Here is a 72,089-nt window from a genome sequence, read left to right as displayed (position 1 = left end):
AACGACTTAATGCCCGTCAAGCTCGTTGGGCGTTGTTTTTCGCTCGTTTCGAGTTTGTGATTTCTTACCGTCCGGGTAGCAAGAACACCAAGCCTGATGCCTTATCCCGTCTTTTTAGTTCTTCTGTGGCTTCTACTGATCCCGAGGGGATTCTTCCTTATGGGCGTGTTGTCGGGTTAACAGTCTGGGGAATTGAAAGACAGGTTAAGCAAGCACTCACGCACACTGCGTCGCCGCGCGCTTGTCCTAGTAACCTCCTTTTCGTTCCTGTTTCCACTCGTCTGGCTGTTCTTCAGTGGGCTCACTCTGCCAAGTTAGCTGGTCATCCCGGTGTTCGAGGCACTCTTGCGTCTATTCGCCAGCGCTTTTGGTGGCCGACTCAGGAGCGTGACACGCGCCGTTTCGTGGCTGCTTGTTCGGACTGCGCGCAGACTAAGTCGGGTAACTCTCCTCCTGCCGGTCGTCTCAGACCGCTCCCCATTCCTTCTCGACCATGGTCTCACATTGCCTTAGACTTCATTACCGGTCTGCCTTTGTCTGCGGGGAAGACTGTGATTCTGACGGTTGTCGATAGGTTCTCTAAGGCGGCACATTTCATTCCCCTCGCTAAACTTCCTTCCGCTAAGGAGACGGCACAAATCATTATTGAGAATGTATTCAGAATTCATGGCCTCCCGTTAGACGCCGTTTCAGACAGAGGCCCGCAATTCACGTCACAGTTTTGGAGGGAGTTCTGTCGTTTGATTGGTGCGTCCGTCAGTCTCTCTTCCGGTTTCATCCCCAGTCTAACGGTCAAGCAGAGAGGGCCAATCAGACGATTGGTCGCATACTACGCAGCCTTTCTTTCAGAAACCCTGCGTCTTGGGCAGAACAGCTCCCTGGGCAGAATACGCTCACAATTCGCTTCCTTCGTCTGCTACCGGGTTATCTCCGTTTCAGAGTAGTCTGGGTTACCAGCCTCCTCTGTTCTCATCCCAGCTTGCCGAGTCCAGCGTTCCCTCCGCTCAAGCGTTTGTCCAACGTTGTGAGCGCACCTGGAGGAGGGTGAGGTCTGCACTTTGCCGTTACAGGGCACAGACGGTGAGAGCCGCCAATAAACGCAGGATTAAGAGTCCAAGGTATTGTTGCGGCCAGAGAGTGTGGCTTTCCACTCGCAACCTTCCTCTTACGACAGCTTCTCGTAAGTTGACTCCGCGGTTCATTGGTCCGTTCCGTGTCTCCCAGGTCGTCAATCCTGTCGCTGTGCGACTGCTTCTTCCGCGACATCTTCGTCGCGTCCATCCTGTCTTCCATGTCTCCTGTGTTAAGCCCTTTCTTCGCACCCCCGTTCGTCTTCCCTCCCCCTCCCGTCCTTGTCGAGAGCGCACCTATTTACAAGGTACATAAGATTATGGACATGCGTTCTCGGGGACGGGGTCACCAATACCTAGTGGATTGGGAGGGTTACGGTCCTGAGGAGAGGAGTTGGGTTCCGTCTCGGGACGTGCTGGACCGTTCGCTCATCGATGATTTCCTCCGTTGCCGCCAGGATTCCTCCTCGAGTGCGCCAGGAGGCGCTCGGTGAGTGGGGGTACTGTCATGTTTGTCATTTATTGTCATGTCTTGTCCCTGTGCTCCCCATGCTATTCGTTTCCCTCTGCTGGTCTTGTTTGGTTCTATCCCTCTCTCTCCCCTCCCTCTCTCACTCTCTCGCTCTCTCTTCTCTCTGTCGTTCCGTTCCTGCTCCCAGCTGTTCCTATTCCCCTAATCATCATTTAGTCTTCCCACACCTGTTCCCGATCCTTTCCCCTGATTAGAGTCCCTATTTATTCCTTTGTGATCCGTTCCTGTTCCGTCGGTTCCTTGTATTGTATTCACCATGCTGTGATTGCGTTTCGCCCTGTCCTGTCGTGTTTTTGCCGTGATTGTGTATCACCCTGTCCTGTCGTGTTTTGTGCCTTCATCAGATGCTGCGTGTGAGCAGGTGTCTCAGTCGACTACGGCCTGCGCCTACCCGGGGGTTTACCTGCAGTCTGTGGCCGCTTCTCCAGTTGTTTTCCCCTCTACAAATCTAGAGGATTTCTGTTATTCCGTTTTGGACTTTAATAAACTCTGTTTCTGTTAAGTCGCGTTTGGGTCCTCTTTCACCTGCATGACAGATGGGGTTCTGGCAGCCATGCAACGATATATTAGGGCAGTCCAAATCATATTCAACTTGTGGATGGAGCCAGCGTAATATTTCAGCCCTCTCTCTCGCCGCATAATACTACCAAGGCTGACAGGGAGACATCGCTCTCTCTCGCCGTATAATACTACCAAGGCTGACAGGGAGACATCGCTCTCTCTCGCCGTATAATACTACCAAGGCTGACAGGGAGACATCGCTCTCTCTCGCCGCATAATACTACCAAGGCTGACAGGGAGACATCGCTCTCTCTCGCCGTATAATACTACCAAGGCTGACAGGGAGACATCGCTCTCTGTCACCGCATAATACTACCAAGGCTGACAGGGAGACATCGCTCTCTCTCGCCGTATAATACTACCAAGGCTGACAGGGAGACATCGCTCTCTGTCACCGCATAATACTACCAAGGCTGACAGGGAGACATCGCTCTCTCTCGCCGTATAATACTACCAAGGCTGACAGGGAGACATCGCTCTCTCTCGCCGCATAATACTACCAAGGCTGACAGGGAGACATCGCTCTCTCTCGCCGTATAATACTACCAAGGCTGACAGGGAGACATCGCTCTCTCTCGCCGTATAATACTACCAAGGCTGACAGGGAGACATCGCTCTCTGTCACCGCATAATACTACCAAGGCTGACAGGGAGACATCGCTCTCTGTCACCGCATAATACTACCAAGGCTGACAGGGAGACATCGCTCTCTGTCACCGTATAATACTACCAAGGCTGACAGGGAGACATCGCTCTCTCTCGCCGCATAATACTACCAAGGCTGACAGGGAGACATCGCTCTCTCTCGCCGCATAATACTACCAAGGCTGACAGGGAGACATCGCTCTCTGTCACCGCATAATACTACCAAGGCTGACAGGGAGACATCGCTCTCTCTCGCCGCATAATACTACCAAGGCTGACAGGGAGACATCGCTCTCTTTTGGCAGCGGCACTCACAGAGTTTTGACAGAGTGCTGCTATTTTAACTTGGGTATCTGCCGTTCTACTATCGGTGGGAAACAAAATTGCCTTACAAACTTGTGTTGCGGATACACACACCTGTGTTGCGGATAGTCACTGACCACTCTCCACAGGCCTGTTGCCGGGTAGGAACACATGACCTTCAGGGCTCCATCTAACCACGCTCCACAGGCCTGTTGCCGGGTAGGAACACATGACCTCCAGGGCTGTATCTAACCACGCTCCACAGGCCTGTTGCCGGGTAGGAACACATGACCTCCAGGGCTCCATCTAACCACGCTCCACAGGCCTGTTGCCGGGTAGGAACACATGACCTCCAGAGCTCCATCTAACCACTCTCCACAGGCCTGTTGAAGGGTAGGAACACATGACCTCCAGGGCTGTATCTAACCACGCTCCACAGGCCTGTTGCCGGGTAGGAACACACGACCTCCAGGGCTGTATCTAACCACGCTCCACAGGCCTGTTGCCGGGTAGGAACACACGACCTCCAGGGCTGTATCTAACCACGCTCCACAGGCCTGTTGCCGGGTAGGAACACACGACCTCCAGGGCTGTATCTAACCACGCTCCACAGGCCTGTTGCCGGGTAGGAACACACGACCTCCAGGGCTGTATCTAACCACGCTCCACAGGCCTGTTGCCGGGTAGGAACACATGACCTCCAGGGCTGTATCTAACCACGCTCCACAGGCCTGTTGTCGGGTAGGAACACACGACCTCCAGGGCTGTATCTAACCACGCTCCACAGGCCTGTTGAAGGGTAGGAACACACGACCTCCAGGGCTGTATCTAACCACGCTCCACAGGCCTGTTGCTGGGTAGGAACACATGACCTCCAGGGCTGTATCTAACCACGCTCCACAGGCCTGTTGTCGGGTAGGAACACACGACCTCCAGGGCTGTATCTAACCACGCTCCACAGGCCTGTTGAAAGGTAGGAACACACGACCTCCAGGGCTGTATCTAACCACGCTCCACAGGCCTGTTGCCGGGTAGGAACACATGACCTCCAGGGCTGTATCTTCCGATTGCGTGTACTTTCCAGTGCCATTACTGAGCCACTGACCTGATTACCTGTCCCATTACAATACAGAATTGCCTTGAAATTGACTGCTGCAATATTTAGTCTACCTAACACATCAAATTCAACAGACAGGCATTCAGGGAGACACTGCATGTCTTATACATTGTTTGTGTTTCACCTCAGAAGACCTCTGCTATTCTCTGCTGGTTTAATAGCCGTGGAGGTGTCCTGTAGTTGACAGGTATGAAAGGGTACAGTACATGTAGAATTGGAATTCAGTGAAACCCTTACGACAGTACACATTCATTGAAAAGCAAAATTCTTCCTGCTTAAAATATTAATTATTCAAATTAGTTTTGATTTGCCTCCTTTTGTTCCCCAGGCCTTGTCATATCAATCACAATTTAAAAATAAGCATTTCTAGGTTTAGTACAGAGCAGCTTTGATTTAGTACCCAACATCATTTTTAAGCTCTGCCTCCCTGACACAGGATTGGTGTCACGTTGCAAAAGGATGGGAACCAGGCACAGCAATAAGTAACAGGAGTTTTAATTGACTGCCCAAAACAAAAGAGAGAACAGAATGAGCAGCAGTATCCAGCTGGTGAACAGAATGAGCAGCAGTACAGAGCTGGTGAACAGAATGAGCAGCAGTATCCAGCTGGTGAACAGAATGAGCAGCAGTACAGAGCTGGTGAACAGAATGAGCAGCAGTATCCAGCTGGTGAACAGAATGAGCAGCAGTATCCAGCTGGTGAACAGAATGAGCAGCAGTACCCAGCTGGTGAATGGAATGAGCAGCAGTATCCAGCTGGTGAACATAATGAGCAGCAGTACCCAGCTGGTGAATGGAATGAGCAGCAGTACCCAGATGGTGAACAGAATGAGCAGCAGTACCCAGCTGGTGAACAGAATGAGCAGCAGTACCCAGCTGGTGAATGGAATGAGCAGCAGTACCCAGATGGTGAACAGAATGAGCAGCAGTACAGAGCTGGTGAACAGAATGAGCAGCAGTATCCAGCTGGTGAATGGAATGAGCAGCAGTACCCAGCTGGTGAATGGAATGAGCAGCAGTACCCAGATGGTGAATGGAATGAGCAGCAGTATCCAGCTGGTGAACAGAATGAGCAGCAGTACCCAGATGGTGAACAGAATGAGCAGCAGTACAGAGCTGGTGAATGGAATGAGCAGCAGTACCCAGCTGGTGAACAGAATGAGCAGCAGTACAGAGCTGGTGAACAGAATGAGCAGCAGTATCCAGCTGGTGAATGGAATGAGCAGCAGTATCCAGCTGGTGAACAGAATGAGCAGCAGTACCCAGCTGGTGAACAGAATGAGCAGCAGTACCCAGCTGGTGAATGGAATGAGCAGCAGTACAGAGCTGGTGAACAGAATGAGCAGCAGTACAGAGCTGGTGAACAGAATGAGCAGCAGTACCCAGCTGGTGAACAGAATGAGCAGCAGTACCCAGATGGTGAACAGAATGAGCAGCAGTACCCAGCTGGTGAAGCAGAATGAGCAGCAGTACCCAGCTGGTGAACAGAATGAGCAGCAGTACCCAGCTGGTGAACAGAATGAGCAGCAGTACCCAGCTGGTGAATGTAATGAGCAGCAGTACCCAGATGGTGAACAGAATGAGCAGCAGTACCCAGCTGGTGAACAGAATGAGCAGCAGTACCCAGCTGGTGAATGGAATGAGCAGCAGTACCCAGATGGTGAACAGAATGAGCAGCAGTATCCAGCTGGTGAACAGAATGAGCAGCAGTACAGAGCTGGTGAACAGAATGAGCAGCAGTATCCAGCTGGTGAACAGAATGAGCAGCAGTACCCAGCTGGTGAACAGAATGAGCAGCAGTACCCAGCTGGTGAATGTAATGAGCAGCAGTACCCAGATGGTGAACAGAATGAGCAGCAGTACCCAGCTGGTGAACAGAATGAGCAGCAGTATCCAGCTGGTGAACAGAATGAGCAGCAGTACCCAGCTGGTGAATGGAATGAGCAGCAGTATCCAGCTGGTGAACATAATGAGCAGCAGTACAGAGCTGGTGAACAGAATGAGCAGCAGTACCCAGCTGGTGAACAGAATGAGCAGCCCAGATGGTGAATGGAATGAGCCCAGCTGGTGAACAGAATGAGCAGCAGTACCCAGATGGTGAATGGAATGAGCAGCAGTATCCAGCTGGTGAACAGAATGAGCAGCAGTACAGAGCTGGTGAACAGAATGAGCAGCAGTACAGAGCTGGTGAACAGAATGAGCAGCAGTACAGAGCTGGTGAACAGAATGAGCAGCAGTATCCAGCTGGTGAACAGAATGAGCAGCAGTATCCAGCTGGTGAACAGAATGAGCAGCAGTATCCAGCTGGTGAACAGAATGAGCAGCAGTACAGAGCTGGTGAACAGAATGAGCAGCAGTACCCAGCTGGTGAACTGAATGAGCAGCAGTACCCAGCTGGTGAACAGAATGAGCAGCAGTACCCAGCTGGTGAACAGAATGAGCAGCAGTATCCAGCTGGTGAACAGAATGAGCAGCAGTATCCAGCTGGTGAACAGAATGAGCAGCAGTACAGAGCTGGTGAACAGAATGAGCAGCAGTACCCAGCTGGTGAACTGAATGAGCAGCAGTACCCAGCTGGTGAACAGAATGAGCAGCAGTACCCAGCTGGTGAACAGAATGAGCAGCAGTACCCAGCTAGTGAACAGAATGAGCAGCAGTACCCAGCTGGTGAACATAATGAGCAGCAGTATACAGCTGGTGAACAGAATGAGCAGCAGTACCCAGCTGGTGAACAGAATGAGCAGCAGTACCCAGCTGGTGAACAGAATGAGCAGCAGTATCCAGCTGGTGAACAGAATGAGCAGCAGTATCCAGCTGGTGAACAGAATGAGCAGCAGTACCCAGCTGGTGAACAGAATGAGCAGCAGTACCCAGCTGGTGAACTGAATGAGCAGCAGTACCCAGCTGGTGAACATAATGAGCAGCAGTATCCAGCTGGTGAACAGAATGAGCAGCAGTACCCAGCTGGTGAACAGAATGAGCAGCAGTACCCAGCTGGTGAACAGAATGAGCAGCAGTATCCAGCTGGTGAACAGAATGAGCAGCAGTATCCAGCTGGTGAACAGAATGAGCAGCAGTACCCAGCTGGTGAACAGAATGAGCAGCAGTACCCAGCTGGTGAACAGAATGAGCAGCAGTATCCAGCTGGTGAACAGAATGAGCAGCAGTACCCAGCTGGTGAACAGAATGAGCAGCAGTACCCAGCTGGTGAACAGAATGAGCAGCAGTACCCAGCTGGTGAATGGAATGAGCAGCAGTACCCAGCTGGTGAACAGAATGAGCAGCAGTACAGAGCTGGTGAACAGAATGAGCAGCAGTACAGAGCTGGTGAACAGAATGAGCAGCAGTACAGAGCTGGTGAACAGAATGAGCAGCAGTATCCAGCTGGTGAACAGAATGAGCAGCAGTACAGAGCTGGTGAACAGAATGAGCAGCAGTACCCAGCTGGTGAATGGAATGAGCAGCAGTACAGAGCTGGTGAACAGAATGAGCAGCAGTACAGAGCTAGTGAACAGAATGAGCAGCAGTAAAGAGATGGTGAACAGAATGAGCAGCAGTACCCAGCTGGTGAACAGAATGAGCAGCAGTATCCAGCTGGTGAACAGAATGAGCAGCAGTACCCAGCTGGTGAACAGAATGAGCAACAGTACAGAGCTGGTGAACAGAATGAGCAGCAGTATCCAGCTGGTGAACAGAATGAGCAGCAGTATCCAGCTGGTGAACAGAATGAGCAGCAGTATCCAGCTGGTGAACAGAATGAGCAGCAGTATCCAGCTGGTGAACAGAATGAGCAGCAGTACCCAGCTGGTGAACAGAATGAGCAGCAGTACCCAGCTGGTGAACAGAATGAGCAGCAGTACAGAGCTGGTGAACAGAATGAGCAGCAGTACAGAGCTGGTGAACAGAATGAGCAGCAGTACCCAGCTGGTGAACAGAATGAGCAGCAGTACCCAGCTGGTGAACAGAATGAGCAGCAGTACCCAGAGCTGGTGAACAGAATGAGCAGCAGTGCTGTGAACAGAATGAGCAGCAGTATCCAGCTGGTGAACAGAATGAGCAGCAGTATCCAGCTGGTGAACAGAATGAGCAGCAGTATCCAGCTGGTGAACAGAATGAGCAGCAGTATCCAGCTGGTGAACAGAATGAGCAGCAGTACAGAGCTGGTGAACAGAATGAGCAGCAGTATCCAGCTGGTGAACAGAATGAGCAGCAGTACCCAGCTGGTGAACAGAATGAGCAGCAGTACCAGCTGGTGAACAGAATGAGCAGCAGTACAGAGCTGGTGAACAGAATGAGCAGCAGTACAGAGCTGGTGAACAGAATGAGCAGCAGTACAGAGCTGGTGAACAGAATGAGCAGCAGTACAGAGCTGGTGAACAGAATGAGCAGCAGTACCCAGCTGGTGAACAGAATGAGCAGCAGCTGGTGAACAGAATGAGCAGCAGTGCTGGTGAACAGAATGAGCAGCAGTAAAGAGATGGTGAACAGAATGAGCAGCAGTACCCAGCTGGTGAACAGAATGAGCAGCAGTATCCAGCTGGTGAACAGAATGAGCAGCAGTATCCAGCTGGTGAACAGAATAAGCAGCAGTATCCAGCTGGTGAACAGAATGAGCAGCAGTATCCAGCTGGTGAACAGAATGAGCAGCAGTACCCAGCTGGTGAAAGGAATGAGCAGCAGTATCCAGCTGGTGAACAGAATGAGCAGCAGTACAGAGCTGGTGAACAGAATGAGCAACAGTACAGAGCTGGTGAACAGAATGAGCAGCAGTACCCAGATGGTGAACTGAATGAGCAGCAGTACAGAGCTGGTGAACAGAATGAGCAGCAGTATCCAGCTGGTGAACAGAATGAGCAGCAGTATCCAGCTGGTGAACAGAATGAGCAGCAGTACAGAGCTGGTGAACAGAATGAGCAGCAGTATCCAGCTGGTGAACAGAATGAGCAGCAGTACAGAGCTGGTGAACAGAATGAGCAGCAGTATCCAGCTGGTGAACAGAATGAGCAGCAGTATCCAGCTGGTGAACAGAATGAGCAGCAGTACAGAGCTGGTGAACAGAATGAGCAGCAGTATCCAGCTGGTGAACAGAATGAGCAGCAGTACAGAGCTGGTGAACAGAATGAGCAGCAGTGCTGGTGAACAGAATGAGCAGCAGTATCCAGCTGGTGAACAGAATGAGCAGCAGTACAGAGCTGGTGAACAGAATGAGCAGCAGTATGGTGAACAGAATGAGCTGAGCTGAACAGAATGAGCAGCAGTACAGAGCTGGTGAACAGAATGAGCAGCAGTACAGAGCTGGTGAACAGAATGAGCAGCAGTACCCAGCTGGTGAACAGAATGAGCAGCAGTACCCAGCTGGTGAACAGAATGAGCAGCAGTACAGAGCTGGTGAACAGAATGCTGCTGTGAACAGAATGAGCAGCAGTACCCAGCTGGTGAACAGAATGAGCAGCAGTACCCAGCTGGTGAACAGAATGAGCAGCAGTACCCAGCTGGTGAACAGAATGAGCAGCAGTACCCAGCTGGTGAACCAGCTGGTGAACAGAATGAGCAGCAGTACCCAGCTGGTGAACAGAATGAGCAGCAGTACCCAGCTGGTGAACAGAATGAGCAGCAGTACCCAGCTGGTGAACAGAATGAGCAGCAGTACCCAGCTGGTGAACAGAATGAGCAGCAGTACCCAGCTGGTGAACAGAATGAGCAGCAGTACCCAGCTGGTGAACAGAATGAGCAGCAGTACCCAGCTGGAATGAGCAGCAGTACCCAGCTTGAACAGAATGAGCACAGAATGAGCAGCATGAGCAGCAGTACCCAGCTGGTGAACAGAATGAACAGAATGAGCTGGTGAACAGAATGAGCAGCAGTACAGAGCTGGTGAACAGAATGAGCAGCAGTACCCAGCTGGTGAATGGAATGAGCAGCAGTACCCAGCTGGTGAACAGAATGAGCAGCAGTACCCAGCTGGTGAACAGAATGAGCAGCAGTACAGAGCTGGTGAACAGAATGAGCAACAGTATCCAGCTGGTGAACAGAATGAGCAGCAGTACCCAGCTGGTGAATGGAATGAGCAGCAGTACCCAGATGGTGAACAGAATGAGCAGCAGTACCCAGCTGGTGAACAGAATGAGCAGCAGTACCCAGCTGGTGAATGGAATGAGCAGCAGTACCCAGCTGGTGAATGGAATGAGCAGCAGTACCCAGATGGTGAACAGAATGAGCAGCAGTACCCAGCTGGTGAACAGAATGAGCAGCAGTACCCAGCTGGTGAATGGAATGAGCAGCAGTACCCAGATGGTGAACAGAATGAGCAGCAGTACAGAGCTGGTGAACAGAATGAGCAGCAGTATCCAGCTGGTGAACAGAATGAGCAGCAGAATGAGCAGCAGTACCCAGCTGGTGAACAGAATGAGCAGCTGGTGAATGGAATGAGCAGCAGTATCCAGCTGGTGAACATAATGAGCAGCAGTACAGAGCTGGTGAACAGAATGAGCAGCAGTACCCAGCTGGTGAACAGAATGAGCAGCAGTACCCAGATGGTGAATGGAATGAGCAGCATTACCCAGCTGGTGAACAGAATGAGCAGCAGTACCCAGATGGTGAATGGAATGAGCAGCAGTATCCAGCTGGTGAACAGAATGAGCAGCAGTACAGAGCTGGTGAACAGAATGAGCAGCAGTACAGAGCTGGTGAACAGAATGAGCAGCAGTATCCAGCTGGTGAACAGAATGAGCAGCAGTATCCAGCTGGTGAACAGAATGAGCAGCAGTACAGAGCTGGTGGACAGAATGAGCAGCAGTATCCAGCTGGTGAATGGAATGAGCAGCAGTACAGAGCTGGTGAACAGAATGAGCAGCAGTACAGAGCTGGTGAACAGAATGAGCAGCAGTATCCAGCTGGTGAACAGAATGAGCAGCAGTATCCAGCTGGTGAAAAGAATGAGCAGCAGTACAGAGCTGGTGAACAGAATGAGCAGCAGTACCCAGCTGGTGAACTGAATGAGCAGCAGTACCCAGCTGGTGAACAGAATGAGCAGCAGTACCCAGCTGGTGAACAGAATGAGCAGCAGTATCCAGCTGGTGAACAGAATGAGCAGCAGTATCCAGCTGGTGAACAGAATGAGCAGCAGTACCCAGCTGGTGAACAGAATGAGCAGCAGTACCCAGCTGGTGAACAGAATGAGCAGCAGTATCCAGCTGGTGAACAGAATGAGCAGCAGTACCCAGCTGGTGAACAGAATGAGCAGCAGTACCCAGCTGGTGAACAGAATGAGCAGCAGTACCCAGCTGGTGAACAGAATGAGCAGCAGTACCCAGCTGGTGAACAGAATGAGCAGCAGTACCCAGCTGGTGAACAGAATGAGCAGCAGTACAGAGCTGGTGAATGGAATGAGCAGCAGTACAGAGCTGGTGAATAGAATGAGCAGCAGTATCCAGCTGGTGAACAGAATGAGCAGCAGTACCCAGCTGGTGAACAGAATGAGCAGCAGTACCCAGCTGGTGAATGGAATGAGCAGCAGTACAGAGCTGGTGAACAGAATGAGCAGCAGTACCCAGCTGGTGAATGGAATGAGCAGCAGTACAGAGCTGGTGAACAGAATGAGCAGCAGTACAGAGCTGGTGAATGGAATGAGCAGCAGTACCCAGCTGGTGAACAGAATGAGCAGCAGTACAGAGCTGGTGAACAGAATGAGCAGCAGTACCCAGCTGGTGAATGGAATGAGCAGCAGTACAGAGCTGGTGAACAGAATGAGCAGCAGTACCCAGCTGGTGAATGGAATGAGCAGCAGTACAGAGCTGGTGAACAGAATGAGCAGCAGTACAGAGCTGGTGAACAGAATGAGCAGCAGTACCCAGCTGGTGAATGGAATGAGCAGCAGTACAGAGCTGGTGAACAGAATGAGCAGCAGTATCCAGCTGGTGAACAGAATGAGCAGCAGTACCCAGCTGGTGAACAGAATGAGCAGCAGTACCCAGCTGGTGAATGGAATGAGCAGCAGTACAGAGCTGGTGAACAGAATGAGCAGCAGTACCCAGCTGGTGAATGGAATGAGCAGCAGTACAGAGCTGGTGAACAGAATGAGCAGCAGTACAGAGCTGGTGAATGGAATGAGCAGCAGTACCCAGCTGGTGAACAGAATGAGCAGCAGTACAGAGCTGGTGAACAGAATGAGCAGCAGTACCCAGCTGGTGAATGGAATGAGCAGCAGTACAGAGCTGGTGAACAGAATGAGCAGCAGTACCCAGCTGGTGAATGGAATGAGCAGCAGTACAGAGCTGGTGAATGGAATGAGCAGCAGTACCCAGCTGGTGAACAGAATGAGCAGCAATACAGAGCTGGTGAACAGAATGAGCAGCAGTACAGAGCTGGTGAATGGAATGAGCAGCAGTACCCAGCTGGTGAACAGAATGAGCAGCAGAGCTGGTGAACAGAATGAGCAGCAGCTGGTGAATGAATGAGCAGCAGTACAGAGCTGGCTGGTGAATGGAATGAGCAGCAGTACAGAGCTGGTGAACAGAATGAGCAGCAGTACCCAGCTGGTGAATGGAATGAGCAGCAGTATCCAGCTGGTGAACAGAATGAGCAGCAGTATCCAGCTGGTGAACAGAATGAGCAGCAGTACAGAGATGGTGAACAGAATGAGCAGCAGTATCCAGCTGGTGAACAGAATGAGCAGCAGTACCCAGCTGGTGAACAGAATGAGCAGCAGTATCCAGCTGGTGAACAGAATGAGCAGCAGTATCCAGCTGGTGAACAGAATGAGCAGCAGTACCCAGCTGGTGAACAGAATGAGCAGCAGTATCCAGCTGGTGAACAGAATGAGCAGCAGTATCCAGCTGGTGAACAGAATGAGCAGCAGTATCCAGCTGGTGAACAGAATGAGCAGCAGTACCCAGCTGGTGAAAGGAATGAGCAGCAGTATCCAGCTGGTGAACAGAATGAGCAGCAGTACAGAGCTGGTGAACAGAATGAGCAGCAGTACCCAGCTGGTGAACAGAATGAGCAGCAGTACCCAGATGGTGAACAGAATGAGCAGCAGTACAGAGCTGGTGAACAGAATGAGCAGCAGTATCCAGCTGGTGAATGGAATGAGCAGCAGTACCCAGCTGGTGAACAGAATGAGCAGCAGTACAGAGCTGGTGAACAGAATGAGCAGCAGTACAGAGCTGGTGAACAGAATGAGCAGCAGTACAGAGATGGTGAACAGAATGAGCAGCAGTATCCAGCTGGTGAACAGAATGAGCAGCATTACAGAGCTGGTGAACAGAATGAGCAGCAGTATCCAGCTGGTGAACAGAATGAGCAGCAGTACAGAGCTGGTGAACAGAATGAGCAGCAGTACCCAGCTGGTGAACAGAATGAGCAGCAGTACAGAGCTGGTGAACAGAATGAGCAGCAGTACAGAGCTGGTGAACAGAATGAGCAGCAGTATCCAGCTGGTGACCAGAATGAGCAGCAGTACAGAGATGGTGAACAGAATGAGCAGCAGTACAGAGCTGGTGAACAGAATGAGCAGCAGTATCCAGCTGGTGAACAGAATGAGCAGCAGTACCCAGCTGGTGAACAGAATGAGCAGCAGTATCCAGCTGGTGAACAGAATGAGCAGCAGTACAGAGCTGTTGAATGAGAATGAGCAGCAGAATGAGCAGCAGTACCCAGCTGGTGAACAGAATGAGCAGCAGTACAGAGATGGTGAACAGAATGAGCAGCAGAGATGGTGATCCAGCTGGTGAACAGAATGAGCAGCATTACAGAGCTGGTGAACAGAATGAGCAGCAGTATCCAGCTGGTGAACAGAATGAGCAGCAGTACAGAGCTGGTGAACAGAATGAGCAGCAGTACCCAGCTGGTGAACAGAATGAGCAGCAGTACAGAGCTGGTGAACAGAATGAGCAGCAGTACAGAGCTGGTGAACAGAATGAGCAGCAGTATCCAGCTGGTGACCAGAATGAGCAGCAGTACAGAGATGGTGAACAGAATGAGCAGCAGTACAGAGCTGGTGAACAGAATGAGCAGCAGTATCCAGCTGGTGAACAGAATGAGCAGCAGTACCCAGCTGGTGAACAGAATGAGCAGCAGTATCCAGCTGGTGAACAGAATGAGCAGCAGTACAGAGCTGGTGAACAGAATGAGCAGCAGTACCCAGCTGGTGAACAGAATGAGCAGCAGTACCCAGCTGGTGAACAGAATGAGCAGCAGTACCCAGCTGGTGAACAGAATGAGCAGCAGTACCCAGCTGGTGAACAGAATGAGCAGCAGTATCCAGCTGGTGAACAGAATGAGCAGCAGTATCCAGCTGGTGAACAGAATGAGCAGCAGTATCCAGCTGGTGAACAGAATGAGCAGCAGTATCCAGCTGGTGAACAGAATGAGCAGCAGTGTCCAGCTGGTGAACAGAATGAGCAGCAGTATCCAGCTGGTGAACAGAATGAGCAGCAGTATCCAGCTGGTGAATGGAATGAGCAGCAGTATCCAGCTGGTGAACTGAATGAGCAGCAGTATCCAGCTGGTGAACAGAATGAGCAGCAGTATCCAGCTGGTGAACTGAATGAGCAGCAGTATCAGGGGGATCCATGACAATTGGAGGCATTTCCATTGGAGGCTAATTTGCACTTCACCATATTTGTCACCCACTGTAATAATTGTGATAAAGGCTCAATGACTCACACTGACTTACTGCAAGTCTTCCCGATACACCACATTATACACACCTCTCTCTCAAACCATAAACAGAAATTGTCTCGTGGTTCTTCAGCTAAATGAAATCTGCTTCAGATGTGCAATGAGACATGCTTGAAATAATGTGTCCCTTTAAAATAAACAGACTACATTACCGGAATATCTGTAAAATCAGTGGAATTACTGGTTTTCTCATCCAGTTTTCAAATGTAATATTTGCATCGTAGAGGAAGTAGTTTGTTGGCATTATACGTGATTGGTTAGATTTTCTTGTTAAATCAAAATTGAAAGGTTCAGCACAGTTGAAAAATATATGGCAAATAGAAATCCAACAATAATCTGTGGAGCTGTGGAATTCTGCTCTATAACCAAAGAGCTTCCATCTGTGGAGCTGTGGAATTCTGCTCTATAACCAAAGAGCTTCCATCTGTGGAGCTGTGGAATTCTGCTCTATAACCAAAGAGCTTCCATCTGTGGAGCTGTGGAATTCTGATCTATAACCAAAGAGCTTCCATCTGTGGAGCTGTGGAATTCTGATCTATAACCAAAGAGCTTCCATCTGTGGAGCTGTGGAATTCTGCTCTATAACCAAAGAGCTTCCATCTGTGGAGCTGTGGAATTCTGCTCTATAACCAAAGAGCTTCCATCTGTGGAGCTGTGGAATTCTGCTCTATAACCAAAGAGCTTCCATCTGTGGAGCTGTGGAATTCTGCTCTATAACCAAAGAGCTTCCATCTGTGGAGCTGTGGAATTCTGATCTATAACCAAAGAGCTTCCATCTGTGGAGCTGTGGAATTCTGATCTATAGGTGTATAGTGGATGTAGGTGTATTCTGATGTAGGTGTATAGTGGATCTATTCAACCATCACCGCTCAACTGAGGTAAAGATCATATAGGGCAGGCAATGAATACATTCTCCACACCTCTCCTTATCTTTCCCTTCTTCCTGACACGACTTCTTCTTTATCCCTGATCTTTATGCATTTCATACCACTTCCAGATCTATGCTAGCTGGCTGGGCGCTTCAGTGAGTCACATGGGCTCACTGTCTCCCGTGCTGATTCAGAGTGGGGTCTAACTCACATCTCAAGATGGATTGGTCTCATAAAGTGCAGAGGGACATGATCCCTGGAGGGGCGTGAATAAGCTGGGTTTTGTTTTATATCCATTCCACATGAAGAGTTAATTAGCAAAGGCCCTGGAACGCTCAGTGAGACCCAACACTATGCAAGTGTTATATAATCGAACATTGTGGGCTCAGATTGCTTTATCCCCCCTCTAATAGCTTTCCTTGAATCAGACGGGAAGAAAATGGCTAGAGGCTAGACTTGTATAGAATAGCTCATCCACAAACCAAAGTGTACCATACCCAGAGAGCAAAATGATTATGTCCCAAATCCGGCCCATATCTACAATAGCCTAGTTTGGACAAGGTGAGGCCGGGCTACTTATAATTTGGCCTGATAGGCTTGTAACTCTGCGCCTGATTCAGGTGTTTCAACTGGCCAGGGCTTGAGGACAACATCACTTCATACTCCACCCAACCCCAGCATCTACCCTGCTGCACCCATCCACTTTCACCCATGTTGTTCATTTAGAAATTGCATGTGCAAATCTCTTTCTGCTGATCTTGGCTTCACATTTTTCTCAGCTTGGCCTGATGAAGGACTGTAGGAGTTGGCCGGGCTATTAGATGTTTAAACATAGATTCATGCGTGCACCAATTACCAATAATTACCATACCAAAAACTGTATAAATGGCATCCGATGGTACATCTGCTTGGTACTCAGCAATAAGGAGATAGACTATAGCGTTCTGTCCAGGTACCTTTTCAGGTACTGGGAAAACAGTGAAAAGGGAATGCCACGAGCTCTCACTGGCTCACCTGGAGATACATGTAACTTACAGTGGTGGAAAAAGTATCCAATTGTCATACTTGAGTAAAAGTAAAGATACCTTAACTTCTTGTGCCTCTCACACCCGGATCCGGGAGAGTAAAAGTAAAGATACCTTAACTTCTTGTGCCTCTCACACCCGGATCCGGGAGCGTAAAAGTAAAGATACCTTAACTTCTTGTGCCTCTCACACCCGGATCCGGGAGCGTAAAAGTAAAGATACCTTAATAGAAAATGACTCAAGTGAAAGTGAAAGTCACCCAGTAAAATACTACTAAAAGTATTTGGTTTTAAATATACTTCGCTATCAAAAGTAAATGTAATTGCTAAAATATACTTAAGTATCAAAAGTTAAAGTATATATCATTTCAGATTCCTTAGATTAAGCAACCCATATGGCGCCATTTTCTTGTTTTTTAAATGTATTTACAGAAAGTCAGGGATACACTCCAACACTCACACATAATTTACAAACTAAGCACGTGTTTAGTGACTCTGCCAGATCAGAGGCAGTAGGGATGACTAGGGATTTTCTCTTGAGTGTGTGAATTTGACAATTTTCCTGTCCTGCTCAGCATTCAAATGTACTTTTGGGTGTTAGGGAAAATGCATTGAGTTAAAAGTACATTATTGTCTTTAGGAATGTAGTGAAATAAAAGTAAAAGTAGTCATATGATGCATTGTGGTAACAGCACTGAGCCTTCTGCCGCCAAACATCCAGAACAGGCCACTATTGTTGTCTGTTGTCTGGGTACCATTATAACACTTGTTGAAATCTGAGAGGGCAGATTCCTTTCTTGAATTCAGATAACTGAAGAATGTCACTAAGAAAAGATATTCACTCCAATTATCTCTTCTTCAGGATTTTTTAAAACTGGAACAATTGTCATTTTAATGTTCTGTGGCGTGTCCCATGTTAGACTTCATGTCACGACTTCCACTGAGGTCTGTCCCTCTCCTTGTACGGGCGGCATTCGGCGGTCGACGTCACAGGTCTTCTAGCCATCGCTGATCCATCTTTCATTTTCCACTGGTTTTGTCTTTATTTTCTACACACCTAGTTTTCATTCTCCAATGACATGTTCATGTGTTTAACCCCCATGTTTCCCCCATGTTTGTTGTGCATGATTATTTCTATGTTCAGTTCGGTTCCTGACGGCTGGTTTTTTGACGGGTGCTGTGTCCACCCGTGCCTAAATATTTACCGTTGGTTTTTGGTCAAGTGTATTTGTTTACTTTGTGCCGTTATTGTTTGAGTAAAGTACATTGCTCACTCATTTTGCTCTCCTGCGCCTCACTTCATGCACCAGCTACACTCACCTTCTGACACTTTATCTCCACAGACCAGCTATGTGCATTTCTCTATAGCCTAGTGTCATTTGGTAAGTACTTTTGATTCCCATAACTTTAAGTGATAAAAAATAAATATATAGAGAAAATGCATCCACTGGACAGGAACTATGACAGATGAAAATGTGCTCTAGCTGAATCTAGCACTAAAACACCTGCCATCTGTTGTTGGTTGTTGTATACTGTCCCTAAATAAATGATAGTAAACAATGGTAGTAGGAGACACCATATTTCCAGTGGGACAAAATGAACGTCTTCAGTAAGGGGTGAGATGTGAGGCTGTCCTAAAATCCTAGGCTACTTTTTGTCTTCCAAAAATAACACTCATAGTTGCACCACTGGTGGGATAAGAGCCATGCTTTAAGGGAAGGATGATCCAACTCAGAATCCACTCACAAGTGATTTGATTCAAAACACCTCCTGAACTGAATCTGTTTGTTGTCCTGTTACTGTTACATTTTCTGTGGGGGTTCTTTTTATTGCCAAGGTGATGTTGTCAGTGTTTCTTGAATCTCCATGATAAAAAAAGCATTGTGAACAGAATCACCCCTACTTATGTTCTTATTTAGACATCCTCCCTGTAGTCCTCATGTCCCCTAACCCCTAGGACCCTCTCCTAACCCCTAGGACCCTCCCCTAACCCCTAGGACCCTCCCCTAACTCCTATGACCCTCCCCTAACCCCTATGACCCTTCCCTAACCCCTATGACCCTCCCCTAACCCCTAGGACCCTCCCCTAACCCCTACGAACCTCCCCTAACCTCTATGACCCTCCCCTAACCCCTATGACCCTCCCCTAACCTCTATGAACCTCCCCTAACCCCTACGACCCTCCCCTAACATCTATGACCCTCCCCTAACCCCTACGACCCTCCCCTAACCTCTACGACCCTCCCCTAACCCCTATAACCCTCCCCTAACACCTACGACCCTCCCCTAACCCCTACGACCCTCCCATCAAATCAAATCAAATCAAATGTATTTATATAGCCCTTCGTACATCAGCTGATATCTCAAAGTGCTGTACAGAAACCCAGCCTAAAACCCCAAACAGCAAGCAATGCAGGTGTAGAAGCACGGTGGCTAGGAAAAACTCCCTAGAAAGGCCAAAACCTAGGAAGAAACCTAGAGAGGAACCAGGCTATGTGGGGTGGCCAGTCCTCTTCTGGCTGTGCCGGGTGGAGATTATAACAGAACATGGCCAAGATGTTCAAATGTTCATAAATGACCAGCATGGTCGAATAATAATAAGGCAGAACAGTTGAAACTGGAGCAGCAGCACAGTCAGGTGGACTGGGGACAGCAAGGAGTCATCATGTCAGGTAGTCCTGGGGCACGGTCCTAGGGCTCAGGTCCTCCGAGAGAGAGAAAGAAAGAAAGAGAGAATTAGAGAGAGCATATGTGAGCATATCTATGATCTTCCCCTAACCCCTACGACCCTCCCATAACCCCTACGACCATCCCCTAACCCCTACGACCATCCCCTAACCTCTATGACCCTCCCCTAACCCCTACGACCCTCCCCTAACCTCTACGACCCTCCCCTAACCCCTACGACCCCCCCCCTAACCCCTATGACCCTCCACTAACCTCTATAACCCACTATAACCCTCTATAACCCTCCACTTTTGTTCTTATTTATACATCCTCCCTGTAGTCCTCATGTCCCCTAACCCCTATGACCTTCCCCTAACCCCTATAACCCTCTATAACCCCCCACTAACCTCTATAACCCTCATCTAACCCCTATGTCCTTCCCCTAACCCCTATAACCCTCTATAACCCTCTATAACCCTCCACTAACCTCTATAACCCTCATCTAACCCCTATAACCCTCCTGCCCTCTCACCCTCAGGCCTCCATACAGAACTGGAGCAGAGGAACAATTCAATGGTCTGGCAACTGTCTCTTCCTGTATGTTATATTAATAACAATAATAACATGGCATCGTTGTGAAAGTGCTGTAGAAGAGGACTTGATGCTGCTACATATTTCATTTACATCCACTTATTTCTTGAAAGGTCAAAGGGTATTCCTCTGTGTGGGCAGAGCCGGTGGTCGGCTCTAACAATATGCTCCCCCACATCAGACCAGGGTTCGATGCCTGTCTTCCCTTCTGACCGTCCCTCCCACTTACCTATCTCTCCTCTGTTTCATTACTGTCTGATGAAAGAACAAAAAGGTGATCCTGGGTGGAAAGGTTTTCTAGGCCCACCTATAGAGCCTACACTATATGTTTGGCCTGAGGGGCACAGGGCTAGAGTAATAGAGGTCAAGGGTTAATTATACCAGTATTGGGAATGAATATGTTTCCCTGTCGCCACAGCCTGTAAAGTGTGTATAATTACTTGTATTTTCTTATTTGATGGGTTATTGCTAGATGATGGCTAATGAACTTGGTGCCAACAGAGAGTTTGTCACACCAACGATGTACAGTTGCTGTCTGCAGCACAGGCATTTAGAAAAGTAACTGTTGAATGCATGCATCTGTAGTGTAGGGTTGTTACTATTTATTGTCAGAGAAATACTGCCTCTTTTTAAATAATGGTTTAAACAATTACATTTCTGAAATCAAATTCAATGTCAATTTCACAAATGCTGAAATACTGTCTCTGCCCTAGACAATGTTATTGCCACTAGGTGTCAGGGTAACACTGTTTACTCATTCCTGTGTTCACACTCCTTTGGCCTCAACCAGCGGTCGGCATTCACCAAAAAGTAATGTATCAACTATAATCTGGGTCATTCAAACAGACTGTGCACAGTGGTAGACTTATTCACAGTTCTATTCTAAATGAGAATAGGGTCAGAAATTAAGATCAGGGACAGAAATTACGGCACAACATATTTTTTGAGAAAGAGACACACTACCGATCAAACGTTTTAGAACACCTACTCATTCAAGGGTTTTTCTTTATTTTTTCAAACTATTTTCTACATTGTAGAATAATAGTGAAGACATCAAAACTATGAAATAACACATATGTAACCAAAAAATATTTTATATTTGAGATTCTTCAAATAGCCACCCTTTGCATTGATGACAGCTTTGCACACTCTTGGCATTCTCTCAACCAGCTTCATGAGGTAGTCACCTGGAAAGCATTTCAATTAACAGGTGTGCCTTGTTAAAAGTTCATTTGTGGAATTTCTTTCCTTCTTAATGTGTTTGAGCCAATCAGTTGTGTTGTGACAAGGTAGGGGGGGGTACAGAAGACAGCCCTATTTGGTTAAAAAAAAAACAAGTCCATATTATGGCAAAGATAAATGACAGTCCATCATTACTGTAAGACATGAAGGTCAGTCAATACAGAACATTTCAAGTGCAGTCGCAAAAACCATCAAGCGCTATGATGAGGACCGCCACAGGAATGGAAGACCCAGAGTTACCTCTGCTGCAGAGGATAAGTTCATTAGAGTTACCAACCTCAGAAATTGCAGCCCAAATAAATGATTCACAGAGTTCAAGTAAGAGACACATCTCAAAATCAACTGTTTTACTTTTACCTTTATTTAACTAGGCAAGTCAGTTAAGAACAAATTCTTATTTTCAATGACGGCCTAGGAACAGCGGGTTAACTGCCTGTTCAGGGGCAGAATGACAGATTTGTACCTTGTCAGCTCGGGGATTCGAACTTGCAACCTTTCGATTACTAGTCCAACGCTCTGACCACTAGGCTACCCTGCCGCCCCGTTCAGAGGAGACTGGGTGAATCAGGTCTTCATGGTCGAATTGCTGCAAAGAAACCACTACTGAAGGACACCAATTATAATAAGAGACTTACTTGGGCCAAGAAACACGAGCAATGGGTGTTAGACTGGTGGACATTTGTCCTTTGGTCTGGAGTCCAAATGTGAGATTTTTGGTTCCAACCGCCGTGTCTTTGTGAGACGTAGAGTAGGTGAACAGATAATCTCTGCATGTGTGGGTCCCACCGTGAAGCATGGAGGAGGAGGTGTTATGGTGTGGGGGGGCTTTGCTGGTGACACTGTCTGTGATTTATTTATGAATTCAAAGCACACTTAACCAGCACGGCTACCACAACATTCTGCAGCGAGACATCCCATCTGGTTTGGGCTTAGTGGGATGAAAATATAGAAAAACCCTTGAATAAGTAGGTGTTCTAAAACATTTGTGAAACAGGATAACTCAATCCCCTCTTGTGTATTTGTACTAGAAGGCCTTATTATTTAATTTATGTTCTAATTAAGCAATATGGCCCGAGGGGGTGTGGAATATGGCCAATATACCATGGCTAAGTGCTGTTCTCATGCGCGATACAACGCAGAGTACCTGGACACAGTCCTTAGCCGTGGTATATTGGCCATATATCACAATCCCCCGAGGTGCCCTATTGCCATTATAAAATGGTTACCAACATAATTAGAGAAGTTAAAATAAATGCTTTGTCATACGGTCTCTTGTAAACTGGATGGTACTAGCCCTGAATGTTGATTGGCTGACAGCCGTTGTATATCAGACGGTATACCACGGGTATGACAAAACATGTATTTTTACTGCTCTAATTACATTGGTAAGGTCCCAGATTTGTTTGTGCTGTCTTACCAACTCCTAGCCTGGTCCCAGATTTGTTTGTGCTGTCTTACCAACTCCTAGCCTGGTCCCAGATTTGTTTGTGCTGTCTTCCCAACTCCTAGCCTGGTCCCAGATATGTTTGTGCTGTCTTGCCAACTCCTATGGTCATTGTCTTTGCATGACATTGTCAAGACAGCACAAACAGATCAGGGACCAGGCTACCTCTAAATGTGTCAGTGAAGTAAAACCCGAGGGTACAGCTGGCTTGGTAAAGCCTGGCAGCAGGGTGTGCCCACATTGTAGTCAGTCACCTCCTCCCTGCCCCTGGCTCTGACCCCTCTCCTGGCTAGCTTCCCCCTCCGTTGTTGCAGGCAGGCCAGACACTACTGCTGCTGCTGCTAGCCTGCTACTGTTTGGGGTGGGCACAACTCCAGGAAAATATTTGATACATTCATTTCCAACCGCTGCTGTTATCTTTGGCTAAGAATGTGTTAATGGTCACGTCACCCCCACGTAGCAGATGCCGCATGTCCTTCAGAACCTACTATGTGATCACACTTCAGTGTAATGCACTGATGTCCTGATGCCAAGTTAGGATCATCACAGAGTGTTTTGTGGGCTGATCTAGAATCAGGTCCCCCCCGTCCATATAATCTTATTCATTATGCTCTAAAAGGCTAAAGAGATCACACTCTGAGACGCTTTATGAATGACCAGATCCCAGCAGTCCTTACAGTTCTCCTCTAAAGCGTTATTATATTTCCCAGTGTTTACCGTCACCTGACTCAAATCAAATCACATTTTATTTGTCAGCTACACATGGTTAACAGATGTTAATGCAAGTGTAGCGAAATGCTTGTGCTTCTAGTTCCGACAGTGCAGTAACATCACAACACACACAAATCTAAAGGGGTGAATGAGAATATGTACATGTACGATGAGCGATGGCCGAACGGCATAGGCAAGGTGCAATAGAGCGTATAAAATACAGTATATACTTGTGATATGAGTAACATAAGACATGTAAACATTTTTAAAGTTGCATTATTTAGAGTGGCATTGTATGAAGTGACTAGTGATTCATTTTATAGACTCAATGATCCTTCTGAACTTTCCCTCCACTCTGGAGTTGCTCTGAAATGGCTCTTTGTTTTACTCTGTCTGACGTTTTTGTCACAGAGATGTTAGAAGGGACAAGAGGAGAGTCAGCTGGCTACATGTCTCTTTACATGTCTCTCTACATGTCTCTCTACATGTCTCTCTACATGTCTCTTTACATGTCTCTCTACATGTCTCTCTACATGTCTCTCTACATGTCTCTCTACATGTCTCTTTACATGTCTCTTTACATGTCTCTCTACACGTCTCTCTACACGTCTCTCTACACGTCTCTTTACATGTCTCTCTACATGTCTCTCTACATGTCTCTCTACATGTCTCTCTACATGTCTCTCTACATGTCTCTTTACATGTCTCTCTACATGTCTCTCTACATGTCTCTCTACATGTCTCTATACATGTCTCTCTACACGTCTCTATACACGTCTCTCTACACGTCTCTATACATGTCTCTCTACATGTCTCTCTACACGTCTCTCTACATGTCTCTCTACATGTCTCTCTACATGTCTCTCTACACGTCTCTCTACATGTCTCTCTACACGTCTCTCTACACGTCTCTCTACACGTCTCTCTACATGTCTCTCTACATGTCTCTTTACATGTCTCTCTACATGTCTCTTTACATGTCTCTCTACATGTCTCTCTACATGTCTCTCTACATGTCTCTCTACATGTCTCTCTACATGTCTCTCCTCATGTCTCTCTACATGTCTCTCTACATGTCTCTCTCTTCTCCCTCTCGTTCTGTCTCTAAGGGCAGAGGGGAGGAGGCATCTCTGTCACTCTTTGGTCCTGTTGGAATACTCATAAAATGTTTCCTTCCTTCTTCTCTTCCTTTAAGTTATTGCTGATCTGACATGGAGAATCTGGTGTCAGCAGATTGCATTCACCAACTATGTCATGTCATGTCAGATCAGTTATTACTTCGAGGAAGGGGAGATGCATTTTAAGACATTTTGAATGAGGCACTTGAAATGAAATGCATCCCGGGAGGTATATCACTACTCCACCCATCCGTCCCACTTCAGCCCAGTGGGGCCCTAAAATTCAATGTAGGCTCTCAGTCATTTTTATTAGGCACCAAACGGAACAGACTGAAACAGGGAGGCACTACCAATAAGATATACCAGTAAGACATGCCCATTTATAGTTTCCATTGCTAAAAATGCTGCTATGGTGTAACCTAATGAACAGGAATCAGTTCTGTGCCCCCAGAGAGATGGGAACTAAAGTTAAGCCATGTGGGGTGGGAAGAGCCAAACAGCCATGAGCTCATTGTTGCTGTTCCTGCCAGCGCTGAGCTGAGGGGGTGGGGTGGGGCAGACTTTACACTGAGGCTCCATACCCGGAGCCAAGCCAAGTGTTACAGTAAACAGAGGCTCTGCACTGTAATGTTATTAAACACAGAGTTGGTCCAACCTCTTTGGGTTTTCACACCCTAGTCCCGTCGCTCTCTGTCTGTCTGTCTGTCTGTCTGTCTGTCTGTCTGTCTGTCTGTCTGTCTGTCTGTCTGTCTGTCTGTCTGTCTGTCTGTCTGTCTGTCTGTCTGTCTGTCTGTCTGTCTGTCTGTCTGTCTGTCTGTCTGTCTGTCTGTCTGTCTCTCTCTCTCTCTCTCTCTCTCTCTCTCTCTCTCTCTCTCTCTCTCTCTCTCTCTCTCTCTCTCTCTCTCTCTCTCCCTCTCTACAGGACCATTCTGTGGTGTAACGGTGAGAACTAAAGGGAGTTGCTGGGTTGCAGTAGAGGGTAGTTTCCACAGACTGGGAAACTGATGGATTGGGGAGAGGTGAGACAGCTGACAGTTTGGTCAGATGTGGAGGAGGAGAAAGTGTAATGGAGATTAATTAAGGGAGAGTGATGGAGAAGAGGGGACAGAGGAATGGTTCCCCTTTAGGGAACAATAAAGTTATATTTTATAAAGGAAAAATATAAGTAAGCTTTCAAAGCGGAGAGGTTGTCAACAGGGCAGGGCAGAACTATAGTATGGTTGTGTCCCAGATGGCATCATATTACCTATGTAGTGCACTGCTGTCCCTATGGGCCCGGGTCAAAGGAAGTGCACTATAAAGGGAATAGGATGTTTTTACGGACGCAGCTTATATCTCTAGTGCTGATCACACAGTGAGTCACCACGTCCCATTCAAGCTCCTGCTCCATTCACAAACATACTGTACCGTGTCCATATTAGGACAGCCTCAATCTCAGCTATTTCAGATAGCCTCCATTTTAGCAGGACTTTTTGTCTATCCTAACATGGACACCTTAATCTTATGTTGTCACAGTACAACACGGCCGTCATTCTATACAGTCTGTTGAAGGGTGATGATTGACTATGGTCCTGTCTTATCTGTTATGTTATACAGTGACTCCACAGCAGTCATTGGGTAACATGAACCATGACCTCTGTTACTGGCAGAAGTGTGTCAGGTGGGTTAACAAGGAAAAGGTCATTACAGTCACTGTTCAAACTATCTGAATTTCCTGGTTGCCTTTTCCTGGTCAACTAGGTGATTCCAGGCAGTCCAGTCAGGTTCTTCTCTACACAAAGAGGAGTCTAGGGTGAGATTTTTTTAAATGTTATTTTTACCTTTATTTAACTAGGCAAGTCAGTTAAGAACAAATTCTTATTTTCAATGACGGCCTAGGAACAGTGGGTTAACTGCCTGTTCAGGGGCAGAACGACAGATTTTTACCTTGTCAGCTCGGGGATTTGAACTTGCAACCTTCCGGTTACTAGTCCAACGCTCCAGTTGTTCTCATTTGCTTAAACACAGAAATGGGTTCCTGTAGCAGGGTCGGGGTATGCAGAGGTCAGTAATCCAGAGGGGAACAAAGGTGCAGGTCAGCAAGCAGACTCAGGGTCAGGGGCAGGCAGAGTGGTCAGGCAAGCAGGCTCGGGGTCAGGGGCAGGCAGAGTGGTCAGGCAAGCAGGCTCGGGGTCAGGGGCAGGCAGAGTGGTCAGGCAAGCAGACTCGGGGTCAGGGGCAGGCAGAGTGGTCAGGCAAGCAGACTCGGGGTCTGGGGCAGGCAGAGTGGTCAGGCAAGCAGACTCTGGGTCAGGGGCAGGCAGAGTGGTCAGGCAAGAAGACTCGGGGTCAGGGGCAGGCAGGGTGGTCAGGCAAGCAGACTCGGGGTCAGGGGCAGGCAGGGTGGTCAGGCAAGCAGACTCGGGGTCAGGGGCAGGCAGAGTGGTCAGGCAAGCAGACTCGGGGGCCGGGGCAGGCAGAGTGGTCAGGCAAGCAGACTCGGGGTCAGGGGCAGGCAGAGTGGTCAGGCAAGCAGACTCTGGGTCAGGGGCAGGCAGAGTGGTCAGGCAAGCAGACTCGGGGTCAGGGGCAGGCAGGGTGGTCAGGCAAGCAGACTCGGGGTCAGGGGCAGGCAGTGTGGTCAGGCAAGCAGACTCGGGGTCAGGGGCAGGCAGAGTGGTCAGGCAAGCGGGCTTGGAATCAGGACAGGCTCAAAACCAGGAGGGCGCAGAAAGGAGAGGCTGGGAAAAGCAGGAGCTGAGACACAAACCGCTGGTTGACTTGACAAACAAGACAAACTGGCAACGGACATACAGACAACACAGGCCGAAGTTGCAAGACAACATGGAGAAAGTGTCATGCAGGTGAAAGAGGACCCAAAAGCGACTTAACAGAAACAGAGTTTATTTAAGTCCAAACAGGGAATAACAGAAATCCTCTAGACTTGTAGAGGGGAAATAACTGGAGAAGCGGCCACAGACTGCAGGTCGCTTCGGGTAGGCGCAGGCCGTAGTCGACAGAGACACCTGCTCACACGCAGCATCTGATGAAGGCAAAAAACACGACAGGACAGGGCGATACACAATCACAGCAAAAACACGACAGGACAGGGCGAAACGCAATCACAGCATGGTGAATACAATACAAGGAACCGACAGGACAGGAACGGATCACAAAGGAATAAATAGGGACTCTAATCAGGGGAAAGGATCGGGAACAGGTGTGGGAAGACTAAATGATGATTAGGGGAATAGGAACAGCTGGGAGCAGGAACGGAACGATAGAGAGAAGAGAGAGCGAGAGAGTGAGAGAGGGAGGGGGAGAGAGAGGGATAGAAGGAGGGAAAGAACCAAATAAGACCAGCAGAGGGAAACGAATAGCATGGGGAGCACAGGGACAAGACATGATAATAAATGACAAACATGACAGTACCCCCCCACTCACCGAGCGCCTCCTGGCGCTCTCGAGGAGGAACACTGGCGGCAACGGAGGAAATCATAGATCAAACGGTCCAGCACGTCCCGAGAAAGAACCCAACTCCTCTCCTCAGGACCGTAACGAAAAACGATAAAAAGGGAAACTAGGGTACTACTCTAAAAAAAAAATGAGAACTAGGGACAGACTGAGACACAGCAAGGGCAGGGACAAGAACAGGAGAGATGCGATGGCAGGGAACATCGTCAGACTGGAAGCGCTGGGATAGAATGGCTCCCACGCCTACCTCTGAAGCGTCAACCTCGACAATGAATTGTCTAGTGACGTCAGGAGTAACGAGGATAGGAGCGGACGTAAAACGTTCTTTTAGAAGATCAAAAGCTCCCTGGGCGGAACCGGACCACTTAAAACACGTCTTGACAGAAGTAAGAGCTGTGAGAGGGGCAGCAACTTGACCGAAATTACGAATGAAACGCCGATAGAAATTAGCGAAACCTAAAAAGCGCTGCAACTCGACACGTGACCTTGGAACGGGCCAATCACTGACAGCTTGGACCTTAGCGGAATCCATCTGAATGCCTTCAGCGGAAATAACGGAACCGAGAAAAGTAACGGAGGAGACATGAAAAGAGCACTTCTCAGCCTTTACGTAGAGACAATTCTCTAAAAGGCGCTGTAGAACACGTCGAACGTGCTGAACATGAATCTCGAGTGACGGAGAAAAAATCAGGATATCGTCAAGATAGACAAAAACAAAAATGTTCAGCATGTCTCTCAGAACATCATTAACTAATGCCTGAAAAACAGCTGGCGCATTGGCGAGACCGAACGGCAGAACCCGGTACTCAAAATGCCCTAACGGAGTGTTAAACGCCGTTTTCCACTCGTCCCCCTCTCTGATGCGCACGAGATGGTAAGCGTTACGAAGGTCCAACTTAGTAAAGCACCTGGCTCCCTGCAGAATCTCGAAGGCTGATGACATAAGGGGAAGCGGATAACGATTCTTAACCGTTATGTCATTCAGCCCTCGATAATCCACGCAGGGGCGCAGAGTACCGTCCTTCTTCTTAACAAAAGAACCCCGCCCCGGCCGGAGAAGAAGAAGGCACTATGGTACCGGCGTCAAGAGACACAGACAAATAATCCTCGAGAGCCTTACGTTCGGGAGCCGACAGAGAGTATAGTCTACCTCGAGGAGGAGTGGTCCCCGGAAGGAGATCAATACTACAATCATACGACCGGTGAGGAGGAAGGGAGTTGGCTCGGGACCGACTGAAGACCGTGCGCAGATCATGATATTCCTCCGGCACTCCTGTCAAATCGCCAGGTTCCTCCTGAGAAGTAGGGACAGAAGAAACGGGAGGGATGGCAGACATTAAACACTTCACATGACAAGAAACGTTCCAGGATAGGATAGAATTACTAGACCAATTAATAGAAGGATTATGACATACTAGCCAGGGATGACCCAAAACAACAGGTGTAAACGGTGAACGGAAAATCAAAAAAGAAATAGTCTCACTGTGGTTACCAGATACTGTGAGGGTTAAAGGTAGTGTCTCAAATTTGATACTGGGAAGATGACTACCATCTAAGGCAAACATGGGCGTAGGCTTGTCTAACGGTCTGAAAGGAATGTTATGTTTCCGAACCCATGCTTCGTCCATGAAACAACCCTCAGCCCCAGAGTCAATCAAGGCACTGCATGTAGCACCCGAACCGGTCCAGCGTAGATGGACCGACATAGTAGTACAAGATCTAGATGAAGAGACCTGAGTAGTAGCGCTCACCAGTAGCCCTCCGCTTACTGATGGGCTCTGGCCTCTTACTGGACATGAATTAACAAAATGTCCAGCAACTCCGCAATAGAGGCACAGGCGGTTGGTGATCCTCCGTTCCTCTCCTTAGTCGAGATGCGAATCCCTCCCAGCTGCATGGGCTCAGTCTCAAAGCCAGAGGAGGGAGATGGTTGTGATGCGGAGCAGGGAAACACCGTTGATGCGAGCTCTCTTCCACGAGCCCGGTGACGAAGATCTACCCGTCGTTCTATGCGGATGGCGAGAGCAATCAAAGAGTCCACATCTGAAGGAACCTCCCGGGAGAGAATCTCATCCTTAACCACTGCGTGGAGTCCCTCCAGAAAACGAGCGAGCAGCGCCGGCTCGTTCCACTCACTAGAGGCAGCAAGAGTGCGAAACTCAATAGAATAATCCGTTATGGACCGTTCACCTTGGCATAATGAAGCCAGGGCCCTAGAAGCCTCCCTACCAAAAACTGAACGGTCAAAAACCCGAATCATCTCCTCTTTAAAGTTCTGGAACTTGTTAGAGCAATCAGCCCTTGCCTCCCAGATAGCTGTGCCCCATTCTCGAGCCCGGCCAGTAAGGAGTGAAATGACGTAAGCAACCCGAGCTCTCTCTCTAGAGTATGTGTTGGGTTGGAGAGAGAACACAATCTCACACTGCGTGAGAAAGGAGCGGCACTCAGTGGGCTGCCCGGAGTAGCAAGGTGGGTTATTAACCCTAGGTTCTGGAGACTCGGCAGGCCAGGAAGTAACAGGTGGCACGAGACGTAGACTCTGGAACTGTCCAGAGAGGTCGGAAACCTGAGCGGCCAGGTTCTCCACGGCATGGCGAGCAGCAGACAATTCCTGCTCGTGTCTGCCGAGCATAGCTCCTTGGATCTTGACGGCAGTGTAACGAGCGTCTGAAGTCGCTGGGTCCATTCCTTGGTCGGTTCCTTCTGTCATGCAGGTGAAAGAGGACCCAAAAGCGACTTAACAGAAACAGAGTTTATTTAAGTCCAAACAGGGAATAACAGAAATCCTCTAGACTTGTAGAGGGGAAATAACTGGAGAAGCGGCCACAGACTGCAGGTCGCTTCGGGTAGGCGCAGGCCGTAGTCGACAGAGACACCTGCTCACACGCAGCATCTGATGAAGGCAAAAAAACACGACAGGACAGGGCGATACACAATCACAGCAAAAACACGACAGGACAGGGCGAAACGCAATCACAGCATGGTGAATACAATACAAGGAACCGACAGGACAGGAACGGATCACAAAGGAATAAATAGGGACTCTAATCAGGGGAAAGGATCGGGAACAGGTGTGGGAAGACTAAATGATGATTAGGGGAATAGGAACAGCTGGGAGCAGGAACGGAACGATAGAGAGAAGAGAGAGCGAGAGAGTGAGAGAGGGAGGGGGAGAGAGAGGGATAGAAGGAGGGAAAGAACCAAATAAGACCAGCAGAGGGAAACGAATAGCATGGGGAGCACAGGGACAAGACATGATAATAAATGACAAACATGACAGAAAGAGGACGACAATGACTACAACAACAACAACAAGTAATCTTAGATTAAATCCGTGACACCCTAGTTCATCATGTGATCATAGATGGGAGGACCATGAGAGAAGCTGGACAGCTAGTGCAACTCAACCTAAGCTATTACATGGTTGCATCCAAAGTCCGTACTTTCAGAAGGGAAAACAGGTAATTGTCCTTGTTGTTACTGTGATACATGTAATGTTGTAGTGCATATAGACTGAATCTCCACTTTGTTCTCAGTATAGTTTTTACCACAGTAATGGATGACCATAGTTCAGTAATGGTCAGGTTTCATTTTTGAAGAACTGAGAGGTGGCCATCTATTGGAGGTAGGCGGAGACTTCTCACAGCTGAACAGGAAATTGCCCTGGTGAATATGGTGATTGCTAGTAATGTCACCAGTTTGAGGGAAATTCAAACCCAAATAGTTGAAGACCAGGTAGTCTTCCAAGGAATTGACAGCAGCCGCATGACCGGATCGTTCAGTAGAATCACATAAGGACAAAGCAGCTGTACTGTGTTCAAATTCAAACAGAGTTAAGGAGCAATGATGCCAATATGTGCAGGTAATTGCTATACTGTACAGAATTTGTACAGCATGTAGAGTATGGCCCATCTCTCCAGCATATCAATACAGTACTGTATAGTAATGTGTTACAGTAACTGCAGTACACAATCTTTAATTCCAGTACAGTAGTACACTACAGTGCTGTATTTGTAGTACAGTAAAATGCATGTTTTTGGACTTCTGTAGAGAATCATGGGGCTGGATGCCATGGCTGACCCATAGGAGTACATCTTCATCGACGATGCAGGGTTCAACCTAACAAAAAGGTGCGAAAGGGGCTCAACGTCATTGGTCACCGTGCCATCATACAAGTTCCTGGTCAGAGGGGAGGCAACATCACCCTATGTGCAGCCATCAGCAATGTCAAAGTGGGTCTATACAACACGGCACAACATCACCCTATGTGCAGCCATCAGCAATGTCAAAGTGGGTCTATACAACACGGCACAACATCACCCTATGTGCAGCCATCAGCAATGTCAAAGTGGGTCTATACCACACGGCACAACATCACCCTATGTGCAGCCATCAGCAATGTCAAAGTGGGTCTATACCACACGGCACAACATCACCCTATGTGCAGCCATCAGCAATGTCAAAGTGGGTCTATACAACACAGCACAACATCACCCTATGTGCAGCCATCAGCAATGTTAAAGTGGGTCTATACAACACGGCACAACATCACCCTATGTGCAGCCATCAGCAATGTCAAAGTGGGTCTATACCACACGGCACAACATCACCCTATGTGCAGCCATCAGCAATGTCAAAGTGGGTCTATACAACACGGCACAACATCACCCTATGTGCAGCCATCAGCAATGTCAAAGTGGGTCTATACAACATGGCACAACATCACCCTATGTGCAGCCATCAGCAATGTCAAAGTGGGTCTATACAACATGGCACAACATCACCCTATGTGCAGCCATCAGCAATGTCAAAGTGGGTCTATACAACACGGCACAACATCACCCTATGTGCAGCCATCAGCAATGTCAAAGTGGGTCTATACAACACGGCACAACATCACCCTATGTGCAGCCATCAGCAATGTCAAAGTGGGTCTATACAACACGGCACAACATCACCCTATGTGCAGCCATCAGCAATGTCAAAGTGGGTCTATACAACACGGCACAACATCACCCTATGTGCAGCCATCAGCAATGTCAAAGTGGGTCTATACAACACGGCACAACATCACCCTATGTGCAGCCATCAGCAATGTCAAAGTGGGTCTATACAACACGGCACAACATCACCCTATGTGCAGCCATCAGCAATGTCAAAGTGGGTCTATACAACACGGCACAACATCACCCTATGTGCAGCCATCAGCAATGTCAAAGTGGGTCTATACCACACGGCACAACATCACCCTATGTGCAGCCATCAGCAATGTCAAAGTGGGTCTATACCACACGGCACAACATCACCCTATGTGCAGCCATCAGCAATGTCAAAGTGGGTCTATACAACACAGCACAACATCACCCTATGTGCAGCCATCAGCAATGTTAAAGTGGGTCTATACAACACGGCACAACATCACCCTATGTGCAGCCATCAGCAATGTCAAAGTGGGTCTATACAACATGGCACAACATCACCCTATGTGCAGCCATCAGCAATGTCAAAGTGGGTCTATACAACATGGCACAACATCACCCTATGTGCAGCCATCAGCAATGTCAAAGTGGGTCTATACAACACGGCACAACATCACCCTATGTGCAGCCATCAGCAATGTCAAAGTGGGTCTATACAACACGGCACAACATCACCCTATGTGCAGCCATCAGCAATGTCAAAGTGGGTCTATACAACACGGCACAACATCACCCTATGTGCAGCCATCAGCAATGTCAAAGTGGGTCTATACAACACGGCACAACATCACCCTATGTGCAGCCATCAGCTATATGTCAAAGCAATGGGTCTATACAACACGGCACAACATCACCCTATGTGCAGCCATCAGCAATGTCAAAGTGGGTCTATACAACACGGCACAACATCACCCTATGTGCAGCCATCAGCAATGTCAAAGTGGGTCTATACAACACGGCACAACATCACCCTATGTGCAGCCATCAGCAATGTCAAAGTGGGTCTATACAACACGGCACAACATCACCCTATGTGCAGCCATCAGCAATGTCAAAGTGGGTCTATACAACACGGCACAACATCACCCTATGTGCAGCCATCAGCAATGTCAAAGTGGGTCTATACAACATGGCACAACATCACCCTATGTGCAGCCATCAGCAATGTCAAAGTGGGTCTATACAACACGGCACAACATCACCCTATGTGCAGCCATCAGCAATGTCAAAGTGGGTCTATACAACATGGCACAACTCCTTCAATTTCTAGATCAGCTGCACAATAACATTCTTCAACAGGAGGGGGAGCAGGGCAACCAGAGCAAGCCCAATATGTTGTCATTTGGGATTATGTGATTTTCCATCAGGCTGCTCTGGTTCACACCTGGTTCAGCGTTCTTTTTTTTGCCAGCATATTCCCAATTTCTGATGAATTTCTCAGCATGGCGGTGGAGTGTATATGACAACCCTTACACACAGCAAAACCTCCTGGGGGCAATGTTGGACGCCTGTGGGGATGTGTCTGTGGAGTCTCTGGGGTTTTCTAAGGCACACAAGGGCATTTTTCCCAGGCTGCCTGGCAAGAGCAAACATAATGTGTGATGTTGATGAGACATTATGGCCTGACCCAGACCTGAGAAGAGGTGATGAGAACGCCGATACTGAGTAACCTGTACATTTGCTGCGTTTGGAAATAAAGCTTTTGTAAATGGGGTATTGTACTGTGCATGGACTCTTCCTTACATGTTCTGTCAGTGTGACATTTCAAAGGTGAGGTTTTTGATCAAACAGCCTATACAGTAATATTACCTTCTCCACTAATGTAAGAGGTATTTACTACAGTAGTGTTTTGAATGTCTCACCAGGGTGTTCCTGAAAGGGTTAGTTATCTGGATATTTAGTGCTGTGATTTTACAAAGTTCCAAATGATTTCTCTGAGAACCTATTCTAAACATTTTGGTAGCAGTGTCTTGAATGAATCCCTCCAGTGTGTAACAAACATTAATGTAGTCTGTCTTTTTAACAGCTTGTGTGTGTTGTCTGAGGGCAAAGTTTGAATTGTGACCCAGAAGTTAGATTTTTTTTACCTTTGGATGTTGTGCTGCCATCCTGTTAGAAGGTAACAGATTATTTTATTACAATGTTTAAATTGGATTTTCATTGTGTTCAATGGTGTTATTTGCCCCTAGTGGCGCTTTCTGGTACTTAGAAAGTCAACGCAAACGGGAAGTTCAGAATTTGTTTTGCACGCATAGAAGCAGCTACAAACAACGCTACGGTGCAGGTCTTTCAATGTAGTTATTTCTTGTCACGCTTCAGCCTTGGAAAAATATTTGTTTGTAAGTTCGATTCAAGCATTTAGCTAATGATGATAATCTTGTTATTGATAGAGTTTCTTACATATCAATGTTGGTTGCATTTACTCACAAATTGCAATGCCTTTTGTGTATGTCGTTAGCTGTGTTACTTTGCTCATGCGTCATGCAAACGAATTGTAAAATATACAATACTGTAGTTTTGTTACTGTTTTTAGTGTAATATGCTTTGTTATTCTACATAGATGGTTATACATTATTAGAGTAATGAAAGGAGCAATTACCATATGGTTAACAATTAGCTATATGGTTTGGCATCATGCCAGATGCATGGTACCTTAGCACGTGCTTTGTATTTATGCAACTTCAAATGTTTAATGTACAGCTACAGTATGTCGGTGTGAATTGAACACTAAAGTATATTCTTTTCTGTATTTTGCAGTTTCACAACATAAACGTTTCAATACATTAATTCAAAAAAAGTCACGCCTTGGGAGTTTTATTGAAGACTTAGTTGTTAGCTATCTGTCTAGTTTTGCATGGGAACGCAACTCAAGGGCAGAATAGATGTGTTTTTTAAAACATTTTGTGAAGATTTGAGGAAATGGTGAGTTGTTCCAGGAATTGTGTCTTAGCAATTCGGTCTTCTCTGTTGGGAGCCATCTACACAGTTTCCCAGGGAAACACCACATCAGATATGAATGACTCACAAAGAGCTAAGTATTCCAGTAAGACATGACAAGCAGGTCTGGTACATCTAATAGAGGTGTGTGTGTGTTCGCATGTGAGTGTGTGTACATTACCCTACTCTGTGTATAGCCTACTTGTTTGATTATTTTGAGTCACTTTCTTTTTATCCTCATTTCCAAAAAGGGTCAGGGAATTACAGTCACTGTCTGACTGTGAAAAACACCTGTAGACTTTCTATAGGAAGCCACTGTGTCCACGTGTCTTTCCTCACTCCAGACTGAGTTCAATTACTTTATCTGGGCTTGATTGAGATTGCCTGGAGCAATGGAACCAATAGAATAAAAAAGTGAAATGTCACTCCAGGCTTGCCTAAGAAAACACTACAATTATTTGAAAGATTTAAAATACTATTTGAACCCAGGTCTGCCTCACTCATACCTGGCGAGTGTGTGCTAAAAGAATGCCTCCTCTTCCTCCTTCTCTTCCTTCTCCCATCTTAATGCTCCTATCTCTGTGTTTTATTGAATATCTGTCTGTACTCTCAAGGGTTTTCAGAGAACAGAACACTTCCACTAATCACCAGTATATAGGAAGTGAGAGGTGGTGTTTTCCATTGTGTTGTAGTAAGGGACAGCCCCTCAATGTAGTTCTGAGAACAGGAGGAACACCTGATCACAGCTTCTATGTTAATGGCACATTCTGTGTAAATGGCTGTGCAGTACGTTTACTGTTAGGGTGTTTGTCATGCCTTGTTTTTCTGCTCAGAGTGTGTTCTTATATACGTGTATGTTTACCTGAGAGCACCTGTGTGTGTCTGTCTGTTGTGCATGTCAACATGCTGTGTGCGTGTATGTTTGTTTGTACTGTCGTGTCTTTGGCTATGCCGGATGAAGTGATATGACATGCTATTCTATCAAATCCCTTCTCTGTAATTAATATTACCTGATTGAGCTAATCATGTCAATGTAATTAACTAGAAAGTCGAGGCACCACAATAATATTTATAGAGCAGTTATCTTCCGAATAAACTCTTAAAGAGGTAGTAATATTTTACATCAATAGTAGTCAATATTAATCGTCACCTTATTTCAGTCCAGTTTATCAGTCTATCAGGACTAGAGAGAACTTCTATCAGTTAATGGTTCTCTACAGGACTGGAGAGAACCATTAACTGATCTACTCTACACAGGACTGGAGAGAACCATTATCTGATCTACTCTACGCAGGACTGGAGAGAACTGCTATCTGATCTACTCTACACAGGACTGGAGAGAACCATTATCTGATCTACTCTACACAGGACTGGAGAGAACTGCTATCTGATCTACTCTACACAGGACTGGAGAGAACTGCTATCTGATCTACTCTACACAGGTCTGGAGAGAACTGCTATCTGATCTACTCTACACAGGACTGGAGAGAACTGCTAACTGATCTACTCTACACAGGACTGGAGAGAACTGCTATCTGATCTACTCTACACAGGACTGGAGAGAACTGCTATCTGATCTACTCTACACAGGTCTGGAGAGAACTGCTATCTGATCTACTCTACACAGGTCTGGAGAGAACTGCTATCTGATCTACTCTACACAGGACTGGAGAGAACTGCTATCTGATCTACTCTACACAGGACTGGAGAGAACTGCTATCTGATCTACTCTACACAGGTCTGGAGATCTGTTTCCATTACCTCAGAGTGGAGGAGCTAGAGTTTCTCACAGTCAGTGGGAAATGTCTTGTATATTTTTTTATAACAGAACGGATGAAGATAAAGTTTGGGAGATAGAGAGGGTCAGAAAGGATGTAGACACACTCTGGGGGCATGTGTGGTCTAGAGTCAGGAGTTTGGACCACTTCACCAGACTCTGGCATGTATCTGTTTGCACACATAGATTATATGAGCTGCGTCTCTTAAGCATATTGATGGGTTCACCTAGATCACTCAGGTAGGCCGTGTTTGCACACATAGATTATATGAGCTGCGTCTCTTAAGCATATTGATGGGTTCGGATTTCTAAACATGAAATATTGTTAATCATCAGTTATGCTAGAGACATGAGGAGTGCCATAAGCTGGTTTCTACACCAGAAGTTAAGGGGTATCTGTAGGAGGAATGTATATGGTTGGGTCAATGAAGGTTGGATAGGAGCCAGGTTTATTTGGGAGGTCCTGAGTAGAGGACATTACATGACTGCAGTGACTGGTAATGGTGGCGAGCTGTGGATTAGTGAAGGTCAGGTCATGTTAAAGGAGAAGTAATAGTTTATTACCCTCATCACTTTACATATTTTTTGCTAGGCAGGAAGTTATGTTTAGAGAGGAGGACTTCAGCCAAATTGGGGTGTATATATACTACCATTGATGGAACCATGTCTTTGTCTTATGCAATTGTATGACCCAATGGGTGAATAAACTTGGTTAAAGTTGAACTAATCGTCGTGACTTTTACTAGGTTCTTTAGAACCTAACAATATGCATATTTCTCACATATCCAGGGGAGCGCTGCAGAGCACGAGGTGTCATTCCAGGCATCATAATTCATCTGAATCATTCCACAGTTCTCCTCTCTTCCACCATTCGGTTCATCAGGATGCCAGTACCTACAAAGGCAAGACAAGATACAAAACACGTTTGCCCACTCTACAGAAGTGTTTAAAAATCTGAAAATCTATTGTCTACCGTGATTGAATTCAGGACCAAATGGACACATCTCTCACTCTGCTGTAGTTAGCTGTGTGTTGTCCACCCACGTCCAGAGACCCTCACTCTCTTCATCAGTCAGACCAATCCAGGACATCACCTGGTAGAGGTTCAACGTCTTTATGTAGTCCTGTTTAAATGGTAAAAGAGCATTTCCTAAATGAACGGTTCAGATTCAGGTTTATTTAACATTATATGTACAGTATAAAACCCCATCAATTATGTGATACCATACAGCAACTTTAAACTGGCTAAACCATATAAATCAACCTTAGATTAGCTCTCTGGTGGTGTAGCTTCAACTGAATATTGCGTAGAACTGCACAGATCATATAGGTTTTAAAGAAAATGTTTTGAAACCCCAAAACGGGTCGCAACTGAGTCAAAACACTTCACTGTAGGTGTCCTTATTCATGCATTCGTTAAGCCTTCATACATTTTAAAATGTGTCATAAACTGTCGTAAGTCATTTTAAATAGTGTAAAGTGTGTTATAGATGACCAGTTAAAGGGTATTATAGAGGCGTTATATAATTAACCAACCTCTCTGTCACATTACTAAATGAAATGGAATGATGGGCATCATAACTATGTCATATGCCTTTATAGTGTGTGTACAGACACCTTTAGTAACGTTACATTAATCTGAGGTGTTATAAAACAGTTATGAATGTGCTTATTCCACAGGATGTGTTGAGTAGAGAGCTGCACCGACAGATCATTGTGGGCGGAAGGCATTTTTCATGCTGCAGGTGAGAGCGGGCCGTAGGCATTTTTCATGCTGCAGGTGGGAGCGGGCGGTAGGCATTTTTCATGCTGCGGGTGAGAGCGGGCCGTAGGCATTTTTCATGCTGCAGGTGGGAGCGGGCGGATGGCATTTTTCATGCTGCAGGTGGGAGCGGGCGGTAGGCATTTTTCATGCTGCAGGTGGGAGCGGGCGGATGGCATTTTTCATGCTGCAGGTGGGAGCGGGCGGTAGGCATTTTTCATGCTGCAGGTGGGAGCGGGCGGTAGACATTTTTCATGCTGCAGGTGGGAGCGGGCGGTAGACATTTTTCATGCTGCAGGTGGGAGCGGGCAGGTGGGAGCGGGCGGTAGGCATTTTTCATGCTGCAGGTGGGAGCGGGCGGTAGGCATTTTTCATGCTGCAGGTGGGAGCGGGCGGTAGGCATTTTTCATGCTGCAGGTGGGAGCGGGCGGTAGGCATTTTTCATGCTGCAGGTGGGAGCGGGCCGTAGGCATTTTTCATGCTGCAGGTGGGAGCGGGCGGTAGGCATTTTTCATCCTGCGGGTGGGAGCGGGCCGTAGGCATTTTTCATGCTGCAGGTGGGAGCGGGCCGTAGGCATTTTTCATGCTGCAGGTGGGAGCGGGCGGTAGGCATTTTTCATGCTGCAGGTGGGAGCGGGCGGTAGGCATTTTTCATGCTGCAGGTGGGAGCGGGCGGTAGGCATTTTTCATGCTGCAGGTGGGAGCGGGCGGTAGGCATTTTTCATGCTGCAGGTGGGAGCGGGCGGTAGGCATTTTTCATGCTGCAGGTGGGAGCGGACGGTAGGCATTTTTCATGCTGCAGGTGGGAGCGGACGGTAGGCATTTTTCATGCTGCATGTGGGAGCGGACGGTAGGCATTTTTTATGCTGAGGGTGGGAGCGGCGGTAGGCATTTTTCATGCTGAGGGTGGGAGCGGGCGGTCCGGCAGACCATTTTGGGATGAAAATGTGTTTTTGTCCCGCAGATTAGTTGGAAAAGGTTGTCTTTCTGCTTTCTCCAATAGAAATGAATGGTAAAAAATGTATTGTGGCATTTTGCAGACACTTTTATTGTAAATAAGAATAGAATATGTTTCTAAACACTACATTAATGATAACGTGATTACATGATTACGGATAGTCCTGAAGGATATTTATGCCTTTGTAACTTGCTCATTCATCATTATTCACGATTCATTCAGGACTATCCGTAATCTTGGTAGCATCCACATTAATGTAGATGTGTTTAGAAACATATTCTATTCTTATTTACAAAGTGTCTCCAAAATGACACAATACATTATTTACCATTTTACCATTTTTTTACCATTCATTTCAATTGGCACAAAATAATCTGAAACACAACCAAAACAAACAGCAAATGCATCCAACAGGTTTGTAGAGTCACAAGATTGATGTAATCACTGATGGCTAAGAATATGGGACCAAAAATGTACGTCTCTAGTACTTTAATACACATGAGAATTTGTCCCAATACTTTTGGTTGCCTAAAATGGGGGTCTATGTACAAAAAGTGCTGTAATTCCACGGGTCTCATGTCAAATCCAAGGTGCTGGAGTACAAAGCCAAAACAACAAATGTGTCACTGTTGCTGTTCTTTTGGAGCTCACTGTATGTGTGGTCCCAATGAAATAGAGTAGGCTGCCTATTCATGGGAGGAGAATCACGTGGCAGGAAATTCACTTCAATATGATTAGGCTATAGTTTACTACATTGTCTGTGTAACGGCGTTTGTCTGTTGAAGAAAGAGAGTCGGACCGAAATGCAGCGTGTTGGTTACTCATGACTTTAATGAAAGAATCGCGGTACATGAAATAACTGAAACTAAATACAAAAACAACAGAATGGAACGTGAAACTAATTACAGCCTATCTGGTGAATACTACACAAAGACAGGAACAAACACCCACAAAATACAAAGCGAAAGTCAGGCTGCCTAAATACGGTTCCCAATCAGAGACAACGACAAGCACCTGACTCTGATTGAGAATCGCCTCAGGCAGCCAAGCCTAACAACACCCCTAATCAGCCGCGATCCCAAATAATACAAACCCCAACACGAATACAACATATAAACCCATGTCACACCCTGGCCTACCCAAACATATAACAAAAACACAAAATACAATGACCAAGGTGTGACAGTCTGTAAATAATTATGGAATGAAATGGAGGGAGCTCAACCAACGTAAGACGAGGTGCAATTAAAAATGTGAGTATCATTGAAAAGCAAAAGGCGCAATGCGTGCATAGGTTACCATGGTGAGCAAGCATTCAGCCTTTTCATTTCAACACACATTCCACGATCTCGCATAATGGCCAAGCTTTTGGGCTTCATTTTAGATTTGCAATTTTTTCATGGTTGTAGGTAGATTTTTAAGGTTTTGGAACAAAGAGCCTTTTGGGAGCCAAATGAACCGGCTCACTGAAAAGACTCAGAATGCCCATCACTAATGTGCTTTGTCAGTGGCTGTGATGTAGGTTTCAGCCAGGAGTTGAAGAACAGACGGAAGAGCGAAGGAAACACCACTTTCAATGAGGACAGTGGAAATTTCCAGACGTGAGTCCTGCACGTGACTGGGAGCGTGCCTTTCTTGTTTTTCCTTTTCAATTGACGGAGCTATTGTCCGGTTGAAATATGATCTATTTATTTATGTCAAAAACAACCTGAGGATTGATTATAAACATCGTTTGACATGTTTCTACAAACTTTTATGGTACTTTTTAGATTTTTCGTCTGTCTGTTGTGACCGCGCTTTGTTCCAATGGATTACTGAACAAAACGCACCAACAAAACGTGGGTTTTTGAATATAAAGAGGGTCTTTATCGAACTAAACAAACATGTATTATGTAACATGGAGTCTTGGGAGTGCAACCATACGAAGATCATCAAAGATATGTGATTAATTTTATCGCTGTTTCTGACTTTTGTTACTCCTCTACTTGGCTGGCTACTGTTTGTAATGATTTGTCTGCTGGACGCTGTTCTCAGATAATTGCATGGAGTTTGCTTTCGCCGTAAAGCCTTTTTGAAATCTGACACAGTGATTGGATTAACAAGAAGTTTGTCTTTAAGCTGATGTATAACACTTATGTATATTTATTATGAGAATTTCTGTTTTGTTGAGTTTCACGCTCTGCAATTTCACCGGATGTTTGAGACAGTGGATTACTGAACAAAACACGATAACAAAATGGAGGTTTTTGGATATAAAGAGGGACTTAATCGAACAAAACAAACATTTATTGGGTAACTGGGAGTCTTGTGAGTGTAACCATATGAAGATCATCAAAGGTAAGTGATTTAATTTTATCGCTATTTCTGACTTTTGTAACTCCTGGTTACTATTTTTAATGATTTGTCTGCTGGGTGTTGTTCTCAAATAATCGCATGGTTTGCTTTCACAGTAAAGTATTTTTGAAATGTGACACTGTGGTTGGATTAACAAGTTCATCTTTAAACCGATGTATAACACTTGTATGTTTAATGACTTTTTTATAATGAGTATTTCTGTTTTTTAATTTGGCGCTCTGCAATTTCACTGGATGTTGGCCAGGTGGGACGGTAGCGTCCCACACCCCCTAGAGAGGTTAAATTACTTTTTCCCCTCATCAATCGGCACACAATACCACATCATGTAAAAGCAAAAATAGGTTTTTAGACATTTTTGCAAATGTATTAAAAATGTAAAAACATACCTTATTTACATAACTATTCAAACCCTTTCTATGAGACTAGAAATTGAGCTCAGGTGCATCCTGTTTCCATTGATCATCCTTGAGATATTTTTACAACTTGATTGGAGTCCACCTGTGGTAAATTCAATTGATTGGACATGATTTGGAAGGGGAAACACCTGTCTATATCAGGTCCACCAGTTGACAGTGAATGTCAGAGCAAAACCCAAGATATGCGGTCAAAGGAATTGTCCATAGAGCTCCGAGACAGGATTGTGTCGAGGCACAGATCTGGGAAAGGGTACCAAATAATGTCTGCAGCATTGAAGGTCCCCAAGAACACGGTGGCCTTCATCATTCTTAAATGGAAGAAGTTTGGAACCACCAAGACTCTTTTTAGAGCTGGCAGCCGGCCAAACTCAGCAATCGGGGAAGAAGGGCCTTGGTCAGGGAGGTGACCAAGAACCCGATGGTGACTCTGACAGAGCTTCATAGTTCCTCTGCGGAAATGAGAGTACCTTCCAGAAAGCAAACCATCTCTGCAGCCCTCAACCAATTAGGCCTTTATGGTAGAGTGGCCAGGCGGTAGCCACTCCTCAGTAAAAGGCACATGACAGCATGCTTGGAGTTTGCCAAAGGCACCTAAAGGACTCTCAGACTATGAGAAACTTGATTCCTTGGTCTGATGAAACCAAGATTGAACTCTTTGGCTTGAATGCCAAGCGTCACGTCTGGAGGAAACCTGGCACCATCCCTAAGGTTAAGCATGGTGGTGGCAGCATCATGCTGTGGGGATGTAGACTAGTCAGGATCGCGGAAAGATGAACAGAGCAAAGTACATTGATCCTTGGTGAAAACCTGCTCCAGAGTGCTCAGGACCTCTGACTGGGGCTTAGGTTCACCTTCCAATAGGACAACGACCCTAAGCATACAGCCAAGACAATGCAGGAGTGGCTTGTCGGGACAAGTTCTGAATGTCCTTGAGTGGCCCAGCCAGAGCCCGGACTTGAACCCATTCGAACATCTCTGGTGAAACCTGAAAAATCCCCATCCAACCTGACAGAGCTTGAGAGGATCTGCAGAGAAGAATGAGAGAAACTTCTCAAATACAAGTGTGCCGAGCTTGTAGTGTCATTTCCAAGAAGACTTAAGGCTACCAAAGGTGCTTCAACAAAGTACTAAGTAAAGGGTCTGAATACTTATGTAAATGTGATATTTCACTTTATGTAATGAACTTCGTCTGCTGTTTGAAGAGAGTCAGACCGAAATGCAGCGTGTAGGTTACTCATGACTTTTAATGAAGATAAAGAGGTACATGAAATAACTGAAAATACAAAAACAACAAACGAGTGAAACTAATTACAGCCTATCTGGTGACTAACACAAAGACAGGTACAATCACCCACGAAATACAACGCGCACTCAAGCTACCTAAATACGGTTCCCAATCCGAGACAACTAGAATCAGCTGACTCCAATAGGAATCGCCTCAGGCAGCCAAGCCTAACTAGACACACCCCTACTAATACACACTCCCAATTAATACAAACCCCAATACGAAATACAACATATAAACCCATGTCACACCCTGGCCTACCCAAACATATAACAAAAACACAAGATACAATGACCAAGGCGTGACACTTTAGTCTTTTATACATTTACTAAAATAACTTGTATCTAAATTTATGAGGGAAATTTAAAAAACTATATATATATATATATATCTTAGAATAAAGCTGTACAAACAAAATGTGGGAAAAGTCAAGGGGTTTGAATACTTACTGAATGCACTGTATTTTTATTTTGGTTTGCCGTGAGCTAACCTAACTTAGCAGGCCTGAGAGGAGTTCCCACATCCAGATGTTAGTAATGTCTGGGAACAGGCTAACCGTGAGAACATCACAGTTCTCACTTCTAGTGTGTTGTTGTGTTAGTATGTCCAACCCTACTTCAGATTTCATTCAATCTCAATACCTTTTCATTGGATCTCCAAAATGTCTATGAAATTCTAGCTTTATGATTCACTGACACAAGTGGACAGTTTGCAGATCCAATGAAAAGGTATTGACAGCTCTTGTGTCAGCGAATCATAAATAGGAAGAAGAGTGTAACTTACTAAAACAACAACACATTAGAACCAAGATTATATGTTGATGACAAACCAACAACATGTATAGCTAGTAACGTTAGCTAGTTAGAATGAGTTATACAACGTGTTTTAAGATGAAAACGTAATTGCTTTTAAAGTGTATGTGAAAGATAATGTATTGTGTGATGTGCTGCAAAGAAAGCTTCATCATTCTAATTCCTCCTGTAGCTAGCTAACTAGCTAACAACAGCTAGATGTAGATATGACCTAATATAGATCTGGTATTATAACTTTCTTGCTGGTGTTTGGAAACACATTTGTTTGTGTTTTGACCGTAATGATTTGAGATAGAGCCTACTGATGCACCCATTTTACCAACAACCATATCAGCAACAGGTACAATACATCCAACTACTAACAGATTTAATTATATTAGAAAATGTGATTTTTATAAATCTTTCTGGAGTATAATCAATGTACTAACAACATTCAGACACTGAACCAAACAACATGGACCTGCAACAGAGCATCTCACCTGTTCCTCTCTGCGTTGGATGATCACCAGGTCTCCTCCTCTATTCAGACAGTCCTGTCTGCTCTCCTCCCAGGTTTTAGACACGATGGAGAGGAAGTAACAGCTGCAGTCAAACTTCCTCCACCCAACAGGACAACCGCTTCTCTCTGTTTCACAACACAACACAATAAAATAAAAAATAATGATACTAACAATAATAACAATAATAAAATTAGCATAAATAATAATAATAGCAATAATCATTTTAAAAAGAGCACCAATAATAATACTTATTATTATTATTACAATACTACTACTACTACTACCACTAATAATAACAGTAACAATAATAATACTAATACTAACAATAATAATAGCAATACATGCCACATGTTATACATCACGATTCACTTGTCTAGATATTAATGAGTAATTAAATATATAGTGCAGAACAAAAATAAATACCAGCTCTCCAAACCAGCAGGTCTCTCTCCCTCGGTAACTGGTCTCTCTCCTCAGTCAGATTGTTGTAACTGGTTTGTAACTGGTCCCTCTCCTCAGTCAGGTTGTTGTAACGGGTCTGTAACTGGTCCCTCTCCTCAATCAGATTGTTGTAACCAGTCTGTAACTGGTCCCTCTCCTCAATCAGATTGTTGTAACTAGTCTGTAACTGGTCCCTGTCCTCAGTCAAGTTGTTATATACTCTGTCATCTGAAAGAATCAAAACATTTGAAAGTTACTGAGTAAAACACCAGGTGTTTAGTAGCCAAAACATATAACAAGATTATAAGCAATTAACATATGAACTCACAGTAGAGATACAGTCCTATGATCCCAGACAGTAACATATGAACTCACAGTAGAGGTACAGTCCTATGATCCCAGACAGTAACATATGAACTCACAGTAGAGGTACAGTCCTATGATCCCAGCCAGTAACATATGAACTCCCAGTCCTACCCAGTAACATATGAACTCACAGTAGAGGTACAGTCCTATGATCCCAGACAGTCCTCACAGTAGAGGTACAGTCCTATGATTCCAGACAGTAACATATGAACTCACAGTAGAGGTACAGTCCTATGATCCCAGACAGTAGGAGAACACTCAGCAGCCCCAGACACACTGCTGCAGCTCTTAAAGGTCTCTTCTCTGGTTGCTCAGACTCTGTGGACACATAAAGGAGATTTGTGTGTGTGTGTGTGTGTGTGTGTGTGTGTGTGTGTGTGTGTGTGTGTGTGTGTGTGTGTGTGTGTGTGTGTGTGTGTGTGTGTGTGTGTGTGTGTGGACATTACCTGAGAGGTTAGCTCCTGGTCTGCTCCTTGGCTTAACATCCTCAGTCTTGTTTCTGAAGTCATTAAACTTGATGGTGTCTGGAGTTTCATAAATGTCTTCATAGATGTCGTCTCCTCTATTATAAAAATGGTCCCCTGAAACACTTTGTTTTCCTCTAACTGCTTCATTGGCATAAACAATGTCCTCAGACATCTCCATGGTCAACCACCTTCTCAACTTGAGAGTCGTCCAGTCAGTCTGGGGCTTACTATATGTGATACCCACTGGACACAAACTGGTTGTATCAACGTTGTTTCCACGTCATTTCAATGAACCAGGAGGCGGTCAACCTTGTTTTCTTCCTTCTCATCCTGGTTTATCTGGAAAAGCCACAAACAAATTCATCCTCCATTTCCTTTCACATTTCCATTTTGGACCATTCATTTACTTTTCTGTTGCCTCGAAGGTGTTTCCAATGGCTCTCCTCCTCGTTCCACTGATGTACAGCACAGTAGTTGCTCAGTCGTCTGCAAAGGATCAACATTTCCAAAAGTTACTGATTACAAGACCAGGAAATTAATAGTCAACATTTCTAACAAGGTAAGAAATTAACACATGAACTCACAGTAGAGGTACAGTCCTATGATCCCAGACAGTAACATATGAACTCACAGTAGAGGTACAGTCCTGTGATCCCAGACAGTAACACATGAACTCACAGTAGAGGTACAGTCCTATGATCCCAGCCAGTAACACATGAACTCACAGTAGAGGTAAAGTCCTATGATCCCAGACAGTAACATATGAACTCACAGTAGAGGTACAGTCATATGATCCCAGCCAGTAACACATGAACTCACAGTAGAGGTACAGTCCTATGATCCCAGACAGTAACATATGAACTCACAGTAGAGGTACAGTCCTATGATCCCAGACAGTAACATATGAACTCACAGTAGAGGTACAGTCCTATGATCCCAGACAGTAACATATGAACTCACAGTAGAGGTACAGTCCTATGATCCCAGACAGTAACATATGAACTCACAGTAGAGGTACAGTCCTATGATCCCAGACAGTAACATATGAACTCACAGTAGAGGTACAGTCCTATGATCCCAGCCAGTAACATATGAACTCACAGTAGAGGTACAGTCCTATGATCCCAGACAGTAACATATGAACTCACAGTAGAGGTACAGTCCTATGATCCCAGACAGTAACATATGAACTCACAGTAGAGGTACAGTCCTATGATCCCAGACAGTAACATATGAACTCACAGTAGAGGTACAGTCCTATGATCCCAGACAGTAACATATGAACTCACAGTAGAGGTACAGTCCTATGATCCCAGACAGTAACATATGAACTCACAGTAGAGGTACAGTCCTATGATCCCAGACAGTAGGAGAACACTCAGCAGCCCCAGACACACTGCTGCAGCTCTTAAAGGTCTCTTCTCTGGTTGCTCAGACTGTCGATACATACAAGGTGTGTGTGTGTGCACGTTTATGTGTGTGTGTGTGTGTGTGTGTGTGCGCGAGTGTGTGTGTGTGCGCGTGTGCGTGCGTGTTTGTCTCTGTGTGTGTGAATGCATAGATTATATGATTCCATATGCATATTTCCCACAGATCCAGGGTAGCCCTGCAGCAGACACCTTTTCATTCCTGGTCTCGTAACTGCGTCCAAAGCATGTCACAGTTCTCCCTTCTGTCACCATTAGGCTCACCAGGACCAGTACATACAAAATACAAGACAGGAAATCAGTTTGCTCACGTTTCAGAAGTGTTAAAAAATCCATTGTTTGGTAACTGCCCCTTTCCTCCCCCCAGATTCTGCAAAAACAATATAAGTAGCTGGTGCTTACCCTCCCCCTTCAGGTTTCTCTCTTTACTCACCCTCTTCTGAACTCTCAACCAATGTGAACCACATGATGATGTAGGCTGTGTGTCTGCCTCATATGTCTGATTAGCTCAAATAAAAACCCTGCAGCAATTTCAATGAACATTCCAGAAATATATATCTATTGTAGGCTATCTATTAGAATGTAAGCTACAACTTTCTGGGTCTGTTGTAACTAAGGAGTGTACAGTAGCACAAGCAGGATTCTTTGGGGCCAAACTTGAGTTGGGCACCAATATCAATAATTTAATATGATATAGTTTGATCTCGTTATGAGTGAGATATCATTTCAATTTTTAATTTAAAAAAAAAAAAACATATATACACTGCTCAAAAAAATAAAGGGAACACTAAAATAACACATCCTAGATCTGAATGAATGAAATATTCTTATTAAATACTTTTTTCTTTACATAGTTGAATGTGCTGACAACAAAATCACACAAAAATGATCAATGGAAATCCAATTTATCAATCCATGGAGGCCTGGATTTGGAGTCACACCCAAAATTAAAGTGGAAAACCACACTACAGGCTGATCCAACTTTGATGTAATGTCCTTAAACAAGTCTAAATGAGACTCAGTAGTGTGTGTGGCCTCCATGTGCCTGTATGACCTCCCTACAACGCCTGGGAAAGCTCCTGATGAGGTGGCGGATGGTCTCCTGAGGGATCTCCTCCCAGACATGGACTAAAGCATCCGCCAACTCCTGGACAGTCTGTGGTGCAATGTGGCATTGGTGGATGGAGCGAGACATGATGTCCCAGATGTGCTCAATTGGATTCAGGTCTGGGGAACGGGCGGGCCAGTCCCTAGCATCAATGCCTTCCTCTTGCAGGAACTGCTGACACACTCCAGCCACATGACGTCTAGCATTGTCTTGCATTAGGAGGAACCCAGGGCCAACCGCACCAGCATATGGTCTCACAAGGGGTCTGAGGATCTCATCTCGGTACCTAATGGCAGTCAGGCTACCTCTGGCGAGCACATGGAGGGGCTGTGCGGCTCCCCAAAGAAATGCCACTCCACACCATGACTGACCCACCGCCAAACCGGTTATGCTGGAGGATGTTGCAGGCAGCAGAACGTTCTCCATGGCGTCTCCAGACTCTGTCACGTCTGTCACATGTGCTAAGTGTGAACCTGCTTTCATCTGTGAAAAGCACAGGGCGCCAGTGGCGAATTTGCCAATCTTGGTGTTCTCTGGCAAATGCCAAACGTCCTACACGGTGTTGGGCTGTAAGCACAACCCCCACCTGTGGACGTCGGGCCCTCATACCACCCCCATGGAGTCTGTTTCTGACCGTTTGAGCAGACACATGCACATTTGTTGCCTGCTGGAGGTCATTTTGCAGGGCTCTGGCAGTGCTCCTCCTGCTCCTCCTTGCACAAAGGCGGAGGTAGCGGTCCTGCTGCTGGGTTGTTGCCCTCCTACGGGTAACAACCCAGCAGTATACATGTCTAGAAGGCCATTCCAGGTAAGTATACATGTCTAGAAGGCCATTCCAGGTAAGTATACATGTTTTAGAAGGCCATTCCAGGTAAGTATACATGTTTAGAAGGCCATTCCAGGTAAGTATACATGTTTAGAAGGCCATTCCAGGTAAGTATACATGTTTTAGAAGGCCATTCCAGGTAAGTATACATGTTTTAGAAGGCCATTCCAGGTAAGTATACATGTTTTAGAAGGCTTCCAGGTAAGATACATGTCTAGAAGGCCATTCCAGGTAAGTATACATGTTTTAGAAGGCCATTCTGTAACGGCGTTCGTCTGTTGAATGAAGAAAGTCGGACCGAAATGCAGCGTGTAGGTTACTCATGACTTTAATGAACAGAATAGCGGTACATGAAATAACTGAAATACAAAAACAACAGAACGGAACGTGAAACTAATTACAGCCTATCTGGTGACTACTACACAGAGACAGGAACAAACACCCACAAAATACAAAGCGAACTCAGGCTACCTAAATACGGTTCCCAATCAGAGACAACGACAAGCACCTGACTCTGATTGAGAATCGCCTCAGGCAGCCAAGCCTAACAACACCCCTAATCAGCCGCGATCCCAAATAATACAAACCCCAATACGAATACAACATATAAACCCATGTCACACCCTGGCCTACCCAAACATATAACAAAAACACAAAATACAATGACCAAGGCGTGACACATTCCAGGTAAGTATACATGTTTTAGAAGGCCATTCCAGGTAAGTATACATGTTTTAGAAGGCCATTCCAGGTAAGTATACATGTTTTAGAAGGCCATTCCAGGTAAGTATACATGTTTTAGATGACATGCATTAACAAAGTAGTATTTATTAGGGGTTAAAAGGGTCCATTTCCATAGAAGATGTGCTAAAAGCAGTCTCAGGCATAGTGCTCCTCCTCAGGTGGGTTAAAATGATTTTAAACAAATATGAATAGTTCAAATGTCAACTTAGAATCTGAGTCTATATTCTTTGGAAGGTGTCCTTCCAGTCAAGGAAGCAGTCTTTGTCATGGGACAAATACCTCTGTGAACAGGTAACCTATTCAGTCAAACACCATCACACCCACACACACATACAGACACACACACACGCACACATCAGCCCGAGTACCAGACCTGTTTGTGCTAACAAACATGATTGTCATGACAAGTTGTAGCATGGAGTGGAACGTTGGCACGAACAGATATGGTCCAGAAGAACGGACGGACGGGTGAACGACAGACACACACATGCACACACAGGTAACACATCATAATAATAGGGTATACATAACAGTTCATGAGTGTTGCAGTGTCATTCATAACAACAGTCATAACACCATGAATGAATTTGTCAGTATCATTCATAACAACAGTGATAATATGAATGTATCAGTATCATTTATAACAACAGTCGTAACACCTTCATGAGTTTGTCAGTATCATTCATTACAACAGTCATAACATGAATATATCAGTATCATTCATTACAACAGTCATAACATGAATATATCAGTATCATTCATTACAACAGTCATAACATGAATATATCAGTATCATTCATTACAACAGTCATAACATTAATTTATCAGTATCATTCATAACAACAGTCACAACACCTTCATGAATTTATCAGTATCATTCATAACAACAGTCATAACACCTTCATTAATTTATCAGTATCATTCATTACAACAGTCATAACATGAATTTATCAATATCATTCATAACAACAGTCACAACACCTTCATGAATTTATCAGTATCATTCATTACAACAGTCATAACATGAATTTATCAGTATCATTCATAACAACAGTCATAACACCTTCATTAATTTATCAGTATCATTCATTACAACAGTCATAACATGAATTTATCAGTATCATTCATTACAACAGTCATAACATGAATTTATCAGTATCATTCATAACAACAGTCATAACACCTTCATTAATTTATCAGTATCATTCATTACAACAGTCACAACATGAATTTATCAGTATCATTCATTACAACAGTCATAACATGAATTTATCAGTATCATTCAATACAACAGTCACAACACCTTCATGAATTTATCAGTATCATTCATTACAACAGTCATAACACCTTCATTAATTTATCAGTATCATTCATTACAACAGTCATAACATGAATTTATCAGTATCATTCATTACAACAGTCATAACACCTTCATGAATTTATCAGTATCATTCATTACAACAGTCACAACATGAATTTATCAGTATCATTCATTACAACAGTCATAACACCTTCATGAATTTATCAGTATCATTCATTACAACAGTCATAACACCTTCATGAATTTATCAGTATCATTCATTACAACAGTCATAACATGAATTTATCAGTATCATTCATTACAACAGTCATAACACCTTCATGAATTTATCAGTATCATTCATTACAACAGTCATAACATGAATTTATCAGTATCATTCATTACAACAGTAATAACATGAATTTATCAGTATCATTCATTACAACAGTCATAACACCTTCATGAATTTATCAGTATCATTCAATACCACAGTCATAACATGAATTTATCAGTATCATTCATTACAACAGTCATAACATGAATTTATCAGTATCATTCATTACAACAGTCACAACATGAATTTATCAGTATCATTCATTACAACAGTCACAACATGAATTTATCAGTATCATTCATTACAACAGTCATAACATGAATTTATCAGTATCATTCAATACCACAGTCATAACATGAATTTATCAGTATCATTCAATACAACAGTCACAACATGAATTTATCAGTATCATTCATTACAACAGTCATAACATGAATTTATCAGTATCATTCAATACAACAGTCACAACATGAATTTATCAGTATCATTCATTACAACAGTCATAACATGAATTTATCAGTATCATTCATTACAACAGTCATAACACCTTCATGAATTTATCAGTATCATTCATTACAACAGTCACAACACCTTCATGAATTTATCAGTATCATTCATTACAACAGTCATAACATGAATTTATCAGTATCATTCAATACAACAGTCACAACATGAATTTATCAGTATCATTCATAACAACAGTCACAACACCTTCATGAATTTATCAGTATCATTCATTACAACAGTCATAACATGAATTTATCAATATCATTCATAACAACAGTCACAACACCTTCATGAATTTATCAGTATCATTCATTACAACAGTCATAACATGAATTTATCAATATCATTCATAACAAAAGTCATAACACCTTCATTAATTTATCAGTATCATTCATAACAACAGTCATAACACCTTCATTAATTTATCAGTATCATTCATTACAACAGTCATAAGACATTTGTTCAAATCATTCATAAGCAATTTTCTAAATAAAGGTCCCTTGATATAGCTCTTTAATTATCAGTATAACGGAAGTGCATATTTTACTGTCATTGCACCCAAACCCCTGACACACTATTTGCACATCAGTCTGGGTGCTCCGGGTACGCATCAGAGTATTACCCAGGTAGCATTGGCATTTCAGGGGTTTATGATTCTGATTCTGATCTGCCTTCCTCTACAGGATCGGTGGGTCTCCCGCTGGACGGTTGAGCTTACGTTGTCACGATTTCCACCGAAGTTGGTCCCTCTCCTTGTTCATTCGCCGGTCGAAGTCCCCGACCTTCTAGCCATCGCTGATCCACTTTTCATTTTCCTTTGGTTTTGTCTTGTCTTCCATCACACCTGGTTCCAATTCCATCAATTACATGTTGTGTATTTAACCCTCTGTTCCCCCTCATTGTCATGGTCGGTAATTGTTTCTTGTAGTGCTTATACACGGTATGCTGGTATTTACCGGGTTTTGTTTGACCCATTTATTGTATTGTTCTGTTGACGGTGGTTTATGTTTATTAAATGACACCGTTGCAAATCAGTTTTCGCTCTCCTGCGCCAGACTTCTCTGCCGCCAGTACACACCTCACTACGTACGTAGGCTAATGCGATTAGCATTAGGTTGTATAACAAGAACATTTCCCAGGACATAGACATATCTGACATTTCAATCAGCATGTTAAATGTGCAACCATAGGGAAAAAACTCAGAGGCCACCTTTACTCTTTACACAGAGACGCGTACAAAGTTCTCCCTCGCCCTCCATTTGGCAAATCTGACCATAATTCTATCCTCCTGATTCCTGCTTACAAGAAAAATTAAGGCAGGAAGCACCAGTGACTCTGTCAATAAAAAAGTGGTCAGATGAAGCAGATGCTAAACTACTGGACTGTTTTGCTAGCACAGACTGGAATATGTTCCGGGATTCTTGCGATGGCATTGAGGAGTACACCACATCAGTCAATGGCTTCATCCATAAGTGCATCGATGACGTCATCACCACAGTGACAGTACGTACATACCCCAAACAGAAGCCATGGATTACAGGCAACATCCACGCTGAGCTAAAGGGTAGAGCTGCCGCTTTCAAGGAGCGGGACTCAAACCCGGAAGCTATGCCCTCTGACAAACCATCAATAGAGGACTAAGATCGAATCGTACTACACCGGCTCCGATGCTCGTCGGATGTGGCAGGGCTTGCAAACTATTACAGACTATAAAGGGAAGAACAGCCAAGAGCTGCCCAGTGACATGAGCCTACCAGATGAGCTAAATAACTTCTATGCTCGCTTCGAGGCAAGTAACAGTGAAACATGCATGAGAGCATCAGCTGTTCCAGACAACTGTGTGATCGTGCTCTCCACAGCCGATGTGAGTAAGACCTTTAAACAGGTCAACATTCACTGCAGGACCAGACGGATTACCAGGACGTGTACTCCGAGCATGTGCTGACCAACTGGCAAGTGTCTTCACTGAGGATGCCCCCATTCGAATCGGTTGGGCTGTAGTGGAGCAGATTGAGAGCTTCAAGTTCCTTGGCATTCACAACACCAACAAACTAACATGGTCCAAGCACACCAAGACAATTGTGAAGAGGGCACGACAAAACCTGTTACCCCTCATGAGAATGAAAAGATTTGGCATGGGTCCTCAGATCCTCAAAAGGTTCTACAGCTGCACCATCGAGAGCTTTCTGACAGGTTGCATCACTGTATGGCAACAGATCGGCCTCCTACCGCAAGACACTACAGAGTGCGTATGGCCTAGTACATCACTAGGGCCAAGTTTCCTGCCATCCAGGACCTCTATACCAGGCAGTGTCAGAGGAAGGCCCTAAAAATTGGCAAAGACTCCAGCCACCCTAGTCATAGACTGTAGACTCTCTGCTGCCACACGGAAAGCGGTACCGGAGCGCCAAGTTTGTCCAAGAGGCTTCTAAACAGCTTCTACCCCCAAGCCATAAGACTCCTGAACATCTAATCAAACATCTAACCAGACTATTGCCCTATTGTTATTTTACTGCTGCTCTTTAATTATTTGTTACTTTTATTTGTTACTTTTTGGGGGGGTATTTTCTTAAAACTACATTGTTGGTTAAAGGCTTGTAAGAATTTCACTGTTGGATTCAGCTCTGTAAGGCTCAACGCAGGAGATGAGAAGCAGGTACAGGGAGTGAAGCATTTAGTATAGACGGACTTGCAATGAGACTGGAACAGTGTCTGGACATAAACATGACAAACAATGCTACTACAGGGAACAACAGAGGAGCAGACATATATGCAGTGGCAATCAACAACGTGAGGGAGTCCAGATGAGTCCAATGAGCACAGCTGCGTGTAATGATGTGAACAGGTGCGTATGATGACTGGGTAGCCTGACGCCCTCGAGCACCAGGAAGGGGGAACGGGAGCAGGCTTGACAGGCGCATGTGACCAATACAATTTGATTTGGGTGTGTCAGGTGTGTTTGTGATACAGGACGAGAGTGAGATATCTTGTTGCTCCACTACAGATACAGATACAGTAGATATTTTTCCACCCTAGCAGGATTAGACAACACCTTTGTCTCACCTAAGATATGTAGGCAGTATAAAAGTCTCGGAGAGTTTGAGCAGAGAAGCTGCAGACACTGAACACTGAGATGGTCATTAGTCAGCTGGATCAGACAGAGACTTTGTGAAAAGCTTCTGTTTAAAACCATCAACGTGGCTTTACATCATTTATCTTACCTTCATAATACAGTTTATTTTTATTTTTGTTGAGTTTAGTCACATAATTTCTCAATTTGCAGGAAGTCAGCAAGTCAGATGTGCATCCAGACTTGCAGCCACTCCTTTCCCCCATCTCTTTCAACCCTAGTTTTCAAATCCTCATCAATCCATGGAGCCTTAACAGTTCTCAAAGTCAGTTTCTTAACAGCTGCATGTTTATCAGTAATTGGAAGAAGCAATTTCATAATTGCATCAAGTGAAGCGTCTGGATGCTCCTTTTAACCACATCAGACCAACACATATTTTTTTACATCATCTGCAAAATATTTTGTATGATCTCTTATACACTATTTTAGGCCCATCTTATACATGGAGTGTACAAAACATTATGAACATCTTCCTAATTGAGTTGCACCCCCTTTTGCCCTGAGATATATGTGCATGCAAAGAGCAAACAACAAGCTGCACAAGAACTCACTACTGTAATGGTCCAGGTTACAAAGTGGCTCAGTGACTCGTGTTTGCATCTCAATGTGAAAAAAACTGTTTGCATGTTCTTCACAAAGAGGGCAACAGATGCTACTGAGCCAGATGTCTATGTGTCAGGGGAGAAGCTCCAGGTGGTATCCGATTTTAAGTACCTTGGCATCATACTTGATTCCAACCTCTTTTTAAAAAGCATGTGAAAAAGGTCATTCAAATAACTAAATTCAACCTAGCTAATTTCCGATTTATATGAAATTGTTTGACTACAGAGGTAGCAAAACTGTACTTCAAATCTATGATACTCCCCCACTTAACATACTGCTTGACTAGTTGGGCCCAAGCTTGCTGTACAACATTAAAACCTATTCAGTCTGTCTACAAACAGGCTCTCAAAGTGCTTGATAGGAAGCCCAATAACCATCATCATTGTCACATCCTTAGAAAGCATGAGCTCTTGAGTTCGGAAAATCTTGTGCAATACACCGACGCATGTCTTGTATTCAAGATCCTTAATGGCCTGGCTCCCCCTCCACTCAATATTTTTGTTAAACAGAAAACCCAGACATATGGCAGCAGATCCACAAGGTCTGCCATGAGAGGTGACTGTATAGTTCCCCTAAGGAAAAGCACCTTTAGTAAATCTGCATTCTCTGTGAGAGCTTCCCATGTCTGGAATACACTGCCATCAGACACACATAACTGCACCACATATCACACTTTCACAAAATGCTTGAAGACATGGCTAAAGGTCAATCAGATTTGTGAACATGGTCCCTAGCTGTGTGTTGCCGCTTTCCATGTTGTCTGCTGTCTGTAGCTTGTGAGGTGTGGAAACACTTTGTTGCTTTTATGAATTTTGTCTTGCTGCTTTTTGTTCTATGTTGCTCTGTCTGTATGCTATGTCTTGCTTGTCCTATGTTGCTATGTCTTGCTTGTTCTATGTTGCTATTGTCTATATTGTAATTGTTTTTAATAACCTGCCCAGGGACTGCAGTTGAAAATTAGCCGGCTGGCTAAAACCGGCACTTTTACTGAAACGTTGATTAATGTGCACTGTCCCTGTAAAAATAAAGGAAAAACTAAACTAAATAAACTAAACAGCCTTAATTCGTCGGGGCATTGTCAGTAGGATTCCAAAATATTGTTCTTAACTCTTATTTTTCTTAAAACTGCATTGTTGGTTAAGGGCTTTTAAGTAAGCATTTCACGATAAGGTCTGCTGTTGTATTCGGTGCATGTGATTTTTATTTATTTTTAAATGTGATTTATAAGGCACCACGGTCCAGCCCTCTTGACATTCTAATTTTCTTCGTTATGGAGAAGCTCTCTAAGCACTCCTCAGCATGACTTGAATCCGTTTTCCTGCTTAACTGTTCGCAGGTCACCCGCGTAGCACAGGATTACAGCCTCTCGTCCAGTGTTGAGTAGTTTTACTGAAAGGAAGTGTGCTTCTTCTCAGTCTCCGGTCTAAACTAGCGTCATACAGATATATTCTGTACCCAACTAGCCCACCTTGCGCTACGTGCTTTGTACTGCTTTCTCACTAGAGAACAAGGATACTTTTGAGACTAAGTTAGCCTACGCCACATGCTTTGTCTTCACTAACAGGGTGCTAGCAATAGCTTTCACTAACAGGGTGCTAGCAATAGCTTTCACTAACAGGGTGCTAGCAATAGCTTTCACTAACAGGGTACTAGCAATAGCTTTCACTAACAGTGTGCTAGCAATAGCTTTCACTAACAGTGTGCTAGCAACAGCTAGTCTATTAGCCCATGGGGTTAACACTGCCTAGCTAACGCCAGGACTAGCTACAAAGCTACCGTCGGCCAGCACACATAGCTCATTCTGTTATCTCTGCCCTTGGTAATATTACTTCTCCCCTCGTTTAGCTTAAAAGCGCCCTCAATGGCTAGGCTGACCATTCTGTTATTCTCTGTATTATGGTCATGTGGGATTTTTTTGCGGTGCTCTCTGGCTTAAAAAGTGCTAACTACAGCTAGGCGTTCAGCCCAATAGGCTGTTACTAGCTAACTACGCTGTGCAGACTTCACGGTCAGGCTTGACAGATCCATCTCTCCCGGAGTTCAGGCTACTGCTTTCCCCTTTACTGGGTGGCCTAAGCCAATCAAATTCCTGGAATTACCATATTCTCCAGTCGAAGCTCGATCCACACGCCGAGCCCTAACACTGCTATTTCCCCTCCACCGTGGAAGAGAACAGGCAGACTGTTTGCCCACACTGCAAGACGGACGCATATAACCATATATTTTTTTCAAGAATTGTCTTTTTTATTTTGAGAATTCAAAATTCGTTGGGAGTATAGTTCAGCCCAGTGTAATTCAAATTACAAAATACTCAGAAGTATTTCAAATACAGAAATACTGCCCATCTCTCCTTGAAGTCACCCTGCAAGCGAGTTTGTCACACTAACGAATTGACAGTTTTTTTGCTGGCTGCAACACAGACATTTAGAAAAGTAACTGTTGAACGCATGCATCTGTAGTGTAGGATTGTTACTATCTATTCTCAGAGAAATACTGCCGCTTTTGAAATATAATGGTTTAAACAATTACATTTCTGAAACCCTGTCAAATTCAATCTCAATTTCACAAATGATGAATACTGTCTCTGCCCTAGGCAATGTTATTGCCACTAGGTGTCATGGTAACACTGTATTGCATTCTTATGTTCATGCTTCTTTGACCTCAACCAGCTGTCTGCATTCACCAAGATGTATCAGCTATCACCTGGGTCATTCAGACAGTCTGTGTACAGTAGTAGGCCTTTTCACAGTTCTCAGAAATGTAGATCAGGGACAGAAGTTATGGCATGCCATATTCTTTATCGTAAAAGATAGTTTTGCTTATAGGCCTTATTATTTGACCTACGTTCTAAATATAGATCATCCCTGTTTTATAGTTAACCAGACTAGGTCTCATCTATGGTGTGTGCTAGAGAAGGTTAATTACAGGGGTTAAACTGATATACCACGGCTGTCAGACAATCTTTATCAGGGCTCGAACCACCCAATTTATGAATATAGATCGTCCCTGTTTTATACTTAGGTTATTACAGTGGTGTTTGTAGTTAATAAACCTTTTAAAACCAGTAGAAGCAGGCCATTTATTCCCTTAAACTCCCTTAAACTGCTTGATTACACTAATTGTGTAATCTCTACAGAATTACTGTGAATACCTGTGAACTCCACATTCCAGTAAGATTGTGATGGATTAATTCATCCTAAGTATCTCTACACTTCCAAAGGATACCATCTAAGCTTTTGGTTACACTTCCTTTAAAAACCCTGTTCATAACAGATCATATAAATGTGCTTATATTGCATGATAATTTCAAGACAGCACAAACATATCAGGGACCAGGCATCCTCTGAATGTGTCATGGAAGGGAAGCCAGAGGGCACAGCTGGCTTGGTGCTTACAGTAAAGGCTGGCAGCAGGGTGTGCCCACATTGTAGTCAGTCACCCCCTCCCTGCCCCTGTCTCTGACCCCTCTCCTGGCTAGCTTCCCCCTCCGTTGTTGCAGGCAGGCCAGGGAGGCCAGGCACTACTACTACTGCTGCTAGCCTGCTACTGTTTTTCCAAACATTCATTTCCAACCGCTGCTGTTATCTTTGGCTAAGAATGTGTTAATGGTCACGTCACCCCCACGTAGCAGATGCCGCATGTCCTTCAGAACCTACTATGTGATCACACTTCAGTGTAATGCACTGATGTCCTGATGCCAAGTTAGGATCATCGCAGAGTGTTTTGTGGTAGTGTGGTGTGTCCTTTGTCGTCATCTCAAGTTCAGGGCCTGTATTAATAAGGATCAGGTCCCCCCCCCGTACATATAATCTTATTCATTATGCTCTAATTAATAGGCAAAAGTGATCACACTCTGAGACGCTTTGTGAATGACCAGATCCCAGGAGTCCTTACAGTTCTCCTGTAAAAGTGGTACCAAAAGCAGTTCTACCTCTGAAGCGGTATTATATTTCCCAGTGTTTAGCGTCACTTGACTTTATAGACTCAATGACCCTTCTGAACTTTCCCTCCACTCTGGAGTTGCTCTGAAATGGCTCTTTGTTTTGCTCTGTCTGATGTTTTGTTCTTTCTCTTCACATACTTGTTATTGTCACTGTATATAGTATAATATACCTTCTGTCTCTTTCTCTTCACATACTTGAGTCACTGTATAGTCAGCTGACTACATGTCTCTCTACATGTCTCTCTACATGTCTCTCTCTTCTCCCTCTCGTTCTTTCTCTCTTTCTCTGTGTGTGTGTGTGTGTGTGTGTGTGTGTGTGTGTGTGTGTGTGTGTGTGTGTGTGTGTGTGTGTGTGTGTGTGTGTGTGTGTGTGTGTGTGTGTGTGTGTGTGTGTGTGTGTGTGTGTGTGTGTGTGTGTGTGTGTGTGTGTGTGTGTGTGTGTACAGTACAGTACAGTACAGTACATGTATGTTTCTTTACGTCTCTCTCTTCTCCCTCTAGTTCTTTCTCTATATAAAGGCAGAGGGGAGGAAGCATCTCTGTCATTATTTGGCCCTGTTGGAATACTCATAAAAAGTTTCCTTCCTTCCTCTCTTCCTTTAAGCTATTGCTGATCTGACATGGATAATCTGGTGAAGCAAGATTTCCATTGCATTGCATTCACTAAATATGTCATGTCAGACCAAGGAAGCGAGGAAGGGAAGGCACTTGAAATGAAATGCATCCTGGGAGGGATATCACTACTCCACCCATCCATCCCACTTCAGTCCTGTGGGGCTCTAAACCTCAATGTAAGATCTCGGTCGTATTTATTAGGCACCAAACGGAACAGACTGAAACAGGGAGGCACTATCAAACAGACATGCTAATATTTCAGTTTCCATTGCTAAACATTTTGCTATGGTGTAACCTAATGAACAGGAATCAGCTCTGTGCCCCCAGAGAGATGGGAACTAAAGTTAAGCCATGTGGGGTGGGAAGAGCCAAACAGCCATGAGCTCATTGTTGCTGTTCCTGCCAGCGCTGAGCTGAAGGGGTGGGGTGGGGCAGACTTTACACTGAGGCTCCATACCCGGAGCCAGGCCAAGTGTTACGGTAAACAGAGGCTCTGCACTGTAATGTTATTAAACACAGAGTTGGTCCAACCTCTTTGGATTTTCACACCCTAGGCCCGTCGCTCTCTGTCTGTCTGTCTGTCTGTCTGTCTGTCTGTCTGTCTGTCTGTCTGTCTGTCTGTCTGTCTGTCTGTCTGTCTGTCTGTCTGTCTGTCTGTCTGTCTGTCTGTCTGTCTGTCTGTCTCTGTCTGTCTGTCTGTCTGTCTGTCTGTCTGTCTGTCTGTCTGTCTGTCTGTCTGTCTGTCTGTCTGTCTGTCTGTCTGTCTGTCTGTCTGTCTGTCTGTCTGTCTGTCTGTCTGTCTGTCTGTCTGTCCCCGTCTCTCTCTCTCTCTCTCTCTCTCTCTCTCTCTCTCTCTCTCTCTCTCTCTCTCTCTCTCTCCATTTTTGCAGTAGAGGGTAGTTTCCACAGACTGGGAAACGGATGTATTGGGGAGAGGTGAGACAGCTGACTGTTTGGTCCGATGTGTAGGAGGAGAAAGTGTAATGGAGATTAATTAAGGGAGAGTGATGGAGAAGAGGGGACAGAGGAATGGAACAGACATACCATTGATATTATTTCCATTACTGACTGGAGAGTTGTGAGGTTATTAGCAGTGTGCTCCGTCACTGATATACTATATACAGTGGCAAGAAAAAGTGAACCCTTTGGAAATGCATAATTGGTCATAAACGTTTTGTCAAAGTCACAAAATAGACAAACATAGTGTGCTTAAACTAATAACACACACATTATTGTATTTTTCTTATCTAAATTGACTACATAATTTAAACATTCACAGTGTAGGTTGGAAAAAGTATGTGAACCCCTAGGCTAGTGACTTCTCCAAAAGCTAATTGGAGTCAGGAGTCAGCTAACCTGGAGTCCAATCAATGAGACGATATTGGAGATGTTGGTTAGAGCTGCCCAGCCCTATAAAAAACACTCACAAAATTTGAGTTTGTTTTCACAAGAATCATTGTCTGATGTGAACCATGCCTCGAACAAAAGAGAATTGTTGACTTGCATAAAGCTGGAAAGGGTTACAAAAGTATCTCTAAAAGCCTTGATGCTCGTCAGTCCACGGTAAAATAAATAGTCTATAAATGGAGAAAGTTCAGCACATATCCTGGTACACAGAGGGACTCTCAGGGACATGAAGAGAACCGTTAGGCCTATGCTCTCTCTCTCTCTCTCTCTCTCTCTCTCTCTCTCTCTCTCTCTCTCTCTCTCTCTCTCTCTCTCTCTCTCTCTCTCTCTCTCTCTCTCTCTCTCTCTCTTCTCTCTCTCTCTCTCTTCTCCTCTCTCTCCTTCACTCTCTTCGCTCTTTCTCTTTATTTACTCCTACTCCCCTTCTCCATCCTCCTTTCTTTCTTTCTCTCTAATTCTGTCTTTCCTGTCTTGCACCCGCTCATTCCTCTCAATATTTTATTCCTATCTCTCCTCTTTTATCATCCCCCTAACTTCTCTCATCCACTCTCCCTCTCTCTCCCTCACTTCTCATCCACTCTCCCTCTCTCCCTCACTCTCTCTCCACTTCTCATCCACTCTCCCTCTCTCTCACTTCTCATCCACTCTCCCTCTCTCTCCCACTCGCCTTCTTTCTCTCTATTTAGTTATTCTACTCTTCTTCTCCATCCTCTCTCTCTCTCACACTCTCTCTCTCCACTAGATTACTTGTAGTTTTTCATTTTGTCTGTCTGTAATTTTTTTGTAATGACTTGGTGCTGCCTATTTTGTCCAGGGCACTCTTGAAAAATATATTTTAATCTCAATGAGTCCTTCCTGGTTAAATATAGGTTCAATTAAAAATTCAATTAAAAATATCTCTCTCTCCTGTTTTGCACCCCCTCCTCTCATTATTTTATACCTGTCTCCTATTTTATCATTCACCCTCAATTCTCTCATTCACTCTCCCAGGAATTTCATGAATGTCTTCTACATACAGTCCTGACATTTTGTGGGTTTAGCAAGTGCAAAGTGGACCATAAACAAAGTGTGTAAATGACCTTGTTCAACCAGTATGACGCGCGTTTCACAGCCTGACAGACTCATTTGCATTCTTTGCAGACTGAGGGTTACTCTCCTGTTTCAGTGTTACAGTATTAGAGTGTTCCAGTGTTGTTGTGTTAAAGTGTTACAGTGTTAAAGTGGCACAATGTTGCTGTGTTAGTGTTGCACTGTTAAGTTGTTATAGTGTTACAAGTCTAAAAAAATCACATTAATTCTCACTAACAGTGCATTCGGAAAGTATTCAGAACCCTTCCATATATCCCATAATAACAAAGCAAAACAGGTTTTTAGACATTTTTGCTAATGTATTAAAAATAACAAACATAAATATCTTAGTTAAATAAGTATTCAGACCCTTTGCTATGAGACTCAAAATTGAGCTCAGGTGCATCCTGTTTCCATTGATCATCCTCGAGATGTTTCTACAACTTGATTGAAGTTCACCTCTGATAAATTCTATTGATTGGACATGATTTGGAAAGGCACACACCTGTCTATAATGTCCCACAGTTGACAATGCATATATATTTTATTTTACCCCCCTTTCTCTCCCCAATTTCGTATGGTATCTAATTGTTAGTAGGTACTATCTTGTCTCATCGCTACAACTCCCATACGGGCTCGGGAGAGACAAAGGTCGATAGTCATGCATCCGCCGAAACACAACCCTACCAAGCCACATTACTTCTTAACACAGCGCACATCCAACCTGGAAGCCAGCCGCACCAATGTGTCGAAGGAAACACCGTACACCTGGCGACCTTGGTTAGCGTGCACTGCGCCCGGCGCGCCACAAGAGTCGCTGGTGCGCGATGAGACAAGGATATCCCTACCGGCCAAATCCTCCCTAACCCAGACAACGCTAGGCCAATTGTGCATCGCCCCACGGACCCCACGGACCCCCCAATCGCTGCCGGCTGCGACAGAGCCTGGGCGCAACCCAGAGTCTCTGGTGGCACAGCTAGCGCTGCGATGCAGTGCCCTAGACCACTGAGCCACCCTGGAGGCCCCGACAATGCATATTAGAGCATAAACCAAGCCATGACGTCGAAGGAATTGTCCGTAGAGCTCTGAGGATTGTATCAAGGCACAGATCTGGGGAAGGGTACCAAAACAGGATTAAAGGTCCCCAAGCACACAGTGGCCTCCATCATTCTTAAATGGACTCTTCCTAGAGCTGGACACCTGGCCAAACTGAGCATACGGATGAGAAGGGCCTTGGTCAGGGAGGTGACCAAGAATCCAATGGTCATTCTGACAGAGCTCCGGAGAACCTCTGTGGAGATGGGAGAACCTTCCAAAAGGATGACCATCTCTGCAACACTCCACCAATCAGGCCTTTATGATAGTAGCCAGATGGAAGCCACTCCTCAGTAAAAGGAACATGACAGTCCACAAGGAGTTTGTCAAAAGGCACCTAAAGGACTCAGACTATGAGAAACAAGATTCTCTGGTCTGATGAAAACAAGATTAAACTCTTTGGTCTGAATGCTGTGTCACATCTGGAGGAAATCTGGCGACATCCCTATGGTGAAGACATGGTGGTGGCAGCATCATGCTGTGGGGATGTGTTTCAGCTACAGGGACTGGGAGACTAGTCAGGATCGAGTATAAGATGAACGGAGCAAAGTACAGAGAGATCCTTGATGAAACCTGCTCCAGAGCGCTCAGGACCTCAGACTGGGACGAAGGTTTACCTTCCAAGAGGACAATGACCTAAGCACACAGCCAAGACAACGCAGGAGTGGCTTCGGAACAAGTCTATGAATGTCCTTGAGGGGCCCAGCAAAAGCCTGGACTTAAACTGAATCGAACATATCTGAAGAGACCTGAAAATGCTTCTGCAGCGACGCTCCCCATCCAACCTGACTGAGCTAGTGAGGATCTGCAGAGAAGAATCGGAGCAACTCCCCAAATACAGGTGTGCCATGTTTATAGCGTCATATCCAAGACTCGAGGCTGTAATCCCTACCAAAGGTGTTTCAACAAAGTACTGAGTAAAGGGTCTGAATACCTAAGTAAAAAAATTCAGTTGTTTTCATACTTTTGCAAAAAAATCAAAACCCTGTTTTTGCAAAGAAAGTAAATATCAAAGCCCCCCTCCTATCTTACCTGCCTAACCACTACTTACCTAACCTACCCTCTCCTATCTTACCTGCCTAACCACTACTTACCTAATTTAGCACCACTGGGTGCCCTAACCAAAATACAGGGGGTGGTCCGCCCAGGTCTTATCTAGTGTGCCTATACAGTGAATATACTATGGGTACACAAACACACACGCACACAGTGTGGATTATAATTCATGGGCATTTTGGTAGTGGTTGATACATTTTTCGTCTGACACTTAAAAGCTGAAATTACAAACTTCAGAAGCCTTTTTAATTCAACCTTCAATCTTACATTACAAGTTTTTAATTTCCTGCATTTCAAGGAGGTTGTCCTGCAACAGGGTGATCACATTAATATTCTACATCTGTAGCACCACTCCTCTTATCACAGGAAGATTCACACTTGACTATCTCTCCTCTGTGTCTCTTCTCAGAAAGACAAGCAGCTGGAACCTAAACCCAATGTTTGCGCAGCTCAAGCAAATTAACTTCACAGGAATTAATAGGCCTAGCACTTCGTGGTAATGCTATATCACTGGCAAACGTTACCGTTAAAAGATAGAGATGGAAAGTGGTGAATAGAATGATGACAGGCTCTATTCTCAGAAGCCAGATGAAAAAAAGGAGAATGTCAACTGCCTGACTTCAACCTCCATCACAGGAGGTGGTAATGGCTGGAGTGGAATCAGTGGTTTCCAGGTGTCTAATGCCATTCCAGCCATTATGAGTCATCCTCCCCTCAGCAGCCTCCACTGATCTCCATTGTATATGCTAACATAGCTCTAGCATGCTGTTATACAACTCATAATGCTGCAGGACTGCAGCCAGCTTAGACCCGCTGTTACTCGTCTACCTCTGTAGTTTCCACAGACGTGGTGTTGATGGATGTGGTACTGCATGTGTTTATACTGCCCTCTAATGACGGTCTCTTCTGTCCCCTGTGGTGTTTGATGCTACTACTTCGTTGTTTACACTCCTCCTCCCAGACAGAGATATAATGGAACCAAACACTGCCAATCTATTGCTCTGTTTCAATTTCCACACTAGAATACTAATGCAGCTTTAAGCTGAGAATGTACACAGCATCAAATGAACCTTACTATACTGAGTAAAAATATAGACATCAAATGAACCTTACTATTGTCACGTTCTTTCAAAATCGAACCCAGAAACAGACCAGGACAAGGAGAGTAGGAAGAAGGTGAGCATTTATTTACAAGTGAATGTGAATGGGTAGATATATCCAGGTGGCGTAGCGGGCAGCAGCGGTGAGTTGATGGGAGTAAATAGGTGGATCCAATGGGGTAGCGGAATCCTCTGACGACCAGGCGGGCATGGGGTAAATGATCCGGGTGAGTAACTGAAGACAGAACAAACAGAGGTAAGTTTAAGGCAAGCAATACGTACAAAACAACAACACCAATTCTATCCAACTTGAGGCTGATACTATGGCACAACATACTGTTCATGGCTAACGATCCGGCAGGGAATGGATGTCAGGTCCAGGCTTATGAAGAGGAGAGATGATGATCAGGACCAGGTGTGCAGATAGCTGATGGGATACAGGTGCGGGTAATCAGAACTCCCAACTGGCCACATTGCCCGGCAACCAGACAGGGTGCGTTCCAGGACGCCGGAAAAAACACTCCAGGACAGAACACAGGCAAAAAACAGACTCAGGAAACGGGATTCGTGACAACTATACTGAGTAAAAATATAAACATCAAATGAACCTTACTATACTGAGTAAAAATATAAACATCAAATGAACTTTACTATACTCAGTAAAAATATAAACATCAAATGAACTTTACTATACTCAGTAAAAATATAAACATCAAATGAACCTTACTATACTGAGTAAAAATATAAACATCAAATGAACCTTACTATACTGAGTAAAAATATGAATGCAGCACGCAACCATTTCAAAGAGCAGTCTATTGAAATAAATGAATTATGCCTATAGATTTCATATGACTGGGAATACAAACACAGTATGTATCTGTTGGTCACAGATACCCCCCCCCCCCATGTAGGGGCATGGATCAGAAAACCAGTCAGTATCTGATGTGATGATCATAATCTAATGATCATAATCTTTTCCTCAAAGAAGTTCATGAATTTATCAATGCTGAAGTGAAAGCCATCCTCTCTTGGAGAATGTTGCTTTTTAGTTAGTTTTGCGACAGTATCAAAAATAAATTTAGGATTGTTCTTATTTTCCTCAATTAAGTTGGAAAAACAGGATGATCGAGTAGCAGTGAGGGCTCTTCGATACTGCACGGTACTGTCATTCCAAGCTAGTCGGAAGTCTTCCAGTTTGGTGTAGCAGCAGTAAGGGCTCTTCGATACTGCACGGTACTGTCATTCCAAGCTAGTCGGAAGTCTTCCAGTTTGGTGTAGCAGCAGTAAGGGCTCTTCGATACTGCACGGTACTGTCATTCCAAGCTAGTCGGAAGTCTTCCAGTTTGGTGTAGCAGCAGTGACGGGCTCTTCGATACGGCACGGTACTGTCTTTCCAAGCTAGTCGGAAGTCTTCCAGTTTGGTGTGGCGCCATTTCCGTTCCAATTTTCTGGTATTTTCTGTATACCAGGGAGCTAGTTTCTTATGACAAATGTTTTGGGTTTTTAGGGGTGCGACTGCATGTAGGGTATTGCGGAAGGTTAAATTGAGTTCCTCAGTTAGGTGGTTAACTGATTTTTGTACTGATTTTTTAAACTGATTTTTGATGTCCTTGGGTAGGCGGAGGGAGTCTGGAAGGGCATCTAGGAATCTTTGGACTGTCCGAGAATTTATAGCACGACCTTTGAAGATCCTTGGTTGGGGTCTGAGCAGATTATTTGTTGAGATTGCAAACGTAATAAAATGGTGGTCCGATAGTCCAGGATTATGAGCAAAAACATTGAGATCCACAACATTTATTCCACGGGACAAAACTATGTCCAGAGTATGACTGTGGCAGTGAGTAGGTCCAGAGACATGTTGGACAAAACCCACTGAGTCGATGATGGCTCCAAAAGTCTTTTGGATTGGGTATGTGGACTTTTCCATGTGAATATTAGAATATTATCTGCCATGACTACAAGGTCCGATAGGAATTCAGCGAATGGGGCACTCTGTTCACAACGATGACATCAGCAAACAGCTCGCCCACATGACGCCATACAAGTGGTCTGCGGCTGTAGTGAGGCAGCAGCTCTAGTGGACATTTCTGCAGTCAGCATGACAATTGCACACTCCCTCAAAACATGAGACATTTGTGCATTGTGTTGTGTGACAAACTGCACATTTTATAATGGCCTTTTATTGTCCCCAGCACAAGGTGCACCTGTGTAATGATCATGCTGTTTAATAAGCTTCTTGATATGTTAAGCCTGTCAGGTAGATGGATGACCTTGGCAAAGGAGAAATGCTCACTAACAGGGATGTAAAGAAATATGTGCACAACATTTGAAAGAAATAAGCTTTCTGTGCTTATGAAAAATGTCTGGGATCTTTTATTTCCATGACTGACCCAGCAGACTCGGACCAGCTCTGCAACACTGTCTCCTCACAAGGAGCCACCATTGGAAGACAAGAGGAGTTACTACATTACCTTATGGAAGGATTCCACACCTTGGTGGAACACCATGCCATCAGTGCAATGTTGGAACAATTCCGCTGACTATCTATTAGGCAGCAAGCCACAACAGAAACCTCCCAGACTGAATTCCAGAGAGCAGCCGTGGAGACGCACTGGAGGTCTGGAGCATAGAGCTGGCACAACGCGTCCTGGCTGGATGCTTACTTTAGCCCGGCAAGTGCAGGGCACCCGAGTTCTCTCAGAAATCATAGAGGACCTCCTTCGGCGCCCATGCAACTGTGCAGGGCTAGATTGTCCCCTGAGGAATGTTTACGCAGGCTGAGCTCTAAAAGCTGTCTGTAATGTGGAACTTCACAACATTACATATCTACCTGTCCAATAAAAATCCCAGGCTCATCAGTAGGTACGAGTATGCTGGTGGGTCATACAGGGAGTCTCCCATCTGCTATCTTGTTGTGGAGTGACAGGTCTAAATTTCTCTTGGTGCTCTTGAACTCCTGGTGTCGGAGCTGGGTATCTCCACACAACTCCTCTCCGTTCCTCTGGACACCAGAGCATTGGACGGGTGCTCTGTTGGCAGGGTCAGATTCCTATCAACCTGCGAGTGTCAGGAAAACACAGTGAGACCATGCAGTTCCTGCTCACTGAATCTTCTCATGCACCCGTGGTTTTGCGATTGTCATGGCCCCAGAGGCACAACCCCCTGATCAACTGGGCTACGGGTTCAATCTTGGGTTGGAGCCTGTTCTGCAATTCGCATTGCCTCAAGGCGGCGCAGCTCAAACCTGGACGTTCTTAGGTAAAGCCTCGGTTTTCTCTGCCGTTCCCGCAGAGTATCAGGACCTACGGGAGGTTTTCAATAAGGTCCACATTCCTCCGCATCAATCCTATGACTGAGACATTGACCAAGACCATAGAAGGGTATACTGAGGACACTGAAGGCAGGGATCATTCATCCTTCTTCCTCCCCTGAGCAAGAGGAAGAGGTCAACATACAGAGTGGACTGCCACCGAACCTCGGCTCCCGCTATCTTCTCGGGCAGAGAGTATGGCTGTCTACTCGGGATCTGCCCCATCGGGTGGAGTCCCGCAAACTTTCCCCCAGTTTCATCGGTCCTTTCCTCATCTCTAAAATCTGTGGCCCCTCTGCTGCTTGTCTTCTATTGCACTGGACCCTCCGTAGCATCCTACGTTTCATGTGTCGAAGATAATGCATCTGGGTCTCATCCTGAATCATGAGACACATAGGCCATGTAGGCCAAGTTCTCAGACTGCTTAACACCAAGTTACTGATGCTTCCAAACCCTGTGGTGGGAGGGTGTATGTTTGTATCATGTGCCTTAGATATGCTGCTTTAAATGTCATGCTTAAATGAAAAATGATCCTTTCAAGTCATGTTGTGAACTTAACCAAGGTTATATGCCTGGACCTACAAGGACAGTTGAATCATTGTACCTGATAATTGTATCTGGATAATGTCTACTCAAAACTATTATCAGAGGAGGAATGTGCACATGTGTAATATTTGTATAATGATTGTGTTTTCTGGGGAGTTTAATTCCATGGATTCTGATGGAATAGAGATACTGCAGGTTTAACTGGCCTTTACACAGTGGCAGTAGTTCCAAACATGTCCCACCCCCTTTGACTTCCAGAGATAGAACTGATGTGAATGGATTCATTTTTCACTCCTCATGAGAATGAAGGCCTAGTTGAATCATCATTATTCCATAGAAATCAAGAAACAATGAATTTGTGTTCATGAGCAAAAGAGAAAGGGACCTTCTTACTTCAGTTAAACTTTCCCTTTATTTGTCCTCATATGGAACATAAAGTGACAATATAGTGAAAATGCCCATCTGTGCACTGATGAAATGAAAACTGTATTTTCCAGAATTAGGTGAAGACCTATCATTTCAGTGAAGACCTTTCTTGAGTCTTGTAAGCTGCCGATTTAGGGGAAAGACTTAGGCTTCTCTGAACACTTCAAAGAATGTATTCTAGGCAGTCGTCTTGCAACAGCCCTTTTCCTGGAAACTGGCTGGAGTTGTTTGACAAACAGTTTACCTGAGTCAGATTTGCACATTGATAAGAGATGTATAGAGCTTCAAGTACCAGGGCTTTTCAAGTGAGGTTTCATTTTCGCAGAGCCCACAAGGAGGAGGTTTGGTTGTTTCACTTACGTTTGCCTGTGTGTGTGTGTGTGTGTGTGTGTGTGTGTGTGTGTGTGTGTGTGTGTGTGTGTGTGTGTGTGTGTGTGTGTGTGTGTGTGTGTGTGTGTG

The 72,089-nt window shown here is 45.1% G+C and overlaps 1 protein-coding gene and 1 long non-coding RNA gene across 2 annotated transcripts; one reads left to right on the top strand and one right to left on the bottom strand.

Moving 5' to 3' along the window:
- The first annotated feature begins 31,311 nt into the window (after nucleotides 1–31,311).
- LOC124023934 lies at nucleotides 31,312–32,387 on the top strand. The gene is made up of 2 exons (XR_006836806.1): nucleotides 31,312–31,488; nucleotides 32,078–32,387. It is a non-coding gene; the product is annotated as an uncharacterized LOC124023934 (long non-coding RNA).
- Nucleotides 32,388–34,475: 2,088 nt separating this feature from the next.
- LOC124023933 (C-type lectin domain family 4 member M-like) lies at nucleotides 34,476–47,556 on the bottom strand. The gene is made up of 7 exons (XM_046338098.1): nucleotides 47,062–47,556; nucleotides 46,832–46,933; nucleotides 46,232–46,477; nucleotides 45,788–45,933; nucleotides 38,732–38,844; nucleotides 38,484–38,614; nucleotides 34,476–34,582 (listed from the first exon to the last, which is right to left on the bottom strand). The coding sequence occupies exons 1-7, from the start codon at nucleotides 47,258–47,260 to the stop codon at nucleotides 34,476–34,478; spliced, it is 1,044 nt and encodes a 347-aa protein (XP_046194054.1). The 5' UTR covers nucleotides 47,261–47,556.
- Nucleotides 47,557–72,089: the final 24,533 nt, after the last annotated feature.

Source organism: Oncorhynchus gorbuscha, unplaced genomic scaffold (genome assembly GCF_021184085.1).
Source record: "Oncorhynchus gorbuscha isolate QuinsamMale2020 ecotype Even-year unplaced genomic scaffold, OgorEven_v1.0 Un_scaffold_1728, whole genome shotgun sequence".
Taxonomy (NCBI): domain Eukaryota; kingdom Metazoa; phylum Chordata; class Actinopteri; order Salmoniformes; family Salmonidae; genus Oncorhynchus; species Oncorhynchus gorbuscha.
Note: the sequence above shows the minus strand (reverse complement) of the source record. Positions and strands in the feature narration are given on the sequence as shown.

Coding starts and splice junctions, on each gene's coding strand:
- LOC124023933 (XM_046338098.1), bottom strand. CDS start 47,260: ATGGAGATGTCTGAGGACATTGTTTATGCCAATGAAGCAGTTAGAGGA. Junction 45,934..46,231: donor CCTGCTGGTTTGGAGAGCTG/GTATTTATTTTT, acceptor GTTGTGAAACAG/AGAGAAGCGGTTGTCCTGTT. Junction 38,615..38,731: donor ACACAGCTAACTACAGCAGA/GTGAGAGATGTG, acceptor TTGCCTTTGTAG/GTACTGGCATCCTGATGAAC.